Raw genomic sequence first — 72089 nt, 5'->3', positions numbered from 1 at the left:
ATCTGTTATAGCACCGACCCCCGAACAAGGATCATGCTCCACCACTCTCACTGCTGCAAACAGCACCTTCCTCTCTCTCTCTTTCCCCTCCAATATACCTCTGTCATTAATAACACTTTTTGGATACAATACTATGGACTGACTCCCTCTTGACACATCACCCTCTCCACCCCCCACCACCCACACCAGCACGAACAGCAGGGACCCCCACTCCTACCTTCACTCCCTCCCTCCATTTCTCGTATTCCAAGAGAAGCAGCCTGGAATAGGACAGAAAGGGACAAGCCGCGTTGTGGAGTGCCCAATATCCATCTCTCCACTACCACCCGGAACTGTGTGTCTGTATTTGACTCTGAGTATCTGTATGTAAGTGCGGGTCTGACCGTCTCTTTAGTGCTGAAAATGAACCAATCTCTCCCTCAGCTGGCCTCCCCACCCGACTGCAGTGACAGCGGCAGAGAGTGACAACCCTCGAGGATTCAGTCTGGGAGGGAGAGACAGTGAGAGAGCTCATAGCATGATCCAAACTGACAGCACCATGAATACATACACACACGCAAACACGAGCAGGCTCGCACACACAATGCTGGTAGATGGAATGTTGCAAATATACTTGGGCCTGTCAGAATGGAAATGCTCATCTCTGAGTGAACCACTTTGTCAGGAGAACAGATGAATTAATTTCTCACCCCGTGACTTGCAATGCTAAAATCTTACGTGAGAAAGTATTGAAAAGTCCTGAAAAAGGTCCGGTAGTGTTGCTAATGACGCAGAAACAACATTGCTCAGTATCAGACAAAAGTGCTGTATGCTTCCAAAGATATTATTGAAAAATCAAACGGCCGTGCAATTTGGGAGAGACACAGTAAAGGATTTGTTATCTTCTGAGACAGGAGAAAACTCTGCCATTGATGCAGTGGTGTGGGGAGGCCAGCAGAGGGTAGTATTGTATGAATCTAATCACTAAGCTCAGAGGCGAGCACTGCTGCCTCACAGCACCAGGCACCCGGGCTCGATTCCACCCTCGGGCGATTGTCTGTGTGGAGTTTCACATTCTCTCTGTGTCTGCGACGGTTTCCACCGGACTCTCCTCTTTCCACCCACAGACGAAAGTTGTGGATATTAGGTGAATAGGCCATGCTAAATTGTCCATAGTGCCCAGGGATGTAGAGGTTAGGGCCATTCGTGGTGAGTAAACATAGGACAGTAATTAAACGTGCCTGGGTGGGTTACTCTTCGAAGGGTCAGTGTGGATGTTTTGGGTCGAAGGGTCTGTTTCCACACTTTAGGAATTCTATGAACTCTGCGAACAACAGGGACAGATAGAGACAGTGGAGGAGGGAGCTTTGATTCCAATTTTATTATATTTACTTCAAAAACAACTTTGCACAGAGATGCAGACAGAGGTACACACAAACTGAGATACTGATACTAACATACATAACGTATGCACACAGAGGTACGCACACAGATATGGACGTTTACACATAAACCCACGAACATAACCCCACATACAGGCACACACTGTCTTTAATACAGAGATATATACGTTTTATTAATAAGTTATCAATGGTCAGTTGGAGAAGGCAGGAGAATGGGGTTGAGAAATATTTTTGCCGCGATCAAATGTCATGGCAGACAAAAATGGGCTGAATAGCCTAATTGTGCTCCAGGGTTCATTGCTCATTTGATCATGTGGTGCCTGGAATCGTCTTTCCACAACGTCAGTGGAGGCTGCATTTGGTAAGTATGTGATTTAGGAGAGTTAATGCGAAAGTGGACAGGCTTGAGGAGCTGAGTGATCAATATCTGTTTCTAACTGTTGTCTCCTTTTATATCAAAAGAGTGGTGATTACTTTGAAGGGGACATATTTTGAGAATAAGGAGATTCCCATTTCAGACTGAGACAGGGATGTTCCTTTCTGTTTAGGGTTGTGTAATCTGTGGTGTTCTCATGCCGAAGTAGCAAGGTTCAGTTCCATAGATCTTTGATGTACAAGAGAATCCATGTTTATTGCGTACAGACAGGAAAGGGATGTTTAGTAACAATCACATCAACAATGCACATTCTGAATGGTGCAGCAGGTGCAAGGGGCTGAATGGCCAGCTGCTGCCCCTAACCGACATGTTGTTTTCTCAACCACTCAATAATGTTACAGAGGTAAAGAAAGATCCCATTTAGCCAGTCAGCATCGTTATAATGAGACAGACGGAGACCATTCTGCCCTCTAAGGATTCACACAGGAATAGATTGAAGTCATTCAGCCGGCAAAGTACATTATACAGTGTAGGATGAGGCCATCCTACCTTTCTAGCTTGCTGACCAGCAACAGGGGAAACCTGGTAAACTATCAGGGAACAAACATTCAGGTTGCAAAGTAACTTGGTGGAATGCCTCAGGAATCAGTGTGACATTACCAGCAATTTACAATCTATACCAATGACTTGGATGAGGTGACTGATTGGATTGGAGTTCAAAAAGCTCATTTACCAAGACTGTCATTTAACAGGATATGGAGCCTCTGCAATGGGATACCGACAGGGGAAGTTAGTGAGCAAATTTGGCAGAAAACAGTATAACAATGGCTAAGGGAAGTCAGTGCTCTGTAAAACAGATAAAATAACAGTCACCTACTTAAATGGAGAGAACATCACAGAACGCATTGGTACGGAGGGATGTGTGTGTCTCGGTACATGAGCCATATAAACCTCGTCAGCAGATTCAGCAAGGGATTAGGGAAGTGTATTGAATGATGCTGTTTCATGCAAAGGCTATCGGGTATAATCACCGGGATGTTTTACTGTTTCTGTACATGACAATGCTGAGACTACATCAAATGTATTGTATGTAGTAATGAACCTTGAAATTGAAAGAGAAAAAATATGCAATTGTTTTGGAAGCTTTTCACAGATGCTTCACTTTACTCCTTGTTAGAATGAAGGCCTGATAGAACCACAGTGTCATACAGCACGGAAACAGACCCTTCAGTCCAGATCATTTGCACCGGCCAGATATTCCAATCTGATGTAAAACCATTTACCAACATTAGATCCATAACTCTCTAAACCCTTCTTATTCATATACCCATCCACTGCCTCTTAAATGTTGTAATTGTACCAGCCTCCACCACTTTCACTGCCAGCTCGTCCCATTCACACACTACCCTCTATGTGATAAAGATACCACTCAGGTATCTTTTAAATTTTCCCCTCTCACTTTAAGTCTTTGCCCTCTGGTTTGGACTCCTCCAGCCTCGGAAAATAACCTTGGCTGATTCTGCATCCATGACCCTCATGGCCTCTACAAGGTCAGAGTACTTCAGACCTGAGACTGAGAGTTGATCATATTGAACCATATAAGACCCTAAGTAGAGTGTATTGGGGCGGAGCTGAGGGATGGGAGAATAAAACTATGGATTTAATTTTAGAAAACAACATACTCATTTTAACACAGGTACTATGAAGACATGAATTTATTGTACAAAAATTATATAGAAACATATAAATATACCTTCAAATTATAAATTACAAATTAGTCCTAAATGAAGTAGGTAACAGGGATGGAGTCATTCAATCAGTAGAATATTCACCCAGACCTTACCGAGTCCAGGTTGGTGTTTGGGTCACATTATTGCATGTTTCAGATCAGAGAGGGAGCAAATGCAAACTGTCGTGGAAACAACAGCCATTGCTCAGTCTCTACTTGTACTTCTCTACAGCAGCATATGAGAGCTGAAAACCAATCAGACATCTTTAGCACTCTTTGAGGGTTCCTGTTGAGGATTCCTTGGAATCTCTCCACTGCCTGCAGCAAAGGGAATTCAGCCAAATCCAACTGTTCCATGAGGAACTCCAGTGCTAGCAGCTTCTGTGAGGCAGAATCACTTCATAGGCAGAATAACAACTGAAACTCTCTCAATTTTGCTTTATTCTGAAATTAACTGTTATTTGGACAAAGCTCTTTCGAATTAATATTCTGCAGGGTTTCATTTTTTTCTGTTTGCCTTCAGAAGTGTGTGTGCTTGCATGCGTGTGCGTGTGTCTTCGTATACATGTTTCTGTGTCTCAGATTTATTGAAAAATAAATGTTGATGTACATATTGTCGATGTTCAAACTGTATTGCATTTATGTATCCATTGTAATTCGAATAACTTTGCTTTGGTTTTAGATTAGTTATTTTTACAAATTTAAGAAACCTATCTGACTTGTTCCTAACACTGAACCTGACCCAGTCTGAGATGGATATCATTTACCATATCACACACTTAGTTACACTGATAATTTGTCGTAATGTCTGGAGGAGTGTGACGAGAAAAAGAAGCAATGGCTCTCTAATCTCGGTAGGAACAGGGATAAGGAGAAATTCTCAAAAGGCCATTTGAGTGGGAATTTCTCGTCCCCACAGGTTTGTGGTAACTGTGTGTTTGCATTTATTTAAAGGTGTGTTAGTTAAATATTTGACGGGCAAGTGAATCAAGGATAATGAACTGCAGATAGGAACGTGGGGCTGAGACCACAATCTGATCAGCCACAACCTTAGGGCCTGGTAGTGCAGGGGCCCACTCCTGTTCCTCAGTCCTACTTCGCCCCATTCCATTCAGCCCCTCATTCGGCCATTCACGAGCAGTTGGAGACCACTTGCTCCTACTACCTGGTGCACAGAAACCGAGGTGACCATTTAGCCCCTGAATACAGTCAAAATGATTTAGTGTGCATTGAAAAACATTCTTGGGAAAAAGAGTTGGTGTTACTGTGAAACAGTTCCCTCCTGTCTCTTTACAGAAGTTCCTCTGTCTCCATTTAATTGTCATGTTATTGACCCAGATTCATAGTGAATAATGACCACATACTGTACCCAGAAGTTGCTCACAAAATCCTCTGGTCTCTTTGACTACAACATTCCTTCACAGGACTTCCAGGAAAATAACAACGATGAACCTTCCAATACCAGAATGCAAGAACATGAGAAGCAGGAGTAGGTCATTCAGCTCCTACGGTCTGCCTTTCCCTTCAATAGGATCATGGCTGATCTGCTCTAAGCCCCAAATTAGTGTCAGCCGTTTCAACCATCCATCCATCCCTTCTTCCAACTACCTCAATGATCTATCCCCCCTTCCTCTGTGGAATAGTGATGTCCCGGCGGTAACTCCCCTCTGTGAGAAGGAAACACACCGCAACTATACACCATGACCTATTGACATCAACAAAATATATAAAAATCAGGTGACTGGCCCTGACAACAAGGCAGTGTTTAACTGAGGATGGTATCAAGGAACCTGAAGAAAATTGAACATAATGGAAATGAAGTGTAACCTCCCCACAGGTTGGAGTGATTCAGCACAAAGAAGATGTTTGTGGTTCTTCGACATCTCCCACCTCAGTCTCGGGACATCTCTGCGGGAGATCCACAGCACAACCATCCTCATTTGCGCCTTTGGTGTCTTCCCCCCCATCAGAATCTCAGAAGTGGAGATGGTGACTGAAAATCATGTAAGGTTTAGAACAATGTGCCCCCCCCCCTCACCTCCTGAAGCAGCCTGTGTCCATGTGCAGGAAGACCCGGACAACATTCAGTGCTGTTGAAATGTTGGTAACATTCATGTAACAGTCCTGCTGGATACTGTGCGTTACCAGAGTAAAGAGAGGTGCTCATTTAGCACCTCAAGCTCACTTCACAGGAATGTGAGGAAGTCATTCTGCCCATCAATGTTCTTGGATAAGAATAGGGATAGCCCATTCATTCTCTCCTGACTGTTACACAGGAAGATAAGGAGCCCAGTCAAATACATGAGCTGTTAAACAGGAAACACAGTTTGCCCAGTCAGGTTCTTGAGCGTCTCCCATGCCATCTGGGGGTGGCCATTCAGCCCCTCAAGCCCCTTGTACAGAAATCAGACGATATTTTCTCTGACCAAACAAGACAAACCAATGAAACAGAGACTGCACGGATAGACTGCTCTATGTCGTTCCTCCTGGCTCCATTGCTAATGGTACACAGTAGATACATTAATATGGTTCGTTGACAGGGAGGAGGGTGGACATCTCCGAGAAGGCAGACCGGTATTCCCAGTGGAGGTTGGAAGCTGTTGGGAACAATAAATATTTTAGGCATTGCAGCTGCTGATAGATTTGTGAACAATGTGACTTTCAGTGCAGGGTCACACACCAACTGCACATTGAGGCAATGAGAGTTCATTCAGAGCCTGAAGCTCTCTCCCAACCAACATAGGAGCTTCACAGAGGTACATAAACTAAAAAGAAGCATGTATCATGGGCAAAATGTAAGTTCCCATGCCATCAATGTTTTTCTCTGGACGTTTTGTGTGTTTGTCCATAATCTTCAAGGTTCAATGCAGTCAACTCTTATTCTCTCACGGTGCTGCAAATTAAACATCAATTTCCTTCACACTCTCTTCATGTTACCATCATCCCAGAGATTATTCTGATAAAACAGCTTTGCACTGCCTCTGTGACAACGAGATCATCGACTTATAAACGTCAGAAAATCTGTCCACAATCGCCTCAACAACTCTCCACAACTCCTACATATGATTCATTTTGTAATGAAGGCTGGCATTTCATTTCCTGGATGCCCTGCATGGATTCTGTTCATGACGCGTGATCAAGGACATTCTGGTCCTTTTTAGCAAAAGCACTTCCCAACCTCGCACCTTCTAATAAATACAACATGAAAAGGAAAGTATATGTTAACAAAAAAAGAACAAAGAAAATGTACAGCCCAGGAACAGGCCCTTCAGCCCTCCAAGCCTGAGCCGATCCAAATGTTCTGTCTAAACCTGTCGGTCAATTCCTAAGCATCTGCATCCCTCTGCTCTCCATCTACTGCATCTGTCCATACGCATCTTAAATGAATCTACCATGCCTGCCTCTACCACCTCAGCTGGCAACACATTCCAAACGGCCACCACCCTCTGTGTGAAGTACTTGCCACATGTATCCCCCTTAATCTTTCCACCTCTCACCTTGAAAGCGTGACCTCTCGTTATTGAATCCTTCACACTGGGAAAAAGCTTGTCTCTGTCCACCCTGCCTAAAACCTTCACGATTTTGTAAACCTCAATCAGGTCCCCCCCCAATCTCCTTTTTATTAATGAAAATAACCCTAACCTACTCAACCTTTCTTCACAGCTAGCACCTTCCATCCTCGTAAACCTTCTTTGCACCCTCCAAAAGGCGTCTATAAACTTTTGATAATGTGATGACCAGAACTGTATACAGTATTCTAAGTGCGGCTGAACCAATGTCTTGTACAATTTTAACATGACTTGCCAGCTTATATACTCAATACGCCGTCCAATGGAGGCAAGCAAACCATATACCTTGTTGACTACTCTATCCATCTGTGCAGCAACCTTCAGAGTACCATGGACCTGCACTCCAGATCTCTCTGCCCAACAACTTTTCTCAAGGCTCTTCCGTTCATTGTATAATTCGCTCTAGAATTAGTCTTGCCTACAAGCATAACCTCACATTTGTCTGGATTGAAAACCATCTGCCACTTTCCGCCCACATCTCTACTCCCTCTATATCCTCCTGCATTCTCTGACAGTCCCTTATGTTTTCTGCTACTCCAACAATCTTCGTGTCACCTGCAAACTTGCTGATCATACCAACAGTGTCCTGTTCCAGATCATTTATTTATATTACAAACAACAGTTGCCCCAACACTGACCCCTGTGGATCACCACTGGTCACCTTTCACCATTTCGAGAAACTCCTCTCTGTCTCCTGTCTCTCAACCAATTCTTTATCCACCTAGCTAGAATACCCTGCACACCATATGATTTCAATTTCTCCATTAGTCTACCATGGGGAATCTTATCAAATGCCTTACTAAAATCCATGTATATGACATGTACAGCCCTTCTTTCATCCAGCAAATTGCTCACTTCCTCAAAGAACTCAATTAAGTTGGTAAGGCACGATCTCCCCTGCACAAAACCATTTTGCCTATCACTGTAAACCCATTCTTTTCTAAATATAAGTAGATCCTATCCCTCAGTATCTTCTCCAGCAACTTTCCCACCACTGACATCATGCACACTCGTCTTTGGTTACCCAGAATATCCCTACTACCCTTCTTGTATAGGGGGACAACATAAGTTACCCTCCAATCCTCCGGCACCTCACCTGTATTTAAGGATTCCACAAAGATATCTGTCAGGGCCCCAGCTATTTCCCCTCTCGCCTCCCTCAGCAACGTGGGATAGATCCCATCCGGTCCTGGGGATTTGTCCACCTTAATAACCACCAGCCTACCCAACACATCTTCGCTACATATGTCAGCGTGATCAAGACTAATCAAACTTCTATCTCTAATCTCAACATTCATCATGTCCCTCTCCTCAGTGAACACTGATGCAAAGTAATCATTCAGAATCTCACCCATTCTCTCAGGTTTGACACACAGCCTTCCTTCATCATCCTTTAGTGGACCAATCCTTTCTCTAGTTACTCTCTTGCTTCTTGTATAAGAATAAAATGCTTAGTGATTCTCCTTAATTCTGCTCGCTAAAGATATTCCATAACCCATTTAAGCTCACTTGATTCCTCATTTAAGACTTGTCCTACTTTTCCGATATTCTTCCAGGGCCCGTTCTGTTCTGAGCTGCCTAGGCCTTATGTATGCTTCCCTTTTCCTCTTTGCTCGTCACAGAATTTCTCCTGTCACCCACGGTTCACGAATGTTGCCCTTCCTATCCTTTGCCTTCAACGGGACATGCCTATCCTGTACTATCTTTAACCTATCTTTCAAAGCCTCCCACGTCTCAAATGTGGACTTCCCTTCAAATAGCTGTGTCAATTCCACATTTCTGAGCTTCTGCCGAATTTTGATTTAATTGGTCTTGGCTCAGTTTAGTACTCTTCCCTTAGGACCACTCTCTTCTTTATCAATAAGTATTCTAAAACTTACAGAATTGTGGTCACTGTTCCCAAAGAAATCCCCCACCGCAACTTCTACCACCTGTCCTTGTTCACCAGTACCAGGCACAATATGGCCTCTTCCCTCGTCAGACTATTGACATACTGCAGTAGAAAACTCTCCTGGACATTTCTTACAAATTCCACCCCATCCAGATCTCTAACCCTAAGTATATCCCAGTCAATGTTGGGAAAATTAAAATCTCCCATCACCACTACCCTATGGCCTCGACATATTTCCATAATCTGTTTGTTCTTCTACCACATGCTCACTGTTCGGAGCCCTGTAATACAGCCCCAACAGTGTAACTGCACCCTTCTAATTTCTCTGCTCCACCCATAATGCTTCACTACCCAAGACTTCCATAGTGTGCTCCTTTAGCACAGCCGTGATATCGTCCTTGACCAGCAAAGCAACTCCACCCCCCCCCCCTTTTACTTCCCTCCCTGTCCTGTTTGAAGCGTCTATATCCAGGGATGTTTAATTGCCAATCTTCATGCCCTTCCTTCAACCAAGCCTCTGTGATTGCAACGACATGATACTCCCAGGTACCAATCCAAGCCCTAAGTTTATCTGCCTTTCACACTATACTCTTTGCATTAAAGTAGATGCATTTTAGGCTACCAGTTTTTTTGTGCTCTGTCTACTCTTCCCTTTATGAATGTAATCTTCATAATTCTTACATTCTCCACATCACTGCCTACTTGTTTTCTCTTCTGGTTCCCAGTCTCCTGCCACATTAGTTTAAATATTCCCAAAAACAGGAGCAAAAAGCCCACTAAGGAAATTGGTTCCAGTCTGGTTCAGATGTACGCCGTCCATTTTGTAATAGTCCCACCTGCCCCAGAACCGGCCCCAATGTCTAACAAATTGAACCCCTCCTTTCTACACCATCTCTCAAGCCATGTGTTCAACCTGTCTTTTTTTTAAAATTTCTACTCTGGCTAGCACGTGGCAATGGTAGTAATCCCGAGATCACTATCTTTGAGGTCCTCCTATTTAATTTCCCTCCCAGCTCCCTGAATTCTTCTTTGAGGACCTCATCTCATTATCTACTTATATCGTTGGTGTCCATAAGCACCAAGACAATTGGCTGTTCATCCTCCCTTTTAGAAGGCTCTGCAGCTGATCGGTGGCATACCTGACCTGAGCACCTGTGAGGCAACATACCATCCAGAAGTCCCATTCCGGCCACAGAACCGCCTATCTACTCCCTTCACAAGAGAATTCCCTGTGACAATGGTCCTACGAGTCGTTTTACCGCCCTTCTGAACACCAGTGCCTGCCACAATGCCATGAACCATGCAACTGCTGTCCTCCCCTGGTAAGTAATCTCCCCCAACAGCATGGAAAACGGTATACCTGTATTGGAGGGAGATGATGGCTGGGGACACCTGCACTGTCTTCTTACTCTTTTTCTGTCTTTTGGTCACCCATTCACTGTCTCCCTCAGCAATTCTAAACTGTGTTGTGACCAAATCACTAAACGTGTTATCCATGGCATCCTCAGCATTACAGATGCTCCACAGTGAGTCCATCGCCAGCTCCAGAGTCATCATGTGGTCAAACAAGAGCTGCAGCTGGACACACTTCTTGCAAGTATAAGAGTCAGGAGCATCAGCCACGTTCCTAAGCTCCCACATCAAGCAAGAGGCACATGTCAACAATTGTTGTTTTGATAAAAGGTTGACATAGTACAGTGGAAGTTTATAGTATCCATTTGCCTTCCAGACATCTTACATTTCATGATATTCACATATCCATGGTGTGTGTGTGTGTGTGTGTGTGAGACAGAGAGGGAGTGACAGAGAGAGAGGGGGGCTGACAAGAATCCTATTGTTATTTTGGTATACTCTGATTATATTCAGGGGTTCAGCCTTTTTTACATGAAAGTTCATTACTTCGGTGTTTGGAACTGAGAATTAACCGGAGTTCAGAATGGTTAGGATCATATAACTTGAGCAGCTATTTAAAACAAATCTGAATCTGCTCAAATCTTCCAAGTGTTGACTCACAGTCCATGAATCACGAAGGAATTAATATAAAGCTGACATGACAAAAGAAAGGTTAAAAAATAACTTCAGAGGACATTGGGGTGCTATAGAGAAATATAGGTTAAGTGAGTAGTCAAAGGCCTGACAAATACTGCTTGACGTGAATAAAAGTGACGTTGTCCATTTTGACTGGAAGAAAAGCATTTTTTTTAAAATAGTGGGAGATTCCATAGCTGTGAGATTCGGTGGGATCAGAGTGTAACATTACCTCAATCACAAAGTGCTAGCAGTACGTAATTAGGAAAGCGAATAAATGTTTTCCTTTTATCGTGGGGCAATTTAAAGACAAAAGTAGAGAGCACTGTTGAGCTTGTATCTTGAATGCTCTAATTCCTATCGGTCACCCTGTTTATGGAAGGAAGTAAATACATTGGAGGCAATTCGGAGAATGCGTACCAGAATAATACTTACAGAATGACTTGACATACAAGGGAATTTGGATAGTCCAGGCTTTTGTCAGTTTGTGGTTAGGAGAGGAAGAGACAAATTAATTGAAACAAGATGTTTCCTCTTACAGAAGAGACGAGAATGAAGGATTGCTGTCTCAATGTCAGTGGTTGCCCATTTGAAACACATCGAGATGATTTGTTTGCTCTCAAAATGTGGAAACTCTGACACGTTATTAAAGCAGAGCTATGGAATATTTTAAAGGCATAAATAAATAGTTTATTGTTGAGAGAGGGGTGGTGAAAGGTTTTCAGCGTAGGCAGGAATGTGGATTTAATGTTACAATTAATGAGACATACTCATGTTGAATATCTAACTCATCCCTGTTTGTATGGGATGTGGCAGGTTGATTAAACTGACAAATTGGAGTTTCAATGTAAAGATCCAACAAAGTTTATAATGCTGAAATCATCCATCTTCAGAGCTTTTTCAATGGCTGAATTTTTCAAGTGTTTGTTTAAAATCACCTAATTTGTGCTGTAACACTAATTGCCAATATGGAAACTGTGAAGAGATTCCAGTAATGAATGCAGTGATCACAAAGAAAGTTTTAGTCCAATGTGTGACTTAATTAAGATTCATCTAGAACACAACAATGTGAAAGAAAATTAGTGTCACTTCCCATAAGTTCTATGGAGGGGCTTCTGTCTGAGAACATGCCACAGCAATGCAACAAACGCCAGCTTATATCAGTCACATTAACAAAGTTGCTTTAATGTGTCTATAATGATTGCATTTTTCTGAGAGATTAGAGATTTTGTTTGCTTAAAAAATAGTTGCATCAATAAAAAACCTTCAAAAGTGGTCAGTGGAAAATTGCTTGCCCATTCAATATTCAGATCTCAATTTTATTCAAATATTTAGATCGGTGAACTCTGAAGAAAGAATAAATATATCAAACGATTCGGGTTCCTATATCCTCTGTTCCCCTCACTCTGCCTGTGGTGTCTTTCAAAGCCCCTATGAAAGTTTTAAAGAAAAAACCTACTGTTTTCCATTGTCCCACTACCTCTGAAAGTTGATCTACTTAATAAATCCAGTTGATCAAAGAATATACTACAGAATCCCTGAGCATCCAGCAATTTTATACCAGCCATCAGCCAATTGTGCAAACAAGACCTAGCTTAAGATGTCTTCTTTCATGACTAATTTCAGCTGCGTATACTGTGAAGAACCAGGAAATCTATATTCTCCAGGGACAGTTGCAGAAAATAAGTTTGCTCCAGTTTGTGTATAAATGATATTTGATTCAGAATTCAAAGACGTGAAAGGATATTGCTGGAGAGCTGTTGTTTAGATTGTTCAGGGGCTGCCTCTTGAAAGCATGTGACAGCAGTGCAACAAACCCCTTTGTAGACCAGACCACAGCAATCACACTAAATTTGCATCTCTCATGCTTACTTTGTTCCTATAGATTGAAACTCTTATTTAACTAGAACAACAGAATCCATCCAAATAAAACCCGAAAGAACTGTGAATGTTGTAAAACAGAAAGAAAAACAGAGTTGCTGGAAAAGCCATTGCTTTAAAATATCCAAATATCTTCAGTGAAATGTCTCCCCTTTATCAGCCCGGTCCTGAACGCTTTACCTCCCACTGAACTCTCTGATCTATACTGCAGGGTCACTAGCTATAATGTTCATCAAACCTATGAAAGGGGTTGAAGAATAAAATCAGTATTGATTTCATTATCCGTCTGGATTGTAAGAAGTTTAACAAAAGCAGCTGAACGCAAGCTGCAGGACTGTATCCAGAGTCTTCAGCCATTCAAGCAGCTGGAACTCAATAGTAGCTGGAGGCAAATGCTAACTTCAGGATTTAGTTTATCTTGTCTGACCAGTTACAGGCATGGTAAGGTTGACAATCCAAACTGCAACGGATATGTAAAATATAATTCTCCAAGATTGTTTGCAATAACTGGAAACTATGTTTGATCTTTTGTGTAATTCGTACTTCATTTGATATTATATTTTCCAAGGCAAATGCTGGAGAAGAAGCAGTTCCTGTGAAATTATGTAGATATTTCCTTCTGCATCCAGGAACCATGTAGCAAGCCCTAGTTACCACAGTCAGCTTTAACCCCCAAAAGATGTATTACATCCAGAAGTGGAAGATAGTGTTCTTTCTTACAGGAGACTTTTTCAGTCATGATTTTATGAATTCTGGTGAAGCCCTGCTGGTTGAACTGAGAGCTTGAGTCAAACGTGATGGTTGGCAGTGCCAAGGGTGGCATGGTACTGACAGTAGGTAGTACAGAAGATGCTGCCTGGTCACAAACCATTATTGAAATGGCATGATCCCAGGAACTAACAGCAATAACAGAGTGAAGACAGAGCAGTGACCTGTCCTTTGCTGCCAGTAGTGGTGGATATTGCTGAGCCTGTACTCAAGAGATTTGCAGGCCACAGCCCACTGCGGGAGTTGAGGAGCTCTCCTATTCACTACACAGACAGACACGAGTGGCTCTCAGTTGGTGACTTCATTTGCCCCCCCCCCCAAGGACAGGATAATATAATGGGGCAGAAGGGAGTTGGGCTTTGCTCCTGAACTCCCCTCCGCTAGGCCTAACTCATGAGAATCTTGGCAAATGCCAGTTGACATGGAAAATGCAGTCCTGCATGTGGAGACAGTACCAAAGGTCTTCATTGGAGATATTGGAAAATTGGTTGCCAAGTCTCCATTTGGGCCTGGAGCTCTTCAGCTGAGATATTTTGAGACGCTGCAACAAATATAAAGTTTTGACAGAAATGAATTGGTTGCATCGTATCTCCCTTTCTTTGCTTCCACACTCCAGCCTCATTAGCTTGTATTGCCAACAGTGAATGAGGGTTTTGAGCTAATAAATCTTGAACCAGTTTTATAAAACTAGCTGTCAATCGCTTGAAATTTTTACTCAATTCTTCAGGTTTATTATGATGATTTTATTGTGGATGTAGAGGTACGCTTAAAATGACTGAATAGCACTTTTCCGACTATTTGCAGATCACCTGACAGTCCAAAGTACAAGGTCGATGAAAAACTGTACACTCCAAAATCGAACATGAATAAAGTAAGTTTGAAAACAATATGTGATTAATGTTTTGCTTCATTCAGAGGACACAAAATAGAAAGTAAATCACTTTCTCTGGACTTTTCAGGAAACATCACACAGCAGCGCAGGGAGCACCACTACAGGCAAAAGCATTTGCATTACTGTCTCTCTGTTATCTGCATTAGAATTAGGGATTCAGAATTTTGATTCAAAAATATTGTATCAGGAGAGAACGCCGAAGACACTTCATTGTAAGTTTGCTTACATTTTATTATTGAAGTTTCTAAACTCTTAATATGAATGCATTCAAGAAATTGCTATCCCATTTTTGTCTCTAATCATTATCACCAGCAAAAAAGGTTTTGAAGAACAAATTCATCATTTATTGCTAAACATCACACAACACCAGGTTATAGTCCAACAGGTCTATTTGGAAGCACGCTAGCTTTCGCAGTGTCGCTCCTTCATCAGGTGATAGTGGAGGGCTCAATCCTAACACACAGAATTTATAGCAAACATTTACAGTGTGATGTAACTGAATCATGAACATTTATTGCAGTCACCCATCTGGAGTGTGGCCAGTTTCACTCAAACGGCTGAATGCAAGCTGCAGTCCTGAATCCCGAATCTTCAGTCTTCCAAACAGCTGGCACACAATTGTGGGATGGAGGCAAATGCTCATTTTAATAACTTCATGTATCTTTTATCATCAATTGCAGGCATAGTAAGTGTAACAATCCAAACTGCAATGGAAATGAAACCTATAGTTATCAGGAACAACTGAAGAAATTGAAGTGTCAGTTTGATCCAAAGTGCATTTTAACTCCTGAATAATATTGTATTTGGAATAAAGGCTATTGCTGCAGAACCAGCAATTCTTGTGAAGTTATGTAGGTATTTCCTTCTGCATACATGCAAGAACAATTTCAAATACGCTGTTCCAGGCCACAGTTAGCACATTGTGGAAACTGCTGGGCTCTGCCTCCCAAGTGTGTATTTTACCGAGAAGTTAGATTGTGATGTTTTTTTATTCAAACACGTCTTTTGCAGTAATAATGTTGTGAATCGTGGTGGAGTCCTGCTGCTTGGACTGAGAGCTGGAGCCAGCGCTGCTGTGGTGGATGGCACCACCAAGGGCAGCATGCTGCTGATGTGGCCTGACCAAGAAGATATTGCTGGGTCACTATCCCAAGAATGAAATGGCCCAATCCAAAGAGCTGATGGTGAAATCGAAACGATAACAGAGTGGCAAATCTTTCTATTCCACCAGTAATGTTTGCAATTGCTGAGTCAATACCCATTGTTAAAAAAAAACAATTCTGTATTAAAACCAGTATCCAAAGCTCTTCACTGGTGAAATTGGACAGTTAGTTGCCCTTCTATAATTGCCCCTAAGCTCTTTATTTGAGACTTTTCTGGACTGTGCAACTGTGAAGAAATAGGTTTGTAACATCATTCATTTCCATGTTCCAGCCTGCCTGTCAGTGGCTTGAAATCCTGACACTCCTATTCAAGTGTTTTTATTCTGAATGTAAATGTTTGCTAAAATTGACTTAATGGTACTTGATGACTATTTGCAGCACTGAAAACATCAACTAATGAAAGTGCAAGGGAGCTGGTGATTCTGGTTCTCCAGAAACTAAGAAGCTCATTGAAAAATAAGCTGAATACAATGTGTGACTGTCTACTAATAGCTAGCAGGTCTGGCTGCATCTGTGGAGTGAACGCAGAGTTAATGTTTTTAGTTGAATGACTCGCGTTCAGAACTTCAGATCTCTCTGAAAAAAGGTCACTTGACTCAAGGTGAACTCTGCTTTCTCTCCACAGATGCTGCAAAACATGTTGAGTTTCTCCAGCAACTTTTGTATTTTATTCAGATTGTCAACTTCCACAGTTTTTTTTAACATTAAAGAAATTATTGACTGGCATATAAACTTTGCTCTATCGTTAATCTTGTAAAAAGACATTTTAGGTGGAAGCTTGCAGTGAATGCTGCAGACCTAATGCTGGGACTGAAACCTGGAATTTTGGCTTATGCTAAAGATGGTATGTTGCCAGCAGTGACCAATGAAGAGATTCTTCATTGATGAAGGGCCTTTTCCCGAAACGGCGATTTTCCTGCTCCTCAGATGCTGCCTGACCTGCTGTGCTTTTCCATCTCCATTCTAATCTAAAATGAAGAGATTCATGCCAGGGTTACTCATCAGTTGACAGTGCAGCTTAGTTTCAAGAGTTGCTACTCCAGTAAGAGGGACACATTTCTGAGCCCTACTGTTCATACTGATCATTGACGAGGCTGCAAAGGTGGGCACAATCAGGGATATGAGGGAGGCAGGACTGAGAGATCATGCAGAGTCAAGATGTCAAAGAGAACTGGTCTATGTCAGCATGGCTTAGCAATGAGAAGGTGCCAAACTCCCTACTGCCATTTTCCAAATTCGACCACCTCCCAGTTAAAAGCTAGTGAATAATTGAGTGAATAATGCATTAATACAAAGTCTTTCAATAATCATTTCTAGCCCTTCAATGTTCAGGCCTTCAGTTGTTCACTTCAAAGCACTGGACTGTACAATGAGGCTAAACATATTGAAAACACATTGACTACCTAACTCTCTGCTTCCAAATACTATTACATTGGCCACCTCCCCTCACCCCATCTCTTCAAAAAGAACAGACTAAGGTGTCCTGCAAACCTCTGTGGAAGTTGAAAAAAAGTCAGCATATATTGCAGTCATATCTTTTGAAAGTGGCCTTTTTTAACAGAATATAATAGAACATAGAATAATACAGCACAGAACAGGCCCTTTGGCCCACGATGTTGTGCCGAACATTTGCCCTAGCTTAAGTACCTATCCATGTACCTATCCAATTGCTGCTTAAAGGTCACCAATGATTCTGACTCTGCCACTCCCACAGGCAGCGCACTCCATGCCCCACCACTGTCTGGGTAAAGAACCTACCCCTGACATCCCCCCATAACTTCCACCATTCACCTTAAATTTATGTCTTTTGCATCCGGGGAAAAAGTCTCTGACTGTCTACACTATCTATTCTCATGTAAACAGGAATTTCTGGAGAGCATTAATTTCTGTAAGATTTCTGGAGGAACTTCCTCTTGACAACATCTCTCAGTGCTATAGCAAACCCCACCATTCCAGACCACAGCCCCTCCCAATATTTACATTACTCCTGGTGATTAGAGAGATTCCTCTCTTTTTCAAAAATATGCTGTATCAGCTCAATAGAGCCTTTTGATCTTCAGGGTTTATTTTCAAATGTTTGCAAGTCATTGATAAGTGTCAATCCTTTGTTTAATTTGTGCTTCACGGTGACTTGTGGCTGGGGCCATTTTGACAGACCAGATTATCAGGAAGATGGGAATCAAAGTTTGCCAGAAATGAGGAAGCGAGTTTGATTTGATCTGATTTTGATGTGGTTTAATTATGCTTCATTTGGAATACAAGAATGTGAAAAGGGAATGTTGGAGAACCATTAATTCCTTCAAAATGTTTTGTGCAATGCAACGAATGCCAGTTCAGACAACAGCTGCTACATTAAAGAGGCTGCTAGACTGCCTCCCAAGGAATTTAAGGTTAGTCACAGAGTTGTCTTAAACAGTAGTACCACCACCCTAAATGCTGAGACGGGAAATTGCTTGCTGATCAATATTGAGGTTCTGTTTCTGGATATCGGAGCGATAGTGAAAACACTGAAGAATTGTGTTCCTTTCCTTCACTCCACCTCATCGCTTCTTTTTGTTTCTCTTTCCTGCTCATCCTCACTCCCCCACCCCCGATTCCACACTAACTCCAAAATCATCGCAATGGTCTCCAGAGTTCGGTGACATTTGATGAAATATGGCGGCATATTTGAAGAAATATGGCTATGGATTGGGACCAGCTCCTGGTCTCCTCACCTTGGCCTATCTCCCATACAATGTCGCCATTGAATGCTTCGCACTTTTTATAATTTAAGTTGGCCAGAGGCCATGTGTATCCACGGAGTCAGGCACTTTCCCTAGTAATAGTCATTTGTTTGAATCAAGCTTATAAAGTGCTTTCATGGTGAATTCAATACAGGCAGCATCACATCCACACCGTTTCACTGACATCATCAACTAATAGAAGACTAAATACTGATGGCAGTACAGTGCTCTGGGTCAGAGATCTGTAATTACTCCCGGGTTTATTATGGTCAGGTCTTTCAGTAAACTCCAAACGGATGAAGGAGCAGGAAAGGAAAAGGAATAAAATTCTCTTTTCAACAAAACAGCCAATACTGACTAATATGACATGAACATTCAGTGAATTTGAATAATGAGAAATTACTATATTCGGATTCTGAATCAAACATTGAGCTACAAATTGTGCTTGTAAGGGTTAAATTAGCCATAGTGTATAAAGGGCTTGAGTTACTTTTTCAGAGATAAAGAAGTTAAACTTGAATCCTTGCATTTGGGATGTTGTCCCTCTGTTCAAGTGCAGACAAGTCTTTATTTGACCGTTTTACTCCCCACCCACCAACTCCTACCCTCACAACCAAAACTTTCGATGTTAATAAGAAGTGCCAAACATTAATTTTGTGATCATGCACATATTTAAAATGATTTAACTGGTAATTTATAACCAGTTGCAGCTGTGAAAATGTTGACACCTCACATTGTGAATGAGGTGGAAACCTATGTTTGTCAGAAACTAAAGGGAACAAATTGGCAAGTAAGTTTGGTCTAATGTAAGATTTAAATCTGCTATATTAGGGATCCAATAATGTGAAAAGGAAGTGCTGGCAGTTGTTGTAAGATTATGTCAGGATTGCCTCACGAAGGCATCCCATGGCAGTGTGGTGAACACCAACACAGATGAGAACAATCACAGAAAACAGCTGCTTGACTGGTTCAGAAATGCTTGGCTTATTTCGAAAGACCAATCTTGAATCAGCCTAAAATATCCAAAGTTTTTCAATGGTCGGTTGAATTTTGCTTGTCTTTCAGTATGAAGGTCTTGCATAGACCAGAAATAGCTATAAACAATGGTGACATACTAAATAAATGGTTTTCTCTTCTTTTCACTCTGTACTGTCTCTTCCACACCCCAACCCCAGCATACCCTCATTGTATTGTACTGTAGAGATCCTGTGAAAGTCAAAAGAACCCCATAACAACAGGACCAAGATGGTTTATGATGCATCTTGAAAACAAATAAAGTCCCAGCACCATTTTTTAGATCATAGAACAGCATTGTCAACACACTCCAGGGGGATGGGTGGTGAAGGCAGCAATAACTAGTTACATGAGCAAGATTACAAGACTGGGATTCAAGGTATACTGGTCTGTCATTACCCCCTCATTAACTTCACCATTACAAGGCTAAAATCGGGAGCATTGGAATCTTTACTGCTCACCTGGTGATTGGTTTATTTGCAATAATAGACAAGAAGCTCAATATGATCAAAGAGAGAGCAGTTTGATTGACTGGCAAAAGAACTAATGAACCTAATCTCCACTCCCTTCACCATCACTGAGCTACGATGTTGGGCTACCTAGTACTTACACTCTACGGAATGAACTGCAGCAATTTATTAGCCTCACACTGAAAGGACCTTTCCTGTCTATAATCTCTATTTCTGAACAGAACAACGATCAGCTAAAGGTCTGTTACACCAGATTCTGACTTTGTATGGATATCTCTGTTCTGTTATAATCGCTATGGCAAAATAATGTGATTTATTAAAATTGCAGTCATTAACTAACTTAAGAAAACTAATCGATCAGGCTTGGAATATTGAATCGCAAGTCTGCGGTTTTTTTTGTTTAAATTGCTTTGGAATAAATTCTGCACAAGTTTACTGATAGCAAATTACTTAATTTGTGCTCTTCGATGAATTGCAGTTCTGGAAACATTGTCAGTGCAAACAGTGAGGAAAATGGGAATGTAGGTTCTCCTGGATCAAGTGAAGTAATTGCAAAGTCAGTTTAGTTTCATGCATGACTGACGAAGTCATTATTTCAGAATATGACAAACCATTAGGAAATAACTGGTGAGCTGGGAGTTTGTGCAATGTTATACAACGATCAGTGGTAACAACTCGGAGGCAATGATTTGATGAGCTCTCAAAGAGGAACTTGCCTGTGTTCACTCCCAAGTCCTTTTACGAGGTGATACTGCAAAACCTCTCCGTCTGAAAATCGTAGATTCCCTTTGAAGACCTCAGTTGAAGCTGCCTCCACCACTACACTATTAGGCAGAACATTCCAGTTTCCGAACTATGCTTTTTTTTAAAAAAGGATTCCTTGTAAACTTTGTTTTATTTTGCTGATCATCTTAAATCAGTGTCCTTTTCTTCTCAAGCCTTTTTCAAATAGAATCCGTACAGTATAGAAACAGGTCACTTGGCCCAACAAGTCGACACCAACCCTCCACAGAGTAACCAATCCAAATGTATTCTCCTCCCCTTTTACTCTACTCTATCCAAATCCCTCATGATTTTGAACACATGAAAAATGTCTTCTTCATTTTCTGTTCTCCATAAAGAGCAGCCCGAGCTTCTTCAAACTATCCACATAGTTCTCCAGTTGCTCATCTCTGGTACCATGTTTGTGTACCTTTTGTGCACATTCTCAAATCCCTTCCTGAAGCGTGCTGCATAAATACTAAACATGTGGGAAAAACAGGACTGTTTATAACTATTTGTCATAATTTCCTTATTTTGCATGCGACGGTCCTATGTCTAATGTTCAGAATCCTAATGATATCTTCAATCTGCACTGCCAACTTCATAATTTGTGTGCATACACACAATATGCATAAAATGCATTAAATATTATACCGGGATCATTTAAGAAAGCATTGATCATTGTATCAAAAGATTTTAGATTGTTTATAAAATGAACAAAGAACAATCCAGAATAATTCTGAGTTGGCGGAGGGCTGAGTGCAATGGGACAAGAGGACATTTGTGCAAGGACATTCGAGCACAAATCTGGGCAATGTTCAGCTTCAGCTGTACAGTACAGCTTAACATTTCCACAAGCAGGAAATGGTGGCAAAAACAGTACTCTAATTCCCTGCATGATGTTGCAAAGGATATGGATTATTGTTAACTCCAGTGAGGACCATGCTAAATATAGACTGTTCAGAGGGGAAATAAAGAGTAAGGGAGATTGGCAGCTAACTTCAAAAGGGAATCCAAAAGTCATGATTAGTCACAAACAGTGAAAGGGTAGCAAAGGAATGAGTGGGGCCAATTATCATTCATCTCCTGTTTAAACGTCATCGGGGCAGGGGCCTGGCTGTGGTATTATGAAGAGGAAGGTGATGTCCAGTTCATGGTGAAACAAAATGTAGTTGAGACTTGGATGAGATGAAGTTTGACAGAATTTTAGAAAGGCTAAAATAAAACAAAATTGTAGATGCTGGAAATCTGAAACAAAAATGAAACTGCTGGAGAATCTCAGCAGGTCTGGCAGCATCTGTGGCGGGAAAGCAGAGTTTTAGTTTTCGAGTCCTGTGACCCATTGAGTATATCCAGCTCTTTCTTTTTCAATGAGAAAGGCTGATCATCATTGAGTGTTGTAACTGATAACAGCGAAATTGGAGATACCTGAGGATACAGAGGAAAGGAACATTGAAGCTGCAGTGGGAATATCCACAAAAACCGAATCCTGTTCAAATAGAGGCATGGAATCAGAGACAGGAGAATCACAACATGTAAAATACTTTTGTTCAAAATTGTCTGGATAAATCCAGAAACCAGATTCATCTTAGTGGTAGGAAAGTTTCTAATGAAGTGTAATCACAGCTCAAGCAACAATACTTGGAGATCATATGGACTAAATTTATATGCTGACTAAAAATCTAATATGTAACCTGTTTACCTAAATCAACTGATGAAGGCTCATAATTCTGAATCTTCAGTTTTCTTGGATATTTAATCCAGTTTAGAAACATAGAAAATAGGGCAGGAGCAGGCCATGCAATCCTTCGAGCCTGCCCTGTCATTCATCACGATCATGGCTGATTGGAGTATGACCTTGTTTCATTAAATTCGTTGATCAAGGCTTGAATTGCAGCTTTGTGAGACTTCTGCTTTTTAAATGTCTGGCTATAAATTATAGACCCAGACACCATTTTAGTTTGCTTTTAATTTTGATCAATTGCAATTTAACAGACAGAGCATTCAAAAAAATTATCGACTCAATTCTACAGAAAAAAAGTGACGAAAAAGTAAGTTTGATTTGTCATGTGGCTAAATTGTATTTTTAATGTGGAATCGAACAACATGAGAGAAATTGCTGGAGAGTCAGAATATCCTGCAAAATAATGTAGAGACTTTCTCATGAAGACATGCCCCGAAAACCAGTCTACATTATTTGTCCTTGAATTTTTCCAAAAAACTTTCAAGGATTATGATCAATATGTATGGTTGTCTCAGATACATTACTGGCAAATGTTGTAACGCCAATACCAAACTCAAGGTCTCTTTCTCAACTTTAAACGTTCCTCGGAGAAATTGAGGATGGCAGAGTCTGGAGATCAGAGATGAAAAATGTGTTGCTGCAAAAGCACAGCAGGTCAGGCAGCATCCAAGGAGCAGGAGAATCAATGTTTCGGGCATAAGCAATAGTCAGTAATTTCTATCAGTGTCCACCGTTACAGCTACAAAAAATCCTCTAATATCTCTCCTCAATGGGTCATTCTTCCCCTTTTAATGTGGGCAGTGAGCACTCAGCTCTATCTTTTTTTTTGGCAGCTAACGGCTACCTTCCTTCCAGCCTACTCTCAACAAGAGGTTAACTTGCACTGTCAAAGTGTGGCAACACTGAGAATAATCCTCCCCATACATGACCCATGCTATGATCACAAGAGAGGGGCTTATGCCCGAAAGGTCGTCTCTCCTGCTCCTTGGATGTTGCCTGACCTGTCAAATATTCCTGTTGATGAATGTTTAGCTTCCTAAGAAACAACTGATAAGTCTTTTTATCTTCTTGATGCTTTCTGTAAGAGTATAGCACCAACACTTCTATCACTTGCATCGATAACTACATTGAATAGCTTTGGGTTATTAGTTGTCTCTAATATTGGGGCAGTAGTTAACACAACTTTCAGGCTGACAAATGCCTTCTGACAGTTTTCCATCCATTGAAACTTCCTGCATTTCTACGCAATTCAGTGAGTGAAGCAGCCACACTGCTAAGACTCCCAACAACTTTCTGATAAAACCCACTTGTAGTACTACCAAATGCAGAACAACCTCTGTTATATGAACGTCAATTATCCAAATTTCAGATTATCCGAACAAGACCTCAAGGTCCTTTGTTTGCAATCTGATCAGTTATCCGAGCAATGCATTATCTGAACAATTAGTTATCCGAACAATTAGTTATCCTCACCGTCTAATGTGGATAAGCAAGATTGTTTTGTAGTCGTACTGCTCTTTTGGTCGATGAGGACACCTGTCCATGTTCAATAACATGGTCCAGGAGAGTGATTTGTGTTTTCTTGAGTTCGCTGTCAGCCGGGTTTATCACCAAGCCTGCCTCTCAAAGTCGAGTGAGTAATTTTGAGAAATTCCGCAAATCTTCCATCCATGTGTGACTAAAAACCAGGTCATCAATGTGTACCACGCAATTGGGGAACGAAGAAATTGCATCATTGGTTAGTCTTTAAAATGTGGCTGGCACATTCTTCATACCACATGACATGGCTGTAAACTGTACAGTACATTTTGGTGTCACGAAAGCCGAAATTGTCTTCACCTTTTTGCATAGAAGTAGCTGAAGGGATCCTTTGAGTAAGTCGTACAGAGAAATATAAATTGCTAGTCCCATCTTCTCAATATGGTCCTCCAAACTTGATTTAGGACATGTATCAGATTTAGTAACTGCATGGATTATGCATAGGTCCACACATAATCATTGGATATGATCTGGCTTTGGTCCCACTGATGTAGGTGAGCTCTATTCACTACGACAGATTTTGATTATATTGTCTTTCAGCAAGTGTTCAGTCTCTTTCTGAACCTGTGCCAACCTTCAAAGGTTAAATCTGTAGGATGTTATTTGATTGGAACAGCATTTCCTCAATCAATATTATGTGTAGTGAGATTAGTAATTCCCAGGTTATTCCCACATATCTCCCCATGTGATTATACTATTTATTTTGGGTCATTTCGATTTTCATCTGGAAGGGAACTCAGCAGTTTATCCCAGTTTCCCAGAACTTCCTCATTGTTCAATTTAATTTGAGGAGACCAATTCACAATCATCTGAAATTATTTCGTCACTCTGTGTTGTAACCAGTACCACATTCTCTTTTGTTTTCCTATCAAAATAGCTTTCGAACAAAACACATCTCTTCAAGCCACAGAATGGTCACAGAAATAAGTGGAGCAGTAAGCCATTCAGCCCCTTAAGCAGGCACTGCTGTTCAAAATGACGGTGGCTGATTATTCAACTCAGTACCCTGTTCCATCATTCTTTCTGTAAGCTTTGATCCCTTTAGCCCGAAAAAAACTATTACGTTTTGGACTCAATCAATTTCTATGACAGTGAATTCCAAAGAGTCACCACTGTCAGGGTGAAGAAAGGTTTCCTCATCTCAGTCCAAAATGCCTGAGCCAGTATCCTGAGACCGTGAGCCCTGGTTCTGGACTCCCCAGCCGTAGAGAACATCCTTCCTGGTTATCTAATTCTGGACATAAACACTGACTTGTGCTACATCTTGTGATCTTAGCCTGGGTCAATATGGGGAGGGTTGTTCTCAGTATTGCCACACTTTGACAGTGCAAGTTAACCTCTTGCTGATAGCAGGCTGCAAGCAAGGTAGCCATTTGTTGCTAAGGAAGAGATAGGACTGAGTGCTCACTGCCCATATTCAAAAGGGAAGAATGACCTATTCAGGAGAGATATTAGAGGACTTTTTGTAGCTGTAACGGTGGACAGTGACAGAAATTACTGACTTCCGTAGAACTCACAGGGAATCAGCAAAGGTGACCCAAAGTGCTGATTCCTCATTACACATGTTGTACTTTCCAAATGACAACAGCCCATTGGTTGAAGAAGTTTTCCTTTATTTAAAATTAAAATGCCCATCGATGTATGATACACTTCTGGAGTAGGAGGGACAGGAAGATAAGCCTACTCAGTCTAACCTGGGAACTTAAGCTACTGATCTAGGGTAGGGAGACTACCATTCGACGATAAGAGGCCTGTTTGGCATCTCATACAGAATCGATGCAATTGCACTTAATTGCTTCATTAATCCCTGGGGATGTAAGTAATAAGCCACTTGACAGAGTGTTGTGTTTTGCTCAGGTGTCACTGAGTAGTGTGCTGATCTTTAAGTCGGAACGTTCAGGGTTCAAGATCTACCCTCGGGGTTAGACTAGACTAATTGATACTGCCACAGCAGTGCTGTCCTGAGATAATCCTACACATCAGACCTATATAAGGCATTAAACCAAAGCCACTCTGCCCGCTAAAGGGACCCTTATTATTTTGAACGAACGTGAGGAGATTATACTTGGTGTCCCGGCCAATATTTCTTGCTCAATCCCGATGAGCAGATGATCCAGTCATCATCTCCTTCCTGGTTTTCTCATGGCACACAAATTAAATATCACTTTTCTGACATGTGACTACATGATCAAAAGTACTTCGGTTGTTGTATAGAATATTTCTGATTGAAAATTGATTTGTCAGAAGCTGGATGTATTGTTACTCAACATTGCTGTTCATTTTTTATTCTCTTCACTCTATGCTGTGAGAAAAAACTCCTTTCCAACTTCCACTAAAGGAGAATGAGACAAAGCTCAGTGCTGTAATATTTCACTTTGTACTAACATCTGGATCAAACTAAAATACCATTCAATGCAAATATAAAACGAATTGAAACAGTTTTAAACATTTAAAACATATTATATATTTCACCAAAGGAGTGTATTGAAATATTTCAATAGTTCTCATTGTGTCAAGTACCAGCAAACAGTGGAGTCTGTTCCAATCTATTTTATCTTGTCTAAAGAATAGGCTGAGGAAAAGAGCAGTGCATTATGGGCTCCTTCAATTTGAGAATGAGGAAAGGAGTACAGTGTGGATCAGTGATTAACAGCAGGAACAGTATTCTCCAGGTTAGAATAGATGTGCAGTGGAATATACTAAAATGATAGAATGAGAGAAGCTGAAGTGGGACATTGTCAGCTGAATTTTTTATAAGTCTGTTCAAATCGGGTCAGTCAGGATCTTATTGAATGGTGGAGCAGGCTCGAAGGGCGAAGTGACCTATCCTCGTTCATTGTTCATACCTCGAAACAATTTTGTTAGTTACTCAAGTGGAAGTATTAAACACACATTTTAAACTGTTACATGGACACATGCTGATATTTCCATCTATGACTCCCTGGGTTTGATAACATGTAATTGACAGTGGCCCCAGGGGTTCTGCACTTGTTTCAGAGATCTGGAAATAGATGTTTAGGATACTCTGAGGTTGCATTAAGATGTTATATAAATGCACAACTTTTCTATTTGTCTTCCTGCGAGGGTAGAGAGGGTTTTGCTCTTCATCAAACTTGTGCATCATTTGACTTCAATCTGCTTTTCTTTTTTGCATTATTGTGTGGAGTTTATTCTCTTAAGTCAACAGCCTGGGTTTTGCCCAAAGTTTAAGAGGTTTTTACTCACATTGGTGAGTTTCTGTATCCCATGAGGTAGATTCATTGCAATCAGTAATGGAAAATATAGCAGATCAAATATAATGTTGTTAACTGTTATTAGGTCATTTAACAGGGATAACTATGTGCTGTTCTATGCCCCACAGGATTTGAAAGCCTTTTCAGTGAGGCCACTGCTGGTTTACCCAAGGCGCTATACTGGTGAACTCACTGAGACTGAAACCTTTATAATCTGGGACAATGATGAAATACAAACTGACTGGAACTGCAACTTATCAGAAAAACTAGGGAACAGGGAGAGATTGGGGCCGAAGCTCAGAACATGGAGGCACTGTAAACCCAAGCACCCATTGACACAGCTTCTCGAGATGAGTTATGATGTGGTTCTGCACTATTCGGGTCTGATCTCTGATCAGAACCAATGCTTCTCTGTCAAACCTATGTGGTTTGTGGAAACAAATAATGTCTGCTAGGAGGCAACTACAAAGTTCTCCTGCAATAATGTGACACAGAATCAAGTGAAATTTGGAGTATCCCCTTTTGGGGCTTCTTGCATCCTTTCAAGTGGCAGCTGAATTTGTTGGTCAGGTATCAGTTACCATCGAATTGGATGAAATCTTGTTAGTGGTTCATTTATTTACATTTCCCTATCTCTGAGGTTTGCCCCATTTCTTTATTAAAGAACCAATGTGTGTGAGATCTCTTTAGTGCTGTCCATAGGATAGCCGTGCTCCTGCCACTGTGCAACTGCATATTGATATCTGCCTTTAAAAACAATCTGAATCTGTGGTCACATACTGGTGTCAGAACTGAGTAGGGCTCATAATAGAATGACCAACTTGACAACTGCTGCAAACCAATGTGGGCTAGATTTTCCAACTGTCATTATCACAAGGGTGCTTTTGGTGCCACATTCACTATTCAGAATAACAATTGGTTTTTCTGCTCATGCAGAATTTCTCTCTATTACTTTAAATAATAGTGTACTGTGTGTGGTTTGTTTCTATTTATTTCTGTTCCTCAATGACTTTGAAATTCTTACTGTAAAAGGATCAAAGGCAAAGTAATGCCATTCTTCTCTCTCCAGAAGGACATTGTTGCTGGTTTTCCTCTGAGGCCAGTGCAGAACTCTACCAGTTCATTGTAGGCCTGATACATTATGGTTAAGTTTCACCTCTGCCAGCTGGTACAACGTGGAAATTTGAGTGTTGATGAAAATGAGGATTTTTTAAAAAATTTAAGTCTTTATTATTGTACTTATCAGGACACTCTCAAGAATGCCAATGGGAAGGGAGAAGACATTTAATCTGTCTGGGTAATGAGTACTGATTGGTAAAGGCATGGAGAATGGACCAGGTGATGATTGGCAGTTAACTGCCAATGCTTGTTGTGATTCGACTAAATTGGTGATGGCCATTCTCTGATTCATTTGGCAAGGCAATACCTTGACCACTCAGGCAACCTGCCAATTGAAAACTTAACAAAGTTTAGCTGTTAACTGTCCGTCACCATTTGACAAGCCCATTTCCATTGGGGACATCTCGATCAATCATTGTGTACTTTCCAAAGCAGCAGATCTCTTTTCCTGTTCAGTGTAAACTGTTGTTTCCCTTTACATCAAAATCCTTGCAGCTTTGCTGATGCATGCAAGACAAAAAAAAAGTATGTCGTATTTTACAGAAATACCCAATTTCTGTATTTGCAAACAACTGTTTGAAAATGGGAACTTTTTGCTAATGGAGGATCCAACATCCTGCTGATATGATTAAAATGGAGGAGAAAGTGAGGACTGCAGATGCTGGAAATGTGTTGCTGGAAAAGCGCAGCAGGTCAGGCAGCATCCAAGGAACAGGAGAATCGACGTTTTGGGCAGAAGGGCCCGAAACATCGATTCCCATGTTTAAAATGGAATCTAGTTTTCGAATTTGAAATAATTTAACCCCCTGACAAGCCCACTTTGTACATGCAGATCCTCTTTGAATATTGTATCAGTCTGGCTGTTGAAAAACAGCTTTGGAAAGTTGTTTATTTATGTTAACTTCATTTAATGAATTGCTGAACCGGTGGAAAATACATTCTATTGCATTTACAAAACTAAGATATCTTGTGAAATCAGGAGATGTGCACAATGCAAATGAACATCCCATTTACTGCTGGCCTGGACAAGACTGGTAAATTTAAACTGGCGCTTATAGAGAAAAGACTGAGAACTTAACTGGCTCATTATCATCTAATGTATTAAGTTTAACCTTATGTCTGTCTGTAAATTCTTCAAGGCCTTGATCCATGCTGCCTCTTGTACCCCTAGTATACACACTCTGTTCTTTTGGTTCTCTGATTGCTTTATATCTTTTTGTCCACGAGTATGGTCAAGTCCCCTTAATTAGCTGTACTTTACTGATAAACTTCCTCAGATGCCCTCTTTACTCATTCTCTCTTTGAAAGCTTACTTAAAAGGCAGTTTCATGTTTCTGGTCATTGGTCCAAACTCTACTGATACATGCCAACAACCTTCTCCTGTTTGGATTTCGGTGCATCCTTTTCCAGTTTGGAAGGTCGAACTCAAATGCTGAATATAGGGATAAAGACAGGATTCTTGGTAGTGTGGATGAACAGAGGGATCTGGGTGTGCAAGTAAATAGATCCCTCAAAGTTGCCACCTAAATGGATAGGGTTGTAAAGAAAGCATATGATGTTTAGGCTTTCATTTACAGGGAAATCGAGTTTGAGAGCCGCGAGGTTTTGCTACAGCTCTACATGTCCCTTGTGAGACCACGATTGGAATATTGTGTCCAGTTCTGGTCACCCTGCTATAAGAAGGAGATAGAGGCTTTGGAGAGGGTGCAAAGAAGGCTTACCAGGATGCTGCCTGGACTGGAGGGCTTGCCTTATGAAGAAAGGTTGAATAAGCTTAGACTTTTCTCTCGGGAGAGAAGGAGGAAGCGAGGAGACCTGATTGAGGTGTCCAAAATAATGAAAGGAATAGATAAAATCAAAGCTAGAGAATTTTCTGCATGGCAGGATTGACAGGTACGAGGGGGTCATAGTTTTAAGATATTAGGAGAAAGGTATAGAGGAGACGTTAGAGTAGGTTCTTTACACAGAGAGGTGTGAATGCATGGAATACATTGCCAGCGGTGGTGGCGGAAGCAGAGTCATTAGGGACATTTAAGTGACTGCTGGACATGCACATGGTTAGCAGGGAGTTGAGGGATGTGTAGGTTGTTATTATATTTTAAATTAGGATTAAAACTCGGCACACTGTCGTGGAGCTGAGGGCCTGTTCTGCGCTGTACTTTTCTATGTTCTACGTTAAAGCATCTCATAAATGTGAGTAATAATGTCCTCTTTTGGCAGATTTAATTGGAATGTATCTGCCAAACCTTTAGCAAAACTAAATCAGCAAACAGCTTCAAACTGTGCTCACATCCATCACATCACATTGCTGCTCCTCATTAACTCTTCAAATACACTGCTCCATTCCAAATAGCGGACCATCCCGTTCCCATACATAGAAATTTGTTTCTAATGGATGGAAGCGGTTGTTTCTGTACTTCTGCCATTTTTATTGAACTCATCTCAAGCTACACTTTAGAATTTGACAGTCAGGCCAAGACTGTTTGTGTTAAGCTTTATCAATTTGGACCAGTTTTCCAGCTCTTCATGTTCTTGAATATTGGAATGGGACTGGGGTCTATCAGGCCTCAAGGGACAGGCAGCAAGGTCATTAGGTGGATAATACAGTGGAAGATGACAAGGGAAGGAAGGAGTTTCAGTGGCTCTCATATTTCCACCTCCGTAGTATTTTATTGATCCCAAATTAGGGAAAGGATGACCACTCAGGTGGTCAATGTAGAGTCTGTTCCCGCCAGTGCTGGCAGTTTATTAGCAGTGGGTGGGTCCTCTATTGCGTGGGAGACCTCCTCCTGCATCCTAGAGACACGCCTGCAGGATGTCCCTCCTAATGAAGTACCTCATGGCTCACAACAGGGTATCCCATCTGTATAATTGAACAGTCTCCTGTCCATGGTAGCGATCATTACGGGAACTGGAAATCAGAGTATGTGAGTGAAAGAAGCCGTGAGGGCTAGAGTGTTCACAACATTCCCAGGACCAGGTTGGCCATTAATAAGTCATTAAGATCCCCCACTTGGTGCATGAACAATGGGTTACTCCTACTCCTAGTAAGAGTATTGTGATTAATGCTTTTTAGTGCTATTAAGCAAATAGTGAAGTGTGGCCATGTGATAAAATCATTTACATTCACTGCTGAATACTCCAGACTTTTTGTGAGAAACTTTATAATTTTTCTAGCTGTTCTGAATACACTTTTTATTTCATACAATGGTGATTTTCTACATAGGATTACAGAGGAAAAACAGACCATTTGGCACAATCAGTCCATGCCAGTGCTTATGTTCCACTCAAGGTGTTTCACATCTTTCCTCATCTAAATCGCCCATGGTAATTCTCTATTCCCAACCCTTCCAAGTGCTCGCCTAGTTTCCTTGAAACACATCTAAACTATTGATTTCAACTATTCCGTCTGGTCACATATTCCCCATTCTCATCATTCTTTCAGTGAAGAGATTTCTTCGAATTCCCTTTTGGATTTCTTGAGGTACCGCCTTATATTGACAGCCTCTAGTTATGTTCTATCCCAAAGTGAAATGTTTTCTCTGTACCTTCTCCTTCAAAACCTTTCATAATTTTAGAACTGTCAGCCTTCTTTTCAAGAGAGAAGTGAACAGCCCAACAATTCTTTCGTGATATACACAGCCAGAAACTTGTGTAGCATTTTTATAAATCTTCTCTTCACTCTTTCTCATACATTCTATAATATGTCAACTCGACCTGCAAGCAATACTCTTAATTATAGTCAACCAAATTTTTGTAGGGACCCTACTTTCAAATCTATCCCTTTCGAGATAAAGCTAAGAGCTTTTTTTGCATTTTTATGGCCTTTGGAACCTGTGGTGAAATTGTTCGTGACTGATGTAATTGTCTGAAATCCCTTTGTTTGTCTCCCTCACTTAGACGTGCATCTTTGAATAAGTGACCTGCACATTATTCCTACCAAGATGGATCACCTTACGTTTATCTGTGTGGATCTTCATTTGCTAATTATTTGAACATACCCTAAATTAATTAATGATCGCTTGCAACTTCTTGTAGTCTTCAGAATTGGCTACATTTCAACATTCCTTTCCAATTTGGTGTCATTGAATTGCTCATTTTTTTGTCGTAATTAGATACAATATTTAATTTGCAGTTTTACTTTATTTTGTTTTGAATTTTTAGAGAGGTGCAGGAATCTACACGGTAACTATAACAACTAAATGTAGAATGACAGATAGATGAAAATTATTCCAAACACAGGGTTAATTAATAGACTCTATTAACTGCAAGGTCAAAACAGGGAATTATTTTTTACACGAATGATATGGTGAGGTTATCCGTAGTGCAATAACTTTTTGTCCATTTTTTTGTTGCAGCTTATTTCCTCAGGTCTTTCTGTGCTACTGGTACGAAATTGAAAAGGCACCCATCCTCCATTTTAAGCTAAATGATAATTTTTAATAAAAGCATTTATTTAAAATGTAACATGATTTATGAAGCCATCCCTCTAGGCTTATACATATTCACAGCCATGTAGAGTTATATAGGGAGAGGCTGAATAGGCTGGGGCTGATTTCTCTGGAGCGTTGGAGGCTGAGGCGTGACTTTATAAAGGTTTATAAAATCATCAGAGGCATGGATACGGTGAATAGACAAGGTCTTTTCCCGGAGTTGGGTGGAGTCTCAGCTAAACCTATACTCGTGAGTATAGGTTTAGAGTGAGAGGGGAAAAAGTTGGAAGTACCTAAGGAGTAACATGTTCAGGCAGAGGATGGTGTGTATAGAATGAACTGCCAGAGGAAGCGGTGGAGGCTGGTGCAATTTCAACATATAAAAGGCATCTGAGTGTGTATACGAATAGGAAGGGTTTAGAGGGAAATGGGCCAAGTACTAGTAAATGGGACTAGATTAGTTTAGAATATCTGGTCAGCATGGGCAAGTGAGAATGAAAGACCTGTTTCCAAGTTGTAAATCTCTATGACTCTATGATCTACCCCTTTGCTCTTAATGTACTAGTCGAATCTCTTTGGATTATCTTTAACATTATCTCCCAAGGCTATCTCATTTTCCTTTCTTGCCCTCCTCATTTCCCTCTTTAGAATGTCCCTGCACCTCTTGGACTCTTCGAGATTCACTTGATCTCGTTTATCTATATCTAATATATGATTCATTCTTAATCTGAACCAGACCCTCAATATCTTTATTCCTCCAGTGTTCCCTCCTCTTACCAGCCTTATCTTCACACTAACAGGAACATCACGCCTCTGAACTCTCGTTATCTTACTTCTGAAAGCTTCACTCTTGCCGGCCGTTCCTTGAGCTGCAAACAGTCTACTCCAATCAACCCTTGAAAGTTTTTGTCTCATACTATCAAAATTTGCTCTAGTCCAATTAACAACTTTAACTTATACATAATGCCAATCCTTTCCATAGATATTTTACAACTAATCGAATTATGACCCCGGCCCCAAAAAGCTCCCCTACTAACCATTCAGTCACTTGCCCTGCCTTGTATGACAACAGTAGGTCAGGTTTGCTCCTTCTGTGATAGTTACGTCTGCATATTAATAAAGAAAATTGACTTTAGCACTTACCAAATTCCTCACCATCCAAGCTCTTAAGACCATGGCTGTCCCACTGTATGTTTGGAAGTTCAAAATCCTATTATTCTTCAATATAAATAAGATCTTTCAACATATTTGTTACTCAATTTCACTCTGACTACTGGGGGGACGATAACAATTGCATCAAAGTAATCATGCCCTTCTTATTTATGAGTTCCATCCACATAGCATCACTGGACCATCCCTCAGAAATACCTTGTGTTAGAACAGCACTTATATTTCACCACAAGAAAAATTGACTCCAATCTCCTTCTAGCTCTTCCTATTTCTGCCGTGCCTTTGATGGTGGGAGGGGCTTTGAACATAAATTATTCAATTTACTGGTGATGGTTCGTAGCTGAAAATAAAGATACCATGGATGATTTGGGTGATGGGAAATAAAAGGTTACATTGTGTGGAAGGAAAATTCTGGATATAAACAAGAATTTTACAAACCGATCTCCATTCTGTCTGCCCAGGTCTTGCCTACACCGCTGTACCTCCAGAGGACTTTCCATTTATTTTGATGAGTTCAAGTTAATCTCAGGCGCTGTTTTGTACTTGTCAACTATTTGTTAACGGGGGTTTGCCGTTTCAGAATGTAGTTTGCCTTATTGTGTACGTTCTCAGAGTTCAGTGTTTGGAGTCCTTGTTGGTTCACCCTGTGCTTTGGTATATAATGCAAAATTACAGAAAAATATTAATAGCAATTTAAGGTAAAATGTTAGGATATTGGAAGAACAGCTAAGACCATCAAGTTTGACAGAGGGTTGTAGGACAGGACATGGAAAGCTTCAGGGTTTCCAAAACTTCTCATCTCTGCCTTCCCTGATCGAAATAAACCTGTGATTTATCATTTTTGAGGATTGTTATTCATTAACATCGGTGTGCCAGATAGATCTCAGTGTCAGGGAGGTGTGACGTGCTTCTTTGTTTTGTGATGAACTCAGAGGAACATACAATAGTAAGGGTGTAAACCCAAAGGGGCGAAGGAGCAGAGGATCCTCCGTGTGTATGTGCACAAATCAGCGAATGTACCATGGCACATGGACAGAAGAGCAAATAAACCCCACTTCATCAATAACGCTGTAGAGAACAAACACAAAGCAATTATATTAAACTCAAATAAAACAGTCTCTTGTCTCACCTGGAATGTTGCATCTTGTTTCCGGTGCCACGTTTTTGAAAAGATGCGAAGTTATGAGATTGAGTACGTGACTGATTCACAACACTATTCCCAGGATGATACACCTCACCAACTCTGAGAAATTGAGAATTTTCTCCTCTGCTGATAGTTTCCAGACTCTGTGAACAATTGCTCCGATTGGTTCTCAATTCCATCTTGCGTCACATAGATCCCAATGGCTGAATATTTCAAGTACTCATGAGCTCTGCCTGATCAACATCGACCTCTGCTTTATTATTTGTGAGGGTTGCTGTTCAGTAATATCCCTGTATCAGATAGATCTCAGTCTCATTCCCTGGGATTTGACAGGTGTGGTGTGTCAAATAGATGCCAGGAATTGTGCTCCATGAGATTGAGGTGTGAGAAAAACTCCAGTCCTGAGAATCCGCCCTTGTATTGTGCACGTGTTGTGTCTGAATACCTGAATAAGGTTGACATTTTTGGCTGATGAATGTTTCGTTGGGCGCTTTAGGTGGCGATTTCTGCATTACTAACCCAGGCTGTCCCCACATTGGGAGTACTTTTAGTTTAGACAGTGTAGAGTAAAGTTTCAAACTCCTTTGTCTGCCTTTTATAGGCTTCGATAAAAAGCTCCTCATTTGTATCATTAGATGACCCAAGGTCGTGACCCTTTGTGCATAAGAGAAAATGTTCTCTAATCATTCTGCCTCTGGAGTGTTCCATCAGGCATATCGTGTGATAGATGTATTTACATTAGTGGGCTGCATGGTAGCGCAGCATTAAACTAAATGACTGGATGAAACACAACCAAACAGAACAAGTGAAAGCATTTGGCTGGGAAAGGAGTAGGATGTGGGAAAATGTATTATTACTGACTGGTCTTGAAGAAAGAATTAAGTAAACTCAAGGTTAGTGCATATTCATTCGAGATTTATTAACAATTTCAGAAAGCATTTTTATCCAAAAAGTTGATGTAAAAGCTAACAGAAGTGAATATAATGGCTGGATGCCACATTGAGATGAGAACACATGCGCTGTGAGCTGGGAGTTTTCTGTACATCAGTAACAGTCACAAGAAAGGGAGTACAAAGGCTCACCAGAAATGGTTACATCAGTAACAGTCACAAGAAAGGGAGTACAAAGGCTCATCAGAAAGGGTTACATCAGTAACAGTCACAAGAAATGGAGTACAAAGGCTCATCAGAAAGGGAAACATCAGTAACAGTCATAAGAAAAGGAGTACAAAGGCTCATCAGAAAGGGTAGGTAACCATTCTGAGTAAGGAACTAATAAAAGCAAAACAAATGGGCTTCAAACAACTGGGAAGCTCCAAATTCTTCCAACCACAACCATCTCAAAGATATCAAAGTAAAAAGGAAAATCCATCAATAATTTTCTCAGTTACACGTGAATAAACTGAAGTAATCTCACTGTTAGAGTCAGCAACAGGACAGATTGTAGATTGGGAATTCAGAGACCTTGATAAGCAGATCAGGAAAATCAAGGGGGTCCACAATTCATTCACTTAACCTGGAAAAGAGAGATAAAGCAATGACGCAGATATTTATGATCAGGGACTTTCAGACTTAATGTTTATTCAATGGCACACTTAGAGATTTCACAAAACATATTGGGCTGCTTGGCGTGAGAAAGATGTGATTATTCTCACCTTCACCAGAGTGACGGCAGCGCTGTAGAAAGTACTCAGGAAAAACAAGGTGATGAACGTGGAGGCAGTAGTCCAGATGTTGCTGTTATCATCCTCATAGTTTTCAATCCAAGTGCGATCTATTGAATCTATGAGTATAAAGCCGAGATTGTTTATTGATCCAGATCGATCTATCTGCATCCAAGTCATGTAATTAGTGACCATTACATCTTCATAAAGCAGTCAGGTATTTCTCAAGTGTGACTCTTATCTGTATCTATTAGTGCATTATTGACTCTCAGCAAGAAATTACAAATACTAACTGCACATGTTCTTTCTTCATTGTCCATGTCAGAACGTTTTAAATTATTTTTCTTTCAATCTATTATTTAAGGATATTATTATTTGAGGAATGATTATTATGAATGATTACTTTAATTATATCATGATATTTTAAATATAGGCTGTGACAGCACTTTAGTTGAAAATTGTGGCCATCACTGAATAAAATTTCAAATGTGGTTCTCATCTTTATGTATTGGTGACCAATTGCTTGGCAAATCATGAATATAAGTGACATCACAGTCAGGACATTGCTTCATATTTTTGTTTGTAGGATCTGTACATTTAGGAATAAGTGTTTGTACATGTGTCCCTTAGTTTATTTGATCAACTGCTTGGTGTGTTTGATTTTCCTTTAATGTTTGTGTATGTGGATATGAGAGTCTCTTACTTTACTCTTGCCCACGTTAGAGTCTGTGCGTGAATAAACATATTCCTGTTCCTTTACTGCTGGTGTGCTCATGTGTTTGTGTACCTAAATTTTGGTCTTTTCACATTGTGTAAGCATCATCATGCTAATATTCCACCTCGTTGCTGCCTATGCTTATCTTGTAATGTCTTTGTGAGTGTTCATTTTTCATTAGTGCTATCTAAAATGTGTGCTTATGTGTCTGTTTCAGATCCTACCTACATTAGGTTATTTTCATGTTTATGCTTAATAAATGTTAGCATGCAATGTTATGCTTTGATGGATGTTTATATTTATATGATGATGTTTGCTTATGTGGCAATCTTTCCCAAACCATCTCCTGAGAAGCTTGTTTGTGTTATTGTTTGTGGATGCTTGCTGATGTTTATGCCCATTATCCTTATTTAATAAACACCCCTCTATTTGTTGACCTATGCACTTGTGTGTCTGCATGTGAGACTCTGAATTTGTGTGTACGTGTGATATTGTATCCATGCTGATCAATGTGGTTTAAAAATAACTAATTAAGCTGCCTCTGTCATTGTATGTTTGTGATTCTGAAAATGGGAAAGTTATGATATTAATATTTATCTCTGTGCACTTACGTGCCTGTGTGAGTTGACAAGTGGGAGGACATTTTTCGGAATTTGTATCTGTGTTCATGCGTGTATGTCTGTACGCATTGTGCTGTATGAATGTAAATGTATTTGTGTGTTACCGTGTGTCTATGTTTCTCATGGTTATGTGTGAGTACCCCTGTTCATTTGTGCAAATGTTTTTCATTCGGTGTATGTGAGTTTTTGTATGAGCTTAGAGAGTGTTCAAGTGCCACTTGCATGTGTGGCTCTGTGTGAGTATGCATGTGTGACATCTTATCTATATGCACATTTGAGTGTGCACATAAATATGTGTCTTTAGGTGAGAGCTCGTATATGTGTCATTACGAGTGTATTTGTGATCATCTCTCTGTATCTGTTCTTATACCAGACTGCAATTTTTATTATTCTAATTTATTGTTCGAATTTTAATGGATTGCCCATAATTAGATCTGACCTTGGTGTTGTAGGAAACATTTCCCATCATCATGGAGAGATAAGTGTTTTATGAGCAACACTTCTGTTGCAGTGATAGAATTTCTGTCTGCCCAAGAGATAACATTTCTGAATATCTTTATTAGAAAATGTCTACTTGTGTTCTGTATGTGAAACAAAATGATATCAGGTATTCGAATACCAGAATTGACCCCATGTGCTCCAGAAAACAGAAACAAACCTATGGAATACAAACCGGGACGATGCAAACACCAGTTTTGGATTATGGGAATCAATGTTAATCATTTGTTCACAGAGCCAAGCATGTCCAACATGCTTCAAAGGTATTATTTTGCAAGGAAATGTTAAATCTTTGGACAGTAATCAAGAAGCTGATTGTTCCTGTTAACAACTGGGTTACATTACAGAGGACATCTTCCATGAAAACTCTTCACAGGGAGCACGAGGACAGACCATTCATCATTCCCCTCCCCTCTGCTCCACGACAACTTATCTGTTGATTCTCTTTGGTGTGAAAGTGAAGATACATTCTGTCAACTCATGCGCTGGTGCAAGATCCCTGGCAGTTCCCCAGAAACAAAGGTTACATTCAAACTGTTCTGCACTATTTACGATTGGTATGTTCCAATCAAATTTAATTTTAACGTGTCTTAAATTTACATTTCCAATTGGTGCAATGTGGCAGTTGAAAACTGACATGAATTTTGTAAGAGTGTCCAATCGGGAGAATCAAGAACACCAAGTTCAAAACTCGTGCTCGACCCTTGACATAAAATGGACATTGTCAGATTTTGTCACAGAGGGATTTAGGATGGATAAGGTATTTGGCAGAATCCTGCAATGAGTGAGCTTTACTCTGTCTCTGACCCAGGGTGTATCTGAGCAGAGAACATTAACTGCACAAGACACTCGTCCTAGACCTGTTAATAATCCACTTTAACTACACAGATGGAATGGAAGTCAGGGTGGGAAACAATTAATTCAGTATTTGACTCACAACTGGAGGAAAAAAAAACACTTCTATTACTTCTGTTGAATTATTAAATGCAACTTTGAGATTTTTATTGACATGAATTAACAGTGTCCATCAGTGCAAGCGAAATGTTTACAAAACTTGGTTTACCGCTGGATTTATCGACTGTTCTGTTGATGATCTTCAGTGGAATTGCTTCATGTCCCACCACACAGGAGTAAGAAGCACCGCTGGCCCACTCCTCCGCTGTAATGGATAACAGGCTGTACATGAAGAAGGAGATGTTGTCACTCTCCGCCATCACCTCGGTGTTCTTGTAGTTACTGGGATTCACCGGCTTGTCATTGTTTGTCCACTTGACGAAGATCTCTCGGGGAGAGAAACCTCTCACTAAACAGTTAAGGGAGAGAAACCTCTGAGCGGAGATTTCTTCTGTTGGTGGCAGGAGGACCGACACAGTTGGCTCCAGCGGATTAATCACTGCAGAATATTTGAGACAAATATAAATCAACCAAAAAATCCTGAACCAATATCACAATTTCACTAAATATTAAAATATGCCATGTTTAATTTGGGATTTATTCACTTCCGTTTACTAAAGGAGCAGAATGGTACACATTCTGTCCAGTAAAAAAAGTCGAGTTTAATGTGAAAGTTGCCTCCATGTTTCCAGCCGACAACAAGGACATTCTGTCCAACTGTCATTGCTGATGGTGACGTCACAACCCAGGCTTCTTCCCACTTTATCTGAGTGAATCAGAATACAATATCCTTTGGTCCATCTTTTTCTTAATCAGCTACCTAGCTATCCTGCCTTCAGATGCATCATTAATCCTCCCAATGGTGTTTGTTCATTACCAATCAAAGCCTGACATTGATGTAACTGGATCTGGATTACACATGGGATCCTTTGTGTTTTAATCTCACCTTTCTCCTTGTGGATGGAGTCTCTCCGCGGAGTCGGTATATTCTGATGGTACACCACACATTCAAAAGTAACGCCACTCATCCAGGCTTCAGTAGAAATGTCTAATTTGCTGATCACACTGTCGGGATTCTGTCCAGGCTGGTCAGCAATCTCTGTTTTCAGAGGCTTCTTTTCTTGTTTCCAGGTCACGTTGACTCCAGAAGGAAAATTGGACACAACGCAGGTTTACGTCACCGTCGCCTCCAGTAAGACTTGTTCTACTGGCGGTGGGAGGATTTTAACGGTGTTAGGGTGGCACTCGGTATCTTCTATGAAACAAAAATCAAAGTCAATGAAAAATGCCCCTTTATGATACAAACAGCCAATCTTCAGATTACTTCTTCACAGGGTGAATACACCACCTTCAAAATGGCAACTCCAACTATTGCTGAAACGATGCTTACTGTTGTTGATGTATTTTGATTTGTGAAAGCATTTGTGATTACCTATAACATACCCTGTGTAATTACTCCTAAAGAACACTGGCTTTGTAACAAGTGAAACCTGAAAAATAAAATAATCGAAGATACCATCATGTAACCCATGGAATTACCTTTCTTTCAGAGTCTGTCTCTCACTTAACACCATCTATTAATACTTGTGACAAGAGTAATCTCAATATAATGAGTTCATTTCCATGTTCATAATCCTTAGGTGCAAATGCTGCTGGTCATGCTGACTGCCAAATCACATCCTACATTTGAGACAAATTATAATAAATAATAATTATTCTCTTTGCAGAGTTCTAAAGTGTTACAGGAGCGGTGAACAGCCATGTAAATTCTGTTCATTATATTTAACTTGATCAAAAATACTTTGCGTTATTGGTGTGATGTCATTCTCTAATTTATGTCATTGTTCCTCGTGAGCTGTGTTTGGAGTAGATCAGAAAACAAGACATTGAGTACAGCATTGGATATCGAGAAGGACACCCATCTCCTTAAGTCTTTCCCTCCATTCAGTTTGTTCGTAACTGGTCTGTACTTTCACTTTATTTACTAAGGTGCGTTTTTTAATTTCTTCATAGAGCAGGGGAGAAAAAAACAAACAAAAGCGTCTTAAATTAATCTACAAACGCGATGGAAATGTGCACTAATTTTATAGACATCCACTACTCACTGTGTAAACATCGCCACCCCAAACCAGGCTAAATCAGCCTGTCTCGAGTTCCTAGTTCATTCATCCCTATTGGACTGTTCTTACCAGAATTTATTCTCCTGCCTCATCCACTAATTACAGAGACCATCTTAAAGAAGCTCAGTGAGATCACGTTTATCCCAGTTGATGTGATACCCACTTGGTCTGGGGTCTGATCCCATAAATGAAGTTAAAGAGCTCAGTACCAGATAAAAAATCAATGTCGTACAATGTCCAAGGCCAACAGGTCATTCCTGAGCAGGGAATGAAGCATTGAACGCATTTTGATTTATTTTCAAGTAAGGGTCACTGCATATTTTAACCACGTCTTTTTGAGACCACAACATCATAAGATAGAGGATCAGAATAAGGCTGTACGGCCAATCCAGAGTTTAGATCAGAATGATGCTGGAAAAGCACAGCAGGTCAGGCAGCATCCGACGAGCAGGAAAATCGACGTTTCGGGCTACAGCCATTCTACTGTCTTCTCTAAACAAGAGCCGATCTATCTCAGGCTTGAATACACACAATGGCCTGGCCTCCACAGCCCTCTGCAGCAACAAGTTCCACAGCCTCATCACCCTCTGGCTGAAGACATTTCTTCCCACATCTCAGTTCTAAACGGTGCCCCTTTGGCCCTGAGACTGTGCCCTTGGGTCCTAGTCTGGCCGACCAGTCATAACATCTATTCCACGTTCACTCGACCTCAGTCTCTCAGTATTTTCTATGTTTCAATCAGATATCTCTCCAATATCCCCCCTCTTCCCCCAAACTTATCCCTGAAGTGGCCCTCTGAACGCCTCTCCCAGCGTGGTCAGGCAATAAACTATTTAACAAAGCTCACTGTCTATATATCTATCTTCAACAGAGAGGAAACATGCTTTTCTGACTTGCCAAAATGTTGAGACATGAGCGATGCTAATGTAACACTCAAACTGAAATGCGATACGTGGCATGTTGGGAAACGAGAAGCTCTACCGTACTGTCTACTACGCCTGATAAATGAGCATGTTTCATTCACATCAGAGTTTAGAATGATTTGTAGCTCTCTCAGTGTGTGTCTCTTACCCTAGAGTGCGGTGATGTTTTTACTTTGAATGTTCTCTCCATGAGTGACCTGGCAGGTATAGACTGCGCTGTTGAACCATTCACCATAAGGGACCATCAGCCGACTCGTCACCGAGAAGTTCCCGTCTGCCTCACACACGGGAGACGTGAAGAAGCCAGAATCCAAGGGTCGGCCGTTTTTCAACCAACTCACGGAGATTGATTTCGGATGGAAATCGATGATTGAACAGACAACGGTTGCAAACTTGCTGCTTGCGATTTCTTCACTGGAGCTCACAGTTAGGAGAAGAGTTGGTGGGAGAATACCTAGATCATTAGGACACACATCGCATAAATTATCTGACGAATTTCAGAACAAATACAATCAGTTCTCATATATCAAGGTTTTTTGTGGTTAATGGATACAAGAATCATAATTATGCAGAGTGCTGGAGAAGCTGGGATCCACACAGAAAGATCAGCAGGACAATGTGAAAAGCTAAAATTGTAGGACACAGCAAGGGAGTCAAGGAGGCATAGAAACTATAGGCCGGTAACATCAAAAGGGAGGTAGCAACGTTGGATGGTATTCGTTTTAATGACAGAGTCTGATGAACAAGGCAGACAAATTACTGGCATAAATGAGGAAATGATGCGGTTGCTATCACAGAGACATATTGAGAGCGGGGCAGGAGTGGGCTATTCAATATTCCAGGATTTAGTGCCTTCAGGCAAGACAGGGAAAGATGGAAAAGGATGAGGGCTGGGGGTGTACAGTGCAGAATGTTGCTTCTGTCGCAATTCTGACAAGAGTATTTTAGGCTGTCAAGAGAAATGAAACCATGGATGCCTCCTCGAACAAAGGCAAATGGACAGTACTTCAAAACCAAAATACAGCAAACATAACTACTGGGAGAGCACGATAGACCTTACTATAGGTCCAAAAGAGCAAGTGAACATACATGGGCAAATTTCAGAGAAATGTAAATTAAATCGGGGAATGAGAAAAGAGGTTTTTAACTTCCTCAGCATAGGCTTGGATATTCATTTTGTCAAAAATTTAGAGGGAGCAGAATTCTGAAAATGCCCCAGGAGAATATTTTAACAAAATATGTGTTTAATACTGAGAATTGTAATCCAGAACTTGCAAGAGAAGGGTGAATCTGGACTTAACTTTAGGGAATGAAGTCGACCCAGTGGGTAAAACCTCAATGGTGGAGCACTTTGCAGACAGTGATCGTAAATCAGTTGGATTTCAGATTGTACTGCAAAGGAATAGAAATTGGCCCAAAGTTCTGAAAAAGGGAAGGACAATTTTAGTAAGATCAGGTAATGACTTGACCAGAGTGGACTGGAAGCTGACACTTATTGGTAAATCTGAGTCAGAGCAGTGTGACACATTTAAGAGAGAGATAAGAAAATCACAGGGAGGACATTTCCCAGGAAGCCACTGAGTGGGACCAAGAATGCAGTGGGCTCTGGACACCAAAGGGCATGGAGGGGGAGATAAAGAGAAACAAGGGAGGCTTCCGGTCTATACTGAAATCTCAAAACAATAGGAATTAGTATGGAGTACAGAACGTGCAAGGGGGAGTTTGAAAGACAGAGGAATTAGAAGAGCAAAAGGGACCATGAGAAAATAATAGCAGTCAAAATAAAGGAAAATATTTTTAAAAGTTACGTGCTCATTCATAATAAAAGAATTATTCAGGAAACAGTAATGCTCATTAAGTGTATTATTGGAGTGGAGCCGGAGGATTAGCTTGTGGTCAAAACGAACGTGTTGTGTCAGTGTTCACTAGTGAGAGGGACAATGTGGGGACAGAAAACATGGAGGGGTGTTGTGATGTAGTTTTCAGAAATTAGGACACATGACGTGATGTTCTGTGTTGTCTTGCTGAATGAAAAGTGGTTATATTTCCAGGGCAGATGAAAAGTATATACCGAGCTGTTGAGCGATGCAAAGGATGAAATAGTTGGGTCGCTGACAATAATTTAGAATTCCTGTCTGGCAACAACAGTTGTGCCAAGTGAGTGTAGATCAGCCAACGTTGCACTGTCATGCAGGACGAAGGAAGGTATAAATAATGAAAACACAGATCTGTCAAGCTCATCTCAGTGGGAGGGAAACTATTGAGAAGTGAAATTAGTCTTCATTTGAAAGATAAATCAACAATTTTCAGCACGGTTTTATTGAGAGGAAGTCATGTGTAAGAAATTGATAGTAGTTTTCAGAGAGATAACTCGATGTCCAGATGATAGAAATAATCAGAGCCAATGGGATCGGAGTTAATTTGACAGATTGGATCTAGAACTGGCTGAGTGGTGGGAGCAGGGGATAATAGTCATCGGGTGTCTGCGTGACTGGAAATCTATGTCTCCTGGTGCTCTGTAGGGATTGGTTTGATTCCTTGTTATTTCTCTTACATACTAATGATTAAGACTCAAATTTAGGAGGATTAACCAGTGAATTCACAGATGAAATGAAAACTGTCATGTTGGTAAGTCATGAGCATAATGGCTTTAGATTGCAGGAGGATATAAAAGGGTTGGTTGTATGTGAAGTGAAGTTGCAAATGGAAATTATTCTGCATAAATGTGAGGTGATGTAATTCGGCAGAAGAATCTGTGAGGTATGACGTTTTGAATGGTGGAACCCTGGAAAGGCCTGAGGATCTTTGGTGCATGTACCCACCGATCCCCTATATTACTGTGGCGTCTGGATAAAGAGGCTAAGAAGGTGAGAGGATATTTGCTTTTATGAGCCGAGACATTGACAATGAAGAGTAGGGAGATGATACTGGAACTTAATAGAACACTGGTTAGGCCATACTGAAGCGTTGTATGCATGTTATCGAAGGAATGTGATTACACTGAAGGCAGTATTGATGAGATTTGCCAGGATCTTGCCTGGGTTGGAGGGTTTTAGTTATGAAACTAGTTTAGATAGACAGGGGTATTCCTTGGAGCAGAGGAGAATTAGGGAGAAGATTATCATGATGTCTAGAATTATTTTAGGCATAGACAGGGTAAACTGGATGAAACCTTTCCCCTTGATGGATTGATCAATGCCTCAGGGGCACAGGGTGAAGGTAAGGCGAGGAGCTCCCAAGTGGATCTCAGGGGAAAACAAAATCAAACAGAGGGTGGTGTTAGCCTGGACCTCAGCACCTATAAGTCATGTAGAGACTGAGCCCCTCATAATAGGTATGAAGTATTGCGATGCATCCTTGCAAGGGCAAGTCAGACAAGGCAATGGATCAGGTGCTGGCACATGAGACTGGAATAGTTAAGTGGCTGTAATTGATAGGCGTGAACTGGATGGATCAAAGGGCCTTTTTCCTGTGCTGTATCAGGTGATTCTGTGAAAACGGTTATAAATAATGCCTTCTTCATATTAATCCCAGATGCTCTGTTTATCTCAGTTCCCACAACACATACCTGGACATGGCATTTCTTTGCTCTTGTGTGACCCGCTGTGTTGAACCTCACAGTAGATTTTGCAATCTGCCGCTGACCCGGGCAGGGTTAACTGGCTGCTCAGGGTGTAGGTTCCCTTCTTGTTTCTCACTGATGGGTAAGTCTTAAATCCAGTCGTGATTAACTCCCCACCTTTCTTCCAGGTTACCTTGGTGACGTCAGGGGAATAGTCCATCGCCAAACAACCAAAGGTCGCAGAACCGGTGTCGTGCTCCTGACAGGAGGAGACCAGGCCATAAAGCGTGGGGGGAGATGGTGTCTCTACAATAGAATGACCAATTGAGCAAGTTAGTTTCTGTTCATTTGACCTTATCAGTTACTCAAATGTATCCTCAGCTGTAAACGTTTGCCAGTATGCTCCCACTGAGTCTTCAGCATAACTGGAGTTTATTTTTGTTTCCTACCAGTTGCTGATCATGATCATTTGTGCCTTCTTTAGAAACATGCCCTCGACCTTGACCATTGCCATACCATTTAGGAAGAAGAACATCCTGATCCCACCCCAGTAACTTTGAAGATCTCACCAACTGACACTTTCACTGGATTGCTGTGAAGAGCAAAGAAGTTTCACAAAATACAAACCAAGGAAATGCAGATTCATCAAAATTCTACACTGTGTGCAAACAGGCCATTTGGCCCAACAAGTCCACACCCACCCTCTGAAAAGTAACCCATCCAGACCTATTCCCCTACCCTGTTATGCTCCAGTTAACCCTGACTAATGCACCTAACCTCCCAATCACTGAACACAACATTTGCAATTCCCCCAGCTTGCATATCTTTGGACTGTGGGATGAAACGCACACAGACATGGGGAGAAAGCGCCAACTCCACACAAACAGTCACCCGCGGTTGGAATGGAACCCGAGTCCCTAGCACTGTGAGGCAGCAGCGCTAACCACGGAACCAGCGTGCTGTCCCACTAGGTACTGTGCTGCTGGAAATACCCAACCGCTGGCAGTACCCCCGGAGAGAAATCAGAGTGAATCATAGAACTTAGAACATTACAGTGCAATACAGGCCCTTCGGCCCTCGATGTTGCGCCACCCTGTCATACTAATCTGAAGCCCATCCCACCTACGTCTGTATGCCGAGATAAAAACAATGACTACAGATGCTGGAAATCCGATTCTGGATTAGTGGTGCTGGAAGAGCACAGCAGTTCAGGCAGCATCCAAGCCTGTTCAATGATGACTTAATCTTGGCGAATCTACTACCGTTGCAGGCAAGCATTCCATTCCCTTACTACTCAATGAGTAAAGAAACTACCTCTGACATCTGTCTTATACCTGTCTCCCCTCACTTTAAAGTTGTGTCCCCTCGTGTTTGCTGTCCCCATACTTGGAAATCAGGTCCAGTGAGCCTTCCTCACTTATCAATGCAAGGCAGAATGTTCTCTCTGGGAGGAAGGTCACTGCAGCAGCAGCACAGGCAGGAGCTGAGCACTGGGACTGGGAGGAGGGCTGTCACGGCTGAACTCATGCCAATTGTCTGGAAGTTGAAACATCTAATTTACAATTATCTGAATTCTGGAGGCCTCTGAAAAATGGAGGACCATTAAGGTTCAGAGACTTTGGAGTGTTACAGCTGAGTATTTACGTAAATATGATTTGAGAAATGCACTGGTAATCTTTAACTTTAATAACTATCAAATTGACACGCAGTTCACCACCAAACCTCATCTTTCAGACTAACCACTGCACTTACTCTGTCTAGACCTAAATTTCCACTCACATTGACAAACCCTACCCATTCATGCCCGGAACACACAACCCCTATCACACAAAACACATCCAAGGCAATCCATATTGGTAGTATATCTGAGAAGAGAGATCTCGGTGTCCATGTACATAGATCCCTAAAAGTTGCCAGCCAGTTTGATAAGAGCTATTTAGAAGGCATACTTTGTGTTGGCTTTCATCAATAGAGGGACTGAGTTTCAGAACCACGAGGTTAGGCTGCAGCTGTACAAAATTCTGGTGTGGCCGCACTTGGGAGTATTGTGTACTGTTCTGGTCACCACATTATAGAGAGAATGTGGAAGCTTTGGAAGAGATCAGAGGAGGATTACCATGATGTACCTTGTCTGGTATGGAGGGAAGGTTTAATGAGGAAAGGATGAGGGTCTTGAGGCTCTTTTTGTTTGAGAGAAGAAGGTTGAGAGGTGACTTAATTGAGACATAAAAGATAAACAGAGGGTGGACAGTGAAAGTCTTTTTCCTTGAATAGTGATGGCTAGCAGGAGAGGACATAGATGATAGATGTCAGAGGTTGTTTCTTTACTCAGAGAGGAGGAGGGGCATGGAGCGCACTGCCTGCAACAATAGTACACTCGCCAACTTTAAGGGCATTTAAAAGGTCATTGGATAAATTTATGGATGAAAATGGAATAGTGTAGGACAGATAGGCTTCAGATTGGTTCCACAGGTCAGCACAACATTGAGGGCTGAAGGGTCTGTACTGCACTGTAATGTTCTATATTCTATATTCCAGATGGACATATGATCTCAATTCCTTTCACTCATTTACACTCCTGCCGCCCTGCACCTGGCCCATGTTGAATCTGGCCCTGACTGGACCTGGCACCATCATTTTCACAACCTCTGACAAAAGCCCACTACCCAAGACATGACCTCAGCCCTTGATCACTGACCTAACATCTTACCCAAGTCAACCTGTGCACATTGCATCCTCGCTCCTTTCACATCTGTGCTTTACAACCTACCATTTTGCCAGACTCCGAGCTTTGCATTTTGACAACACGTCCACCTGTCACTTCATTACAGTGACCTTCCACCGTGAAACATCCTGGCACTCTGCCCACCGCTACACTAACCAGCCTGGCATCCTGCCCACCTCTCCATAAACCTGTCTGGGAAAGACAGACCTCCTGCATTTCAGCTCAAACTACCCCTCACCTACCAAGCACAATTCGAACAAATTATCCTGTGACCATTACCATTTACCTTGATGCCACCTTGCCAGACAGAGTGCGTGCAAGCTTACCCAGCAGCCAGCCAACACCTCACAGCCTACCAGCCCAAACTCTCCCACATGCCCAATCTAACCCCTCACTTGCTCACCACCTTCCAACTTTGAGCCTACTCCAATATAAAGTCAGTGAGTCATAAAGTCGTTCAGCACAGAAACAGTTCCTTTGGTCCAGCTCATCCATGCTGACCAGAGTTCCCAAATTAAACTAATTCCACTTGCCTGCCTTTGGCCCATATCCATCCAGACCTATCCTGTTCCTGTTGCTGTTCAAATGTCTTCTAAATGTTGGACCTATCTCTGCATTTACCACTTCCTCTGGCAGTTCATTCCAATGTTTTGGACAGTTACAACATGAAGCCCTAACTCCTGCACTCAGTGCTCTGACCAATGAAGGTACATGTGCAAAACACCTTCAACACACTAGGTACTTGAGACAATGCTTTCAAGAATCTATGAGTCTGAACCCTCAGGTTCCTCAGTGTTCAACATCACTATCCGGTGCCCTACCATTAACTCTATAAGACTCTATGAGTCTGGACCCTCAAGGCCCTGTGTTTAAACATCACTATCCAATGCCCTACCATTAACTCTGTAAATTGTGACCTGATTTATCTTCTCAAAAAGCAACATGTCATGTTCATTTAAATTAAACTCCATCTGCCACTCCTCAGCCCATTGGCCCAGCTGATCAAGATCTCATTGTACGTTTAGATAACTTTCATTGCCAATTATACAACCAGTGTTGGCATTACATGCAAACTTACAAACCTACAAACCATGTCCCATTCAATGTTTTCATGGCATTCAACCAATATTGTAGCCTGTTTCCCTTTCTCCCACATATCTGTAGCATTTTTTTAAGGATTGAAGGAATCTATCTCCTTATTGAAATCATTTAATGTTTTGTCCTCAATCAATTTCTGTGGTGGAGAATTCCAAAGGTTCACCATTCTTTTGCTGAATAGTAAACAATCAGGTTCAAGGTTATCGAGTGTTGGGAAGATTGGTGAGCAGCAAGATTAATGATGATCCCATGAATGGAATAGCCTTCTAGAGGGGCCAAAGTGCCTTCTTCAGCTTCCATTTTGCATGCTGTCATGTCCCTTCGGCAGCATGTTCCAAAATTGTGACCCTTGAGGATAAGGGCGCACATGTATGTAAATGCTTCTCCTGAAAGCTTTCCTCCAAATCAGACTTCAACTTGACTCTCAACTATTTCCCTGCCCGTTTCCTCTTCCTCAATCACAGCCATGGGACTCACTTCCTACCAGCGCTCTGAATGTGCTAATACCACACCAACTTCAGCAATTCAAATAGACTGATGATCACTGGTTTCTCAAGGCAATATAAAAAGTCTGACACTTCCACACCGGTCTAGAGATTCAAACAACCACTGGAAGAATTGTAAATTATTTGAGGCACTTGTGTGTCTACACAAGATGACATGGTTTCCATTTGTGTGATTTGACTGTGTTTTCACTGAAGGAACAGAGCTATTTCTTAATCATACAGCTGAGTGCCCTCCTCTTGCTCCTACCTTCCTATCATTGTGTCATTCATTAAGCTAGCTCTGGCGGTGAACACTTTTTATTAAAATATTTCAACAAATTAATTGTTTCACACATGCTTTAAAAAATTCTGTTGATTATTTGGAATGAGATCATTGACATTCTCTATTTGAGTGATCAAAATAACTTCCACCCAATTACAGCAGCCACTGCACTCTGGAGTGGGTTGTTACTTCATAATAGTTTCTTGTGAAACTCCAGCTCGAGATCAGGGCGCTCAAATTCAATGATTCTCTGATATTTAATATCTCTGAACATTCGCAATTTGTTCAAATGCATCTTTTCTATGAAGAACGTGTTTAATCGAACAGAACTTTTTTCAATGAAACAACAAACTTTAAATGCTAGATAACCAAAATAAAAGACAGAAATTTCTGAAGAAACTCAGCAGGTCTAGCAGCTCCTGTGGAGAGAAGGCAAGGTTAACCTTTCGCATCCAGAGACCCCCTCTTCACCAAATTGTTTTCATGTTTTTGGCACAAGAGCTCACACCTGTTGAGATCAACAGTGATTACGTTGGCTTGACTCCTGTTGGAAAAAGGATTCTTAGCAGAGGTACTGGATGGTCAGAGATAGCAATTGAAGACCAATTGAAAAGCTATCTCCTTCTGCTGCAAGTTTTGGATTCAGCGGAACCCCCACCGGACTGAACAATCAAATTCAGCTACAGCACTGGTTTAATATAAAGGTGAGCACTTTCTCCATTAACACCATCTAGCGATGCCCAAACGCTTGTGAACAAATATTGATCTGGAAAAAGCTGCTAACTGCCAAAATTCTGTCTAATATCTAAGAGACACAAGTCAGGACAGCGATTGAATAGATTTCACTGGCCTCTGTGAGTGGAATTCCAACAAACACCCCAACATCTCAATCTGCTTTCTTGCACTGAAGTAACCTGATAAGAGATGGTATTATATATCTCTCTAACAGGTTGTAAGTGAACACAGGCCTCCTGGCACTGAATCAGGGACACTACCACAACATCACAACAGACCTGAACACAATGAGCTCGACACTATCACAGAGAACACAGCCCACCTGTTTTGACAGTACATAAACCATGTTAGTTATTAACACCTTCCAACAACCAGGAATTGTTCCAGAATGTTTGTACAATGAAAGTAACATTTCAACATTTATCCAAGAATACTTTGATAGCAGCTCCGAATTGTTCAAACTCTATGGGAACTACAGAGGAATAAAACTAGGAATTGTATTGCCATCAATTCACTGTCACTGGATTCCAACCTCGAACTCCCTTCCTCTTTCCCCTGTGAATGTTGCTGCACCAGACGGTCTACTTAGTCTGAAAAAGATTAAAATGTTTTGTAGTGTAATATCACCGTTGCCAGTGACATTAAAAGCTGATAATAGGTTTTCAAATAATAAGATGCAAAAACATTCTGATTCTACATTGTGCCACGAAACATGTCCTGCATAACTGAGGCACAAAGAAAGTATACAGCATATTTCCATCTGCCTCACTCAATCAAATATCTCTTGTTGCCAACAACCAATTTCAAAACTCTTGCTATCTGCCTTTTGTTCCTGAAACGTTCGTTTTGATTGGAACAACTTAGTCAGGGCTCTCAATTCTGAGGTACCTAATCGAATATTGTATTTCTGGCCGATAAAAATGGTTTTGAAGCGCGAGATGAAATTGAACTGTCTGAGATTCAGGGATCCGAATTGGACAATTTACAAATGGTCAGGACCGTTGACAAGTTAGTCAGAGATAGCACTGAAACAAACTGTACAACAGACTTAATCCGAGAGGATACATTGCTCAACTCCTCACGTCAAATATATTCACTGTACTTGAACATTCATCAGAGGAACTAACCAGTGGATTAATGTGAACGAGAATGTGTTCACAATGAACATAAATAACCACTGAGTTAATAAACTTAATAAGTCATTTATTTAATAAAATGTTTGAGGTGGGAAATATCGCCAATTAAAGCACAGATCCGGAGGCAATGGATTATTCTCTAAATTATTTTTACATATTCTTAAAACGTTCCTTGAACTGGGGAGATTTTGTATGCACTGCATAAAGTCAACACTGCATTCCAGTGTGGAAAGTATTTCTGTTGAAGGAATCAGGGCAAGGTCATTTTCTTGTTTACTGCTTTTCATGAACGAAAATGTTTAAAAAGGTATGAATTGAAAACATGCTTCTGTCTGGACTTTCCCGCTTTAACAGATGTCTAAGTAAATGTGGGCACTTCTGCCTCACAGATCCAGGTACCCAGGCTCGGTTCCAGCCTTGGGTGACTGCCTATGTGGAGTTTACGCAATCTCCCCTGTGTCTGTGTGGATTTCCTCCCACAATCCAAAGATGTGCATGTCAAGTGAACTGGTCATGCTATATTGTCCATAGTGTTAGGTGCATTAGTCAGGGGTAAATATAGGGTAGGGGAATGGGTCTGGGTGGGTTACTCTTCAGACAGTCGGTGTGGACTTGTTGGGCCAAATGGCCCGATACATACTGCAGGAAATCTAATCTAAACGATTGTCACACTTAACAAATGTGAGCACATTCCTTCGGATCGCTACATTGCAATAAATCGGTCAAGTATATTAATTAAAATAAATATTAATCTATTTTCAGTGTCTGAATAAACAATGTGCTCCGTTATCCTCTAGTTCATGTCTTCTGCAAATTTGTGAACTCTGCACACGTCTGAACACATCGATGTAAAATGAATTCTCTGCGATTGCAGCAAGGACTCCCATGGTTTTAAGAGTAGAGTTCCTACAGTATGGAAACAGGCCATTTGGCCCAACAATTCCACACTGACCCTCTGAACAGTAAGTAGCCCAACCAGACCCATTCCCCATAATTTATATTTAACCCTGACTAATGCACTATAACCTAGACATCCCTGAACACTATGGCTGTGCTAAATTGCACAAATCACCTGACCTGCGCATCTTTTGGACTGTGGTAGGAAACCAGAGCGCCAGAAGGAAACCCACGCAGACACAGGGAGAATGTGCAAACTCTACACAGGCAGTCACCAGAGGGTGGAATCGAATTTGGGATCCTGGCGCTGTGAGGCAGCAGTGCCAACCACTGAGCCACCATGCTGCCCTGCGAGTTCATGGGTGGATTATTTTAATTAATTCAAAATTTGTCCTTGGTCACATAATTCACTATAGCAGTTGTTTCCGAAAGAATGACTCTTCAGTTGATTTTTTTTTGTAAAATGTAACTATTTAATTAAAATGCACAGATTGGGAACACATAAAGCACTGTGCAGATTAAATAATTCAGTTAATGTTTTATTTTTATCCTGCAAATCCAGTTTAATCAGGGACATAACAATGAATTAACTCAAGTTACGTATGAAACTGATCAAAGCAGTGAAACTGATCTGTTCTTCATAGAATTGTGCAGAATTTCCAAATGGTCTTTGTCAATGATCTTTTCCAGTCAGAAAAATATGTATGTAGTGTACAGCGGAATTGAAAGGTGTTTCTTGATCAATTATAACACTGTCATGGCATTTTTGCTCAAGAGCAAGAACTATTAGAACATTAGACTTTTGAAATGCTATTTATATTTCTCTATGACTTGTAAACTGTTTAAAGACAGACCTTGTGATTGAACTAGATAGTGGAGTTCTGAATTTGGATTGGAAAGCATGGATTAGATTAATCCTTAATTATTACTTTTAAGTAAAAATGGCGCCCGAAGGTATCTGTTTTCCCTTCATTTCTAAAACCTTTGCGATTTGCCTTTCACTAAATAATAGGCTTTATGAAATTTCAACTCGCATGCTGATTGCATTGAATGAGGAACCTGGAGCGGTTCACTGTCACCAACCGTGTTAACATTGCAAAACAATGTAGAAACCAGAAACGGTTTCCCAAGTATAACACATTTAATGTTACCCAAGCACAGTCATTCCTCAACAGATGAACGATCACCAGATCACAACGTGGTGTGTTTGAAGCAGAACTGGCTCTGCAAACATTTTCAACAGAACGAAGAACATGATGTAACCTCACACAAAAAAAACAAATTGAAGTCGAACAAAGCTGCTCAGAATCAAGCAAACTAATGATTAAATTGAATAGAAATAACAAGTCATAACAGCAACCTTGTTTGTGAGGGGACTTAACACTTAAAGCTGTAACGTTTCTGGCAACAGTTCAATTTATTTCCAACCTGCACACCCTTCTTGATCATGACAATCCTGTGCAGCACACAGTAGAGCGGTTGAAGGTATATATTGATTAATCACTTCATGGTCAAAACAAAATTACTGAATGGACAAATATTACCACATTATAATTTTAAGTTAGTTTCAATTACATAATCTGTTCAATTCTGCAGTTTCAGATTTTAGTCCCAAATTTTATTTTGAATGAGGCTACTCAAAACAAAATTCAGCTAGTTTACAATTAGAACTGAGTTCTTTTTTTAAAAATTCAATGCATGAAAAACTTATCTTTTTCATTTCTCACACTTCTGGGTTTCTGCCTTAAGTTGGTTTTCATACCATTACAAATGGATGTAATGTTTTCAATCAAGCAGGGAAAAATGTGTCATATAAGTTGAACAAATGCAGAAATGATTCATGAAAAACAATAGAACTTCACAAATATTGGTAATGAACAGTAATCCAGAGAGACAATCTCCTCACCAGAAAGAAAACACCAATTACAGAAAGTATGAAAACGCTGATCAATTCCACAAATTGAATAAGAATTCAATCAACTCAATTCAACAGAATCAAGGAAAATAAAATCAGAATCCAATCAACTCAAAACAACAGATTTGAATGAAACATAATCAGAATCCAACCAATTCACTTCAACAGAATCAAATAAAACAATTTCAAAAACCAATCAACACACTTCAACAAAACCAAGTAAAAACAAAGCCAAAATCCAATCAACTCAATTCAACAGAAACAAGTAAAACAACTCAGAATCTAATCAACAAATTGCAATATAGCACCGCAAGAAAATGTTATGACAGTTTCTAACCTGCTTGTCACCAACAAAATAAATGAGAAAATATAATCATGGTAAGAACATATATTCAATAAATGAATAATGATATTTTAGCATATTTTAATCATGTTTGGTAATATCTCAAACATCTTTGAATTCTTAGCGTTTGTTGTTGACAATAAAACTCACAGTCAGGGTGTCACTGACATTAAACATTATTTATAGCTGACTGTTTAAGAGACATTAGTGTTTCAAGTAACCCAGCCACACAGAATGCCCATCTGATCAAAACAAAAGAGATACACGGAGCAACTGACGCCATCATCACCATTTTAGCTATTTGCTGAGCCTTAACTGAAGTCTATAATCAGTCTGAACAAAAATCAATCCAAACCAAACCAAACTCAGCACAGAATCTGAGTTTCATTTAATTCAGAAATTAGTCACATGAATAGAAAGTTTTTAAAAAGTTACTAAGAAAGTTCATAGTTCTTACCTGAAGTCACTGTCACCATGGTCCCTTGGCCCCAGTAATCAAGACCATCACAGTGTTACATTCGCTGGACTGGGTCACACAATAACCAGCTCTGCATAAAACAAATCAAAAATCTACTATCATTTTAAATTTTCAGAACCACAGGCAAAATAAAGTCACAATAAATCTTCATCACATAATTGCTCGAGTGAATTCTGATCATTCTTGATAAATTTTAATAATGTTTTATACTTCACAGAGTAACACATGAGCTGATTCTCAAAATCCCCAAATGGTGTATCGATAATTACCCAACACTTTTACAAATTAAATAATGATACTGGCATTAAACCCCACAGAATTAATACTGCACTGCAAGTTAAGAAGGTTTGTAGAAGTAATCACTGACTCGTTTCAAACAATCGAGGCTGAATAGGTTTTTGTATTGATCATAATTGCAGTGTCACCCCAGTTATATCACTGTGAGACATGTTGTGTCAAATACTATGACAGACTGTAAACTGTAAAATGCAGATAATTTCTTCACTTCCTGGAAAGCAGTGATTCAGACTCCTCTAAGAATGATTTGGTGCATTATTTCAGCTTTTACGCTTCATTGTATTTTGAAAGCTTGGAATACTTTTCCAGGTTTGGTCTGCATTTAACTTGACAATCAACACGAAGAAGGTAAAAAAAAAATATACATCTGTACAAACTAGCACGACTGGATTGTGTTTAAATAGCATCTCACATTATTTCTCGCTCCTGCCATGGTAGAAATCACCAATTTGAGATAATCACTTGTCAGTGGTTATTGTATGAGAATGTCGTTGTGCACAACACTGTGACCCATTGTAGTATTTTGCACAGTAATAGATGGCGGTGTCTTCGATCTTCAGGTTCCCCATGTCCAACGCGAAAATGTTGTTTGAATTGTCTTTAGACGCAGTAAATCGATTCTTAATCGCTGGTGCATAGTTACTGTCGGATGAACTATAGTAGTACAGCAGACACTCCAGACCCTGTCCGGGAACCTGTCGGACCCAGTACATGTAGTAGCTGCTAAGATCGAAGCCGCTGGTTTTACAGGTCAGTTTCAGGCTGCCTCCGGGACGGCCAGTCTCTGCCTCTGGCTGGGTCAAAACAATCTCCGACTGGACACCTTTAAAAAAGAAAACAAATAAACCATGAGCATTAATGCAGATTAAATGATGGCTGAGTCTTTTACATTCCTGCGGTAGACTAACATTGAGACAGTGACAAAGACAGACTTGAACAAAAAACACTCACATGATAAGAAAGTAAGGAATAAACTGAGAAAAATTGTCGACACAATCATTCTGATAACTTGTGGGAAGCGGTTCTGTCAAGATCTTTCTAAACAGAGCCGACCCAGGAGTGTTGAATTACGGTCTAGTGCCCAGGATTTATATGGCCATCGGAAAGGGCAGGATCACAGCTTCCGCCTGTTGGTTTCCTGCCGGAGGCTGAGACTGGATCCTGGTTTCAGCTTGTACAGCCCGAACACATGGGATCATGTATTTACGAGGTTACGTTGAAACATGGACATATACACATCTTGGGATATTTATTTTGCTGAATAGCTTCTTTGGGAGTGTTTTTATTTAAATGATGGAAGTAAAATTGAGTAGCTTCAGGTGTGTTTCACATGATAGTTGCAAGTATTTTGTTTAAAAAAAAACAAATTCATTCGGATGTTAGCTCCCTTTATTTCTACATTCATTCACAAGCAGATAAAACTAAAATCAAAGTTCAAACATATTACCAGCGAGTAAAACAATTGAGCTTGTTTTCCCAGGACACTGCCAGTCTCTGTCCCACTACAAAATAACATGTAATTCATACTAAACATTTCAAAATTCAATTTAGACAAGTGAACACAGAGCTTGTCCAAAGTGATTATATTTAGAATATTCAATTAGAAGTTAACTCCCTTTAATTCTACATTCCACCACAAGCAGATAAAGCTAAAAAGAACTTCAATAATATAATTAACCAACAAAATTAGTGACCTTATTTTTGCTGTCACTCAAAGTCTCTCTCACTTTACAAAATAACATACCATTTCTAATCTGCGTTTCTAAATTCAGTTTAGGCAACCTAATATGCAGCATGTCGAAAGTGATTATGTTCAGAATGTGAGTGTGTGTCACTAAACAGTTTGGACTCGGAGATTAGAAGCAGCTCCTTACATTTCAGAATGTTTCTCCCTGCACCTTTTTTTTCAAATTGCTCCGACCCTAAAATGCATAGTAAAGGAAAGCTGTGTGCCTGAGAAACAAAAAGTGAGTTGGCAGGGATACATAACACCTAGGTAAACTTTTGAAAGAGCATCTAATGAACTAGAACAGGACAGTCCATACATCCATATCTAACAGTCTGGGTACATCAGGAATGTTTGGTTAAATTAGAGAGTATTACAATAATCATTACCACGGATGTAGGTTATAAACAGTACATGTCTCTGCTCACTGATAGCTCTGACAGGGGCAGAAACTCATAAAAATCAGTAAAAATTTGCTGTTACACGACACCAGTGTTAATCATGTACAAAGAGCCCACTCAGTTTGAATGAGATGCATGAATCCGAGAATGGTGTAACAAGTGATGTGAGTTTGAACCAATTCAAGTTTGTTAATTTACTTTGAGATGATAACAAATGTTACTGCAATGTGGGATTTTGGATCCATTAACTTCATATTCAGGAGCTTTAAAGATACTCAATAAACAGGCTGAACTAACCAGAACGTCACTGCATTCAATGTCCTGTTTTCTGACAGTCACACAGTGAATGTTGTATTTAGTGACTTTCCTTTTTAAAGAAGAAATGCCAAGTGAAATGTATCCATTGTGAGTAAATGGGAAAATATCGTTTGTTTGGTAGGATTTTACTTTAGTTGATTCATTTTCCCTTTAATAGGCCAGATACAATAGTTGGCAGCAATTCAACTGACTGCAGAAAAGGTCCTTGAGTTCCCAGTTTCATTTACTGGAAGCAGGTGGAGTTTCTGCAGTGGATCAAAGATATTTTGTCTCACTGTTGACCAGTTGGTGGAAAGCAAACTGCAAACCATAACCACCGCCTCCTCAGAAACAAATCGACTCAGCAACAATGCTGGAGGAAAGTTTATTTTTCAGTAATGTAACTTGGAGAACTAGTCACTCCTCTCATTGAAGGAAATATTCGCAGAGTCTCAGACACAACCTTAACATCAACAGTTCATTCTAGGATCACTACAGCACTGTTTAATATTGAGAAAAATTGATAAATAGTCAGAGAGTCATGTAGTGATACAGCATGGTTACAGACCCTTCGGTCCAACCAGTCCATGCCAGTCATAAACCCAAACTAAACTAATCCCACCTGTGTGTACTTGGCCCATATCCTTCCAAACATTTGATATTCATTTACTTATCCAAATGTCTTCTAAAGGTTGTGAGATCATCCCACACAAAAACCATTCTCTGTGTAAAAAGTTGTCTCTGATATGTTTTTTTTATTTTTCTCCTCTCATTGTAAAAACATGTTCCCTATTGTTGAAATCCCCAACCATAGGGAAAATTCGCCAATGTCCTAGTCAAAAATTGAAAACAATCCCAGCTCCAAACATTTACAAAATATCACTATGGATCTTCCTCGAGTCCAAAAAAGATTGTCCCCTTTGATCGATGATTTGTAAAATTTACTCGTGTATCTACTGTGATAGATGTTTTCAAATAACTGCTTAAATTCAAATGGTACACATCAATCGGATTAAAGTAACATTTCGTGCACGACCCCACACACAAAAAAAAGAATAGTTTGTTAACATGATTTGCTCTGAGGAAGTCTACGATGGATTCTTTTATCAAACAAAATCATTTCCACTGTTGTGAGCGCTCGTCTATCTTCTGTGCAATGGTCTGAATTTTAAGTTGTGTCTGACTGCAGATGAAACTGGCTGTTCTGGGTAAAAGTACAGTTTGTGCCTTTCACATTGTTAATGTATATTGCTGACTTTAGTTGAATAAAGTGATGTTGTCCCAGGCATCGTCTGGCACCATTAATTAGACCATTAATTTCCACATCACGAGTCAGACTATCAGGTGGAGTTTAATGATATGTGATAGTTTTGAAACGAAAACTTTGTACATTTCCAGTACGAATCATGTCAATTAGAGCCATTCACCTTTCCACTCATGGCTTCATAAACCTATATGAGATCGCCCTCCCGAACTCTCACCCTCCAGTGATAAAGGTTCCAGTCTATCTGGATTTCCAACGGTGGTTCTGTTCCCTCACATTCTGCTGTTTAAGATCCTCCTGCCACCCCAGGTCCACAGACAGTGTCCCTTGATACCAGTTCAAAGAAATGGAAGGAACTTGTCCCACCATATTTTTCAATTTTCTTTGGCTTCAAACACCATGAAAAATAAATGTTTGTGTCATTGCTGATTTATGGGAGAATGCCGTGTACACAATATCCGCTGAAATACCTGCCATACCATCCTGAATCTGGTTCGCAGGTTCATCTGTTGCTCACAAACGCAACCAAACATCAGGGAACATTGAACATCGCCCACACCCAACCCTCCACCATTCCCCTATGTACTTTGCACTTTGTGAAATCCGTGTTGTCGATAATCAGTTAAAAGAAAGGTTTTTTTTAAAAAAATTCTTAATTCATGTTGCTGATCTTGGCTGAGTAAAGGTATGTTGCTGTCAGCATTTCTGGGGAACATGTCTGCATTTTTTTCATGTCAGTTTACAATGATATTAAGTCAAAAATTGTCAAAATGTCCTGGGAAACAACGTTTAGAAATGGGCCTATTAGCTCCTCAGGGCTGTACCAACTGTTTGAATATTGATACAGTTCTGCCCCTACTTTTTCCCCATAAGCCAGGATTTACAGCATTGGAGATCATATCTATGTTGATAATGGATTAGACCCTACACAATGTTCCCAATGTTTACAGTGCTATCACCTGCAGGGTTATGGACAACATGCTATAAATTGGGTGTTGGCTGGAAGGCTCTGTCTTCACGTGATACAGGTGCGATGGGCGAAGTGATCTCTCTCTGTCGTGAAAACTTTCTACGACTCGAAATTCATCTTTCCAACTTTTTCTCGTTCAGAGGCTCTTCATACCAGAAATATTCCAAGCATTCGTTTCAATGAGATCAATACACTCCACCTGATAGTCTGGCTCGTGATGTGGAAATTAATGGTCTAATTAATGGTGCCAGACGATGCCTGGGACAACATCACTTTATTCAACTAAAGTCAGCACTATACATTAACAATGTGAAAGGCATAAACTGTATTTTTACCCAGAGCAGCCAGTTGCATCTGCAGTCAGACACAAAATTCAGACCATTGCACAGAAGATAGACGAGCCCTCACAACATTGGGAATGATTTTGTTTGATAAAACAGTCCATCATAGACTTGCTTAGAGCAACTCGTGAATATTGCTTGATTTCTTTTTGTGTGGGGTAACACATGAAATGTTACTGTATTCCGACTGATGTGAACCATTTGCACTTCAAGTTATTTGAAAACGTCCTTCATAACAGATATGTGAGTAAATTTTAGAAATCATTGATCAAAGGGACAATTTTTTTTTGATTCAATGAAGATCCATAGTGATATTTTGTAAATGTTTGGAGCTGTGATTGCTTATATTTTTAACTAAGACATTGACATACAGTGCACAACTTCACAATTTGCTGTAACATGAAATTCGCAACCACTGTGAACCTGGAAGGTGATGGTTCAGAATTTAACAAGGACCTAACAAGGTTCGTGAATGGACCAACGAATGATTCATGAAATTTAACAAAGGCATTTCTGAAATGATTAATAGAGCTAGGATGAATGTAGAGACACAAATTCACATCTCTGTTTGCATTTCAATATACTATAAATCACTTTTCTTTTATATCCTAATACTTGCGTCTTCGTTCATATTTAATAAACTCTATCTTGTTCCGGTGTTAAGATAGTTTCTTTATTTACTTCACTCAAGACTGTATGCTGTATTCGTGCCTCAGTATTGACCAAACTCGGTTTGGTGCCAGCTGATATCACTTGAGCTGCTTTTTCAGGAAGTGAATCTCTCCACCTGTTATGTCAAAATAATCTGTTCATGCTCAGTTCGAAATGAATCCTGTTAATATCATCCCAAATTCAGACTCGGTTATTTTGTATTTATTCATTTGAAATGAACAGAATATGACTGATCTGTTCTTGGTGGAGTGGGAGAGGGAGTTAAAGTGTTCCGCCACGGGGCCGTGGGGTTGGTTGGCATGGGTGTCCCAGAGATGTTCTCTGAAATGATCAGCAAGTTAGTGTCCTGTCTCCCAGATGTAGAGGAGACCACATCAGGAGGAACAGACACAGCAGATGACATTTTTGGAAGTATAGATAAATTTCTCTGGATCATTTGGGGCCTTGTCGGAGGTGAGGGGGAGATGTCGGCGCAGATTTTGCACTTCCGTGGTGGCAAGGGAAGGTGATGGGGTGGGGAGTGGGCTGGTGGAGGGGCATGTACCTAACGAGGGAGTCGCGGAGGGAATGGTGCCACCGGAATGCAGATAGGGGTAGGGAGCGAAATATACCCGAGTGATGGGGTCTGTTTACAGGCGGTGGAAGCAGCGGAGGATGATATGATGTATGCAAGGTCGGTACATTGGAAGTTGAGGACCAGGAGGGCTCCCTGTTGAGATTGGAGGAATGGGGTTCAAGGGCATCGTCGACCACGTGGGAGGGGAAATTGCAATTTTTGAAAAAGGAGGTTATCTTTGATGGTTTATGGTGGAACTGGTCCTCCTAGGAGCAGGCGCGGTGGAGGCAGAGGAATTGTCAATAAAGGGATGGCATTTTTACAGGAGGCCGGGTGGGAGGAGTGTAGTCCAGGTAGCTGTGAGAGTCAGAAGGCTTGTAGTAAATGTTTAGTTGGTCTCTGGAGATAGAGGTGGAGAGGTCTAGGAAAGGGAGGGAGGTGTCCGAGATGGTCCCTCTGAAGTTTAGGTCAGGGTGGAAGGTCTTATTAAAGTTGATGAACTGTTCAACCTCCTAGTGGTAGCATGAGGTGGCATTGATACAGTCATCAATGTAGCGGTGGTAAAGGTGGGCAATGGTACCAGTGTAGCTGTGAAAGATTGACTGTTCCACAGATCTGACGAAGAGGCAGGCATAGCTGGGGTCCATACAGGGGTCCATGGCTACCCCTTTGGTTTGGAGGAAGTGGGAGGATTGAAAGGAAATGTAGTTGAGGTTGAGCATGTACTGCTTGGGTTGACGTGACAGGAAGAAACGGAGATCTTCGAGCCCTACATCATGGCGTTTGGATGTGTACAGGGCCTGGACATTCTGTTCATTCTGGGGCTTATCAATTGTTTGCAGTTATTATGGAACTGCAAGTGCAATGACTGGGAACTCGGAGAAACCAATGATTAGGTCTTCTGCTTGAAGCAAATTTTGACCAGAACATTTAAACACCACAAAGCTCACTGTAGGAAATGCCAGTGCTGCAACTTTTAATAATATTTGAAACTTTGTTAAAAATATGGATTTTTAGTCATAGTTTCTGAAATAATCACGAAAATAATTAACCGTTTGAACAAGCTCTTTCAAAGAGAGAGGATTTGCAAAGTTTGAAACCATACAGTGCTGTGGTTTATTTGAATTCAATGGCGGTCAGAGTTAGATACAGCCAAGGTGATCTCTCCATATATTGATTCTGTTAATCTGACAGACCGACATACCTGTCTGTACAAAACTGTATTATTTGTTTAGTTGATCAAAATTTAGGAAACAGATCAAACAGAATGTATTCGGCTGGGGAGGTGATGGATACAGAAGGCAGAATCAAAAACTGGGAACATTCAATCTGAAGAGAGAGTAACAAGGAGTACAAGATCAAAGACAAGACAAGGTGCATGTCGATATGTTCCAGACGTTAGTGAATCGAATGAGCTTGTTCGATGGTCGAGAGACTCGCCCAATGTCGTCCTGGAATCAGACCATGAAACAGAGATCGAAATGTCGATTTGCAAATGTCACTTCGATGTGATCGCTTCACACTCTGTGTCCTGATATAGGCCACATTGGCAGATGTTTCCGCCAGATTGCATCCCCTGGGTTTATTTTCTGATCAGAAGTGAGATGTGTGGCTTGCTGCTGGCACATAGAAACAGGAAGTTACACGCCAGCTGAGAATGATCCATCAGGCGCTACTTTCCGTATTATCAGCACAAACAGTCTTCCTCCCTCTGAGGGTGAACACACACTGACAGGGTCAAGAACAAATGGACAGATTGCTGTAGGTCTCAACATTGTATTCAATTCCATTCCCCTGTTCCAAAATGAAACAGAAGAGACACAAGATTATTTCAGCGAGAGTAAATTATCTGTCAGAGAGATAAGAAGAGTTACCATCGGGTGAAAGGAGCTAAATGACAATATGTAGTTTCGCTCATAAACCTGTGTTTAAAAGTAGAAAGCTTGAGGGAAGTTAATAAGTAAATCTAAGAGGCAGCATTCATAAAAAGTTGGAAAAGTAAAGTTTAAGCAATAAAATTCAGCATGGTAACTCTTCTTATCTCTCTGACAGATAATATACTCTAGCTGAAATAATCTTGTGTCTCTTCTGTTTCATTGTGGAAAATGGGAATGGAATTAAATACAATGTTGAGACCTACAGCAATTTGACCGTTTGTTCTTGACACTGTGGAAGTGATATCATATCGGAAGTGGTTGATTCTGTTTTCCGGAGAGGCAATGAGATGTGACATTGGGTGTAAAAAGTGGATGTAATGCTTCTTAACTTCAATCAGGTTTTTGACCAGATCTTGCATCTTCAATAAGGTAAGGGTTCATGGGATCTGGTGCAGTTTGGCAAATGCATCGAAGGTTTATTTGTTGGCAGAAGGTAATGGTCGAATGTAGTCATTATGAAGATATCTTGTGTCCAGTGGCTTATTATATGACTTGGTGCTGGATCCTTTGATGTTTGCAGAGTATATGAAAGGTCTAGTCAAGAATGGAGCCATTTTGATCAGTAAGTTCAAAGATGAGGTGAAAAACGTTTGGTTTTGCAATTAGTGAGGAGGAAAGCCCGTGTGACATCAATGACCTTGCCTGTCGGAGAGAAGAATTGAAAACAGAACATTATATCCTAAAGTCTGTGAAGTAAAGCATTTTCGAGACTAACAATTTAAGTGAATATATGATGTATTGTTGGAATCTACAAAATACAAAGGATAAGCGATCTTCAGGAATCCTGAAGAAGGGCTCATGCCCGAAACGTCAATTCTCCTGCTCCTCGGATGCTGCCTGACCTGCTGCGCTTTTCCAGCAACACATTTTCAGCTCTGATCTCCAGCATTTGCAGTCCTCACTTTCTCCTCGATATTGTGGCTCGACCATTAAGTTAGGAAGCTGGGGTCTGAGCCCACAGTGCTGCCACATCAGGTCGTGAATTAAGGGTGATAATTAAACAACTCATTGAAGGAATAAGCTCCACAGATATTCCCTTGCTCTGCTTTGGAAAGAACAACACATCAGTGCAAGAGTTAAGGCTGAAGCATTCACAGCAACCTTCAGCCAGATGTGCCAATTATCTGATCCATCTCAGCATCTTCCATAGATCACCAATATTACAGATACCTGTCAGCAGGGAATTCGCTTTGCTCCACGTTAAATCAAGACACTGTTGGGCAAGTGGCACTGGTTACTGCAAACGCTATGGAGCCTGACAAAATTCTGGCAATAATACTGATGACTTGTGCTAGCCAAGCACTCCCAGTACAGCTACAATACTGGCATGGACAATGTGGAAAATAGGCCAGGCATGTCCTGGGCACAGAAGGCAGGTCAAAACACCCTGGTGAATTACTGCCCCATCAGTCCATGCTCAATCATGAGTTAGGTGTAGGAAAGTGCTTTCCACAGTGCTATCAAGCAGCACTAGCTCAGCAATAACCTGCGTAAATGTGGGTCAGGCAAGGCCTACTCAGCTCATGACTGAATTACAGACTTGATTTAAACATGGACAAAGAACTGAATTCCAGAAATGAGGGGAGAGTGACAGCCCTTCACATTAAAGTCACATTCGACAGAGTGTGATATTATGGAGTCCTAGCAAAGCTGGATTCAATGGGCAACAGTTGACAACCTCCCTGCTGCCTGCAGTCAGACCTCTCACATTGGAAGATGACTCTGCTTGTTAGAGGTCAGTCGTCTCAGCCAAAGCAAATCTCTGTTGGAGTTCCTAAAGAAAGTGTTCTTGGCCCAATCATGTTCAGCTGCTTCAGCATTGACCTTCCCTCCATCAGAAGGTCAGAGGAGAAATCTGCATTGATCTAGCACTTTTTCTGTGATTCCTCAGTCCATATTCAAACGCAACAAAATCTGGACAATATCCAGACTTGAGCTGACAAGTGACAAATAGCATTCACACCACAAAACTGCGAGACAATGACCATTGACAAGAGGAGTGAATCTAACCAAAACCCCTTGATATTCAATAGTGTTACCATCACTGAATCCCTCACCATCGACATCCTGGGTTTTATTGTTCATTAGAAATTGAGCTGGACACTCCATATAAATACAATGGTTGTAACAACAGGACCGAGGTGAGGAATACTGCAGCGAGTAACTCACCTTCTGACTTGCAAAGCCAATTGACTATTTAAGAGACAGAAGTCAGGAGAGTAATAGCACAGCTCACCCCTTGACTGGATAGGAGCACCTTCAACTGCACTCAAGAAGTTAGGCATTGTCCAGGACAAAGCATCCCACGTGATCAGCAGCACATCCACACGCGTCCATTGCCTCCATATCTGATGCTTAGTATCAGCCTTATGCTGAAAAATGTGTTGCTGGCAACGCGCAGCAGGTTAGGCAGCATCCAAGGAGCAGGAGAATCAACGTTTCGGGCATAAGCCCTTCTTCAGGCATACCTGCCATATGCACTATCTAAAATACTGCACTGCAGAAACTTAGCCACTTCCTTAGACAGTACCTTCCCACTACCACTTGCATCTCGATGGACAAGAATAGCAGATACTTGGGATCAGCACCACTGTAAGCTCCACTCTAAACCACTCCTGACATGGAAATATATCATCGATCCTTGACTGTAACTGGGTCAAAATCTGGAACTCCCTTCCTCAGGCCATTTTGGAACATGTTATTTCAGAAAGGCAGCTTTCTGCCTTCGTCTGAAGGACACCTACAGACAACTGAAAGCAACCACCGTGTTCCATGAGTCAATAAAAAAAATCATTCAAGCTAACATGACAGTTTGAGAAAGTGGTTGAGGAGGCATTATGGGTATGTAATAAGCAATCAAAAGGTTTGGAGCAAAGTTCCAGAATCAATCTCTACCATGGTAGCTTCAATTAATGAAAGAGTATGAAATGAAAATGCTGGGTAATGAATGATAATCACAGACCTACCAAAGTTTTGAAACATGTTACATGGTTCAGTATTGTCCTTCAGAGGACGATGTGTGACTTTCCTACCTGGCCTGCCTACCTGTTCAACAAAAAGGCGATGGTTCCTTTCCTGTGCCGAACCTGACTAAGAAAGTGAGGACTGCAGGTGCTGGAGATCAGAGTTGAAAGTGTAGTGCTGGAAAAGCACGGCAGATCAGGCAGCATCCAAGGAGCAGGAGAATCAACGTTCCAGGCATAACAACTTCATCAGGTATCTTAATGAAGGCCTCATGCCCGAAACGCCGATTCTCCTGTTCCGGATGCTGCCTGACCTGCTGTACTTTTCCAGCACAACAGTCTCGACTGAGAAGCCATTTAGTTGTAATAAAGCTTAAGAAAGATCAACCATAATTAGCCGAGCAAGATGGCAGACCTTCAAAAAGGTAGCTGATGACCACCTTCTTGGGATATGTGACTAACTTTTTCATAAGTCAGTGCAGAATTCAAAAATGCAAATTATGGTGAGTCAGGCTGTTCAGACAGAGTCCGGTACACATTTAAGATTGATGATTGGATGCAAAGTCTCCTGTGGTGTTGCTGTGAACAGCAAGAGAGTTCTTGCCAGTATTGCACTCCAATATTTGTTCATGAAGTAAAGTGTCAGATTTATTGCATTTCTGTGCTTTCTGTGCATTTCCCACATTAGGATCACAGTGGTGATATCATGAGACCAGGATTCTCGAACTCCAGTTTGATGTTGAATGGCCAGGGTTTGGAATACCATCGTTTGCCCAGGGTGAAATTTGAATTTAAAGAAATCCTGGAATCAGAAAGAAAGCCAAATGGTGACCATGTAGCCAGAGTCAATGGAAAAATACAAAAACAGCTGCTGCACGAATGCCAAGGCATCTGTCACCTTTCCATGGTCTGGCCGACATGAGATTCCAGATCCATTCGGAAGTAATTGACTGTATTCTGAAGTGGCTTTAGCAAATTATTCAATGGGCAATTGGGGATAGGGACTCATCGCTGACCCTTAACATTAAGTAATACGTGTAACGAAACCTCGTCACAACTATATCAATTAAATGTAATTGTTGCGGCAGTTCCTGATGGCATTTCAAGTATTTCATGTGAATATTTTAAAATGCACTTTGAGTGATGTTGCACTGTCTAAACGGACTACAATATAAATCATTGGTCATTCAGAGTAGATCCAGTTCAACATTGAAGTTTAATTGCAGAATTTTCAGCACTGAATTTTTAACCTAAATAAAAGTTTTAAATTGTGTTCATCTTCTAGAAATAAATAAAATTTGTTGCAATTCGTCTTCATAAATTTGTGTTCACTTCTACAAATGGTCAATATTCTAAAAACATACTTGTTTCGATTTGAATCTTACCAATAAATCACTTTGTTCATCTGGCTTTGCTGTCATCATCACTTCCTTGAATCCAATTAAGCATTTATGTAAATAAACACAGAAATAGAATTCTCAGAATAGATTACAGAACCACAAAACCCTAATTCATATTTCCCCACAAGCACAGCACACGAATTGTGGAAAAAATGCAAATAACTCAATGGATTCCAATACTAATTGATGTTAGGACTTTTTAATACATAAGTTGTATGATTGTTGAATGACAGAGGTATCAGTTCTCATATTTAGTCAAAAGTCTATAATTCAGAGATACATTGGCACAGCTAATATTTCTGTCTCTCTTTTTCTCTCTTCCCCTCCTGCCTTGCCCCCTTTTTTCTTTCTAGCTGATGCCGTGGTTTGCCTCTCCACAATCGGACAATGTTTTCCTTAATAACCTGAAGCCAACACCTCACCAACATATCCTCTCAGCCAAATTCATCCATTTCATTAGAGGGATTTGAGTCAAGATTTTCTCAAAAATCTGTCTGAGTATTGAGTGATCTGGAAATGCTTGATAGGAATGAGGCTGCAAGACTGTGATAGCGTTTTCATTGTATCTCAGCAGTATTATTCTTGGGTGAGGAATGTTTAATGGTTCAGGGCAATGCTTATTTAGACTATAATTAACCTTTACTGCACATCTCGTGGAATGTTTAATATTGTAGAGGTCGATTTATTCTGTATCGACTCTGTGTTGTACCTACTCTGGGAGGGTTTTTTTAGGGAACACTGGATGCAGCTCTACTCTATGTCTAAACCAAAATATATTTGACATGATTGCACTGGACAGCACAATATAGAGGGAGATTTACCCAGCCCATTACATGAGCTGTACAATCACAGGAAACATTTGACGTAGCCGTGTAAAGGGGCTTGGACTCCTACCCACTGTCTTTCTGGTTTTGAAATGCTTGATACCAGAATAAAAAGGGAACAACACTATGCATCGAAACTTTGTTATACAAGTAGATTATCATCTACAGGCACATTCGCAAATCATCTATGAACAACCCTTGCAGTGTTTAATGGATGAGTGCTGAGAGTGCTTTAATATGCAATACGTGTCTATTCCATGCAACACATGCCGAGCGTGTGCTTGATATGGTAGGTTAAATGTAGTTTTGATTTGTCTTTAACCTTTTCTGTGACAGTCGTGGTTGTGTTTGACAAATATTCAACAGAACTGGAGGACTCTATGACTATAAATGCAGTGACTGCATTCGAGGCAGAATGCAATGCCATCAAACAGGGCGAAAGATGATCCCTGTCTTTTTTCATGATGAGGAGAGATTGAAGCATCTGGGCTTCAAACATGAAATTTAAGTGAGGCCTATATAATTCTGAAAAGAGTAACTTAGAGCAAAGGTCAATGAAAGGGAACCAGAAGCAGCTTGTTCAGCCAATGGAGTTTGGTCTTCCAAACAATGACATCAGGGCTGAACTGATAATCCTCACCTCCACTTTCCAGCGTTTTAACTGTAAGCATTGATTCAATTACCAGATCAAAACCTGTCCATTTCAGCCTTCGAAATACTGAATGACCCAACCTCGACAGTCTTCTGTGGAAATGAATTCCACAGATTCACTACATTCTGGGAGACAAAATTCTCTGCTGCCTGAAATTTGTGACCTCTAATTCAGAGATTCTACTCCCTGGTCCGAAACTCTCCCACAAGGAGAAACAACATTTCTGCATTTACACCATCAAGTTTCCTGAAAATAATAGATCTTTCAGAATGTCAACACTGAATCTTCTATGTTCCATTGAGTATAGGCCCCAACGACTCAATCTCTACTCTCAAGACAGTCCGTCCAACCTCAGGATCAGTCGACTAAACCTCGTGTGGATTGTCTCACAATCCAGTGTACCTTTTCTTTGATATGAGTCCAAAGAATTTTTCACAGTATTCCAGCTGTGGTAAGAATAGAGTTTTTTTTTTCAGTTTTAACAAAGATTATAGTCATACAGATATCCAACACAGAAACAGACCCTTCGGTCAAACTGCACTAACCAGTCATCCCAATCTGACTGAGTACCATTTGCCAAACATTCGGCCAATCTTCCTCTAAATGTTACCAGTTCATACACCCATCCAAGTGCCTTTAAATGCAGTAATTGAACCCGCCTCCACCACTACCACTGGCAGCTTTAACCATACATACACGTGAAAAAGGTTACCCCTCAGGTTCTTTTCAAACGTTTCTCCTCTCACCTTAATCCACTGTCCTCTAGTTTTGGATTCTCCCACTCGAGGAAAAAGGCCTTGGCTATTCACCATATCAATGTCCCACATGATTTTATAGGTCTTGTTCAGGCCACTCCTCAGCCTCCTTTCCTCTCACTGCAGGGAAAAGAAAAGCCCCAGCCTATTCAGCCTCACCTTATACCTTAAACACTCCAGTTCCAGCATCATTCTTGGAAATCTTTCCTCCACCCTCTCAAGTTTCACAAAATCCGTCATAGGAATGGTCAGCCAGATTTTTCTGTAATAATTCTAAATGTGGCCTCACAAACGTTCTGTCCAGCTGAGACATGACATCTCAACTCCTACACTTAATGTTATGACCATGAAGGAAAGCATGCCAAACATCATCTTCCCCACTCTGTCTCCCTGCAACTCCACTTTCAAGGAATGATTCGTCTGCACCCTTTGGTTTCTTTGCTCAGCAACACTCCCCAAGGCCCAGCCATTAATTGTATAAGTCCTGCCCTGGTTTGCCTTACAAAAATGCAACACCTACATTTATTTAATGAAGCATGGGTTCATGAAAGGCAAGTCATCTTTAACTGATTTATTGGAATTGTTTGAGGTTTTCACGAGCGTGGTAAACAATGGGGAACTGGTGAACGTGGTGTATCTGGATTTCCAAAAGGCATTCAGCAAGGTGCTGCACAAAAGGCTGCTGCATAAGATAAAGATGCACAGTGTTACGGGCAATGCATTAGCAAGGACAGAAGAATGGTTAACTAACAGAATGCAAAAATTGGGGATAAATGGGTGTTTTTCTGGTTGACAATCAGTGGCTAGTGATGTGTCTCAGGGATCAGTGTTGAGACAGCAATTATTTACAATTGTTGGGACTGCAATTGTTTATAATTCAGATAGATTGCTTCGAGTTAGAGACCCAAGTGTAG

At 40.8% G+C, this 72089-nt stretch overlaps 1 long non-coding RNA gene and 3 gene segments (V, D, J or C); all 4 read right to left on the bottom strand.

Annotated features, from left to right (window-relative positions):
• Positions 1-35924: 35924 nt before the first annotated feature.
• Positions 35925-36792, bottom strand: LOC140456823 (uncharacterized). Its single transcript, XR_011953160.1, has 2 exons — positions 36685-36792; positions 35925-36545 (listed from the first exon to the last, which is right to left on the bottom strand). It is a non-coding gene; the product is annotated as an uncharacterized lncRNA (long non-coding RNA).
• A 2701-nt stretch (positions 36793-39493) lies between these two features.
• On the bottom strand, positions 39494-40908 carry LOC140456958 (Ig heavy chain C region-like). The segment is given in 2 exon segments: positions 39494-39919; positions 40367-40908. Coding segments are annotated over 2 exon segments (474 nt in total).
• Positions 40909-42597: 1689 nt separating this feature from the next.
• LOC140456957 (Ig heavy chain C region-like) lies at positions 42598-57519 on the bottom strand. The segment is given in 5 exon segments: positions 42598-42917; positions 46032-46331; positions 56100-56190; positions 56830-57240; positions 57369-57519. Coding segments are annotated over 3 exon segments (624 nt in total).
• Positions 56876-58213, bottom strand: LOC140456878 (Ig heavy chain V region-like). The segment is given in 2 exon segments: positions 56876-57240; positions 58162-58213. Coding segments are annotated over 2 exon segments (417 nt in total).
• Between the last annotated feature and the right edge of the window lie 13876 nt (positions 58214-72089).

This window comes from Chiloscyllium punctatum, chromosome 31 (genome assembly GCF_047496795.1).
Source record: "Chiloscyllium punctatum isolate Juve2018m chromosome 31, sChiPun1.3, whole genome shotgun sequence".
NCBI lineage: Eukaryota > Metazoa > Chordata > Chondrichthyes > Orectolobiformes > Hemiscylliidae > Chiloscyllium > Chiloscyllium punctatum.
Note: the sequence above shows the minus strand (reverse complement) of the source record. Positions and strands in the feature narration are given on the sequence as shown.